The 72,089-nt window shown below is 26.0% G+C and overlaps 2 protein-coding genes across 2 annotated transcripts; one reads left to right on the top strand and one right to left on the bottom strand.

The window, feature by feature from the left end:
• Positions 1–2,012: 2,012 nt before the first annotated feature.
• LOC114132095 (lysosome-associated membrane glycoprotein 5) lies at positions 2,013–42,278 on the bottom strand. Its single transcript, XM_050205537.1, has 8 exons — positions 41,401–42,278; positions 33,887–33,993; positions 27,722–27,833; positions 27,102–27,226; positions 26,905–27,021; positions 25,381–25,468; positions 8,893–9,090; positions 2,013–6,115 (listed from the first exon to the last, which is right to left on the bottom strand). Exons 1-8 carry the CDS (start codon positions 41,450–41,452, stop codon positions 5,955–5,957), a joined length of 960 nt encoding a protein of 319 aa, XP_050061494.1. The 5' UTR covers positions 41,453–42,278; the 3' UTR covers positions 2,013–5,954.
• Positions 42,279–64,411: 22,133 nt separating this feature from the next.
• On the top strand, positions 64,412–66,043 carry LOC114132100 (repetitive organellar protein). The gene is made up of 5 exons (XM_027997491.2): positions 64,412–64,618; positions 64,688–65,026; positions 65,111–65,325; positions 65,397–65,679; positions 65,768–66,043. Exons 1-5 carry the CDS (start codon positions 64,562–64,564, stop codon positions 66,020–66,022), a joined length of 1,149 nt encoding a protein of 382 aa, XP_027853292.1. The 5' UTR covers positions 64,412–64,561; the 3' UTR covers positions 66,023–66,043.
• The last annotated feature ends 6,046 nt before the right edge of the window (positions 66,044–72,089 follow it).

Genomic DNA, 72,089 nt, shown 5'->3' on the forward strand with positions numbered 1-72,089 from the left:
GAAAAAATATGGAGAACTTAGTGTTGTATTTTTAATCTTTAGTTATAAACACAAAAAATTTTATAATTTTTCAACTTCAAAATTACTTGCAAATTTTCGTGTTTTCGACAGATTTCGTACAAATTTTAAGTATAAACGCTTATAAAAATATATTATATTATTTATATTATAATAATAATTTTTTTAAGCTAATAAAGAACAACTCATAAGGAGCCTTATATTAAATTTAAAAAAAATTGTATCAACACTTCAAAAAAAAATTCTCATAAAAATCGAAAATTTCAGTGGTCTTTAAGAACTCAAAAAAAAAGCCAAAATTTTTGAAAATTTAACTGTATGTAGATAATACTAACATTAGTATTTGGTGAAAATTTCAAGTATTTACAGTGATTAGTTTTTGAATTACAACTATATATAAAAAATCGATTAGGTCAAAAACTGGTTTTGCTTAAAAATTACCGTTTTTCCTTAATTTTTTTTTTGGTTATTCCCGGTGTTTTTGAAAACTATCGGGAATTTCAAAAATTAACCATAAAAAAAACCATTTTTTATAGTCTCAATCAAACTGATATACAGGTCAAGATAGGTAATGTAACATCACAGCTAATTAGAGTAATGACAGGACTTCGGCAATGGGATGCTCTGTCTCCAGTACTGTTTAATTTAGTACTGGAGAGAGTAATACGTGAGATGAACATTTCGGAGGGAGTTATATTAGGACAAATCAGAATTGTAATGCTAGCATATGCGGATGATATCGCTCTCCTTGGGGAAGATTTAGATATGATAAAGAGATTAGGAAGTAATCTAATTAATACGGCAAAAAATCGGGCCTAACCGTTAATGAGGAAAAAACAGAGTACCTTGTGGCTAGCCGAAGAAATAGAAGTGGCGGTCGGGAACAATATATCAAAATTGAAGAACTAAAGTTCAAAAGAGTGTCTCGATTTAAGTATCTAGGGTCGATGATAACGGAGGATAACGACATCAAAACAGAGGTGTCAAAAAGGATACAACTAGCGAATAGAGGATATTATGGACTTGAAAAAGTCTTGAAATCGAAGTCCTTATCCAAAGCCCTAAAAATCAAAATGTACACGACTCTACTAAGACCAATTGTTCTATATGGCTCAGAAACTTGGACGCTGAGAAAAACTGAAGAATCAAGATTAATGATATTCGAGTGAAAAGTTCTACGTAAAATTTTTGGCCCCATATACGATAGAGAAACTAATGATTTGGAGAAAACTTCATAACGTGGAACTCCAAGGACTTTTCCAGAGGCCGAATATAGTTAGAGAGATCGTCAAGCGGAAACTAAGTTAGGCAGGACATGCTTGGCGCAAACAGGATACTTTAGTAAAATGGGTGATCGAAGAAGAGCTTAATGGAAAAAAACCACAAGGTAGACCTAAGTTAAGATGAGAAGATGGTGTGAAGAGAGAAGTGGAAAAGATAGAGCCTGGTGTCAAATGGAGATAAGTTGTGGAGGACAGTGATAGGTGGCAAAGTTTAACGTTTTCAGGATGGTCTTATGGGCCGTAACAAAAGAAGAAGAAGAAACTCCAAAACAACAGAAATATTATGTATAACGTGTTTTTGTAAAAATCTCAAGTTTAGAAATTAAGTTATAAATGAAAAAATGCAAACTTTTTAACGGAAATTGATATTAAATTCAGAATCACGGCAGCCGTTTCTAGAGTCGTCGTTGCCATAGCTAATAATTATTATTTGAATTAATGATAAAAAAAAGTGATATCACAACAAAAATCCTTCGTAAACTACGTGTAAAAATGGCTAAGTAAAAAAAAATATTTCATCTTTTAACACTATAAAGTTGTGATATCATGAATAAATGCAAAATAGATATATTGAATTTAAGTAAACTTATTTTGTTTCAATAATTTATTTATATGAAAAAAAAGTCATAACAAACAATATTTTATCATAAAAATGATATAACTAATCTGATTTGAAATATTTCATTTTGTCTGCTAAAATGTTAAAATATTTTTATACTTAGTATATTGTATTTTTATTCTCATTCAATAATCGTGACATCGTGGATTTAACATTTTAACTAACATTTTGTTCAAGTAGAACTCATACGCTACACATTTGTAAAGATGTTTTTAATTTAAAACTTCTAGGGCTTAAATATTTATTTATCATAAAATTTTAAAAGTTTACAATGACAAAAACACATTTTAAAATGTGAAATTTATTATTGCAGTAATAATTTGTGTAAACAATAATAATAGTATTAATTGTAAAAATAATAATTTAGAATTATAATATTATAAATAAAATAATAAATATATAATAGATAACTATAATTATGCTACTGCGAATAATAACAATAATAATAGTCATAGTGATAGTATTAGTAATAATAATTATTACAGTATTATAGTAATTCATAAATCTATAGTATAGCTCAGCTAAATAAATAAACTACACACAAACAGTATAACTATTAAACTTCTATGATAACAATGATTATAAACTAATAATATAATAACTATTATATTATTAAGTACCTATTCATCGTCGTAAAAATGAGAGAAAAAGACACTCGAGTATAATAAATCACAATATATATAAAAAAAAAAAACAGTAAAATATTAAAATGCTTAAAATTTGTGTTGGAAGACGAGGACGTCGATATGCATTTCATTGACAATATAATACCTTTGTTATATTGATTTTTATCATTAGTAAATATTTATGAAAACGGCGATCAAACCGCAACACTTAAATGAATTATCTAAACAATCAAAAATAGTGTTAATTACAATTAGTATGTTTGTGGAACAGTCCAATATTAGAATAATTTTAAATAATAATGATATATATTTTAATCATAAGCGTTGAGTTTTCACAAATACGAAGTCTACTCAATGCTATTAATTCAATTATAATATTTTTGCAACAAGTTAATAATTACGATGTATTTTATTAACTATGATATTCAAGAATAAAAATCTATTAGATTATAATTTAAGCGACAAAACAATTATAAAATTAAATCATGGGCAGGTAAGTAGATACATATTTTCAAAATTTGTTACTTTTTAATACTTGCAATACTTAATTACACGTTATAGTTACTGATATTAACAAAATCATCAAGCACGTATTTAATATTTATATGTATCGAATATAATCATATTTATCACATATTATTGACGAATATGATGTGACACTAATTTCTTTAAAAAATGTAATATTAACACTAGTATAGAGAAATTTAAAATGTTTGACCATTAAGATGTAACCTTTTAAGATATGTAAAAACATCAAAAATTTGTTAAAATTTTTTAAGCAGATATTTGCATTTCTTTCTTTAATTATTTTATTTTGACAGGTATTTATCATTATAAATAATTTAACTATATAAATTAATTTACTCGGAGGTTATGAAGGATTAATTTTCTGTTAATAAAAATCAGAGATTAAATCGATATTCAACCGAAATCAAAATTGGAAAAATAATCAATACCAATATATAAAACAGATAAATTTTAATTAGAAAAAATGTTTTTGTTTCAAGCCCTAATCAAAAATTGCATGCAGTGTTAAGTGATATATTTTTATATGGTTAAGTAAGTATACTGTATAATCTGTAATATTATTGAAGTAAGTCGTTTTTATTTAAAATATTATGGTTTTAAAATGTATTATTATAATTATCAGTTTTATATGAAAATTAATTAATTAATTTGATTTATGGTTGTTTTCATTTATTATTGAATTTACTTATAGTGTACTCGGTAGAAAAAAGTGGGTAATTAAAAAAACTAAAATAAAAATATACTAGTTATAAGTATCATATAGTATAAATAAGCGATATACTGATGTGTATGATAATATTATATAAATTAATAACGAGAAGAATCGAACGATGATATGTAATAAATGTAACATGTGGGTATAAAAATGGATAAGAGATTTTTAATTTTATCCGAATATTATTTATTACGAACACAGTAACATAATCCTTACATTGAACTAATAATATACTAATGATGGTCCTTATAACAAACGCAAATCTTGTGTTTTTTATTATTTTTTATTTTTTTAAGAATCAAGTTTTAGGTACAATTTTGTTTTCCTTATAGCCTATTATTATTTTATTTTATTTTATTATTTATTTTTTTAATACTCCTCACCAGATGACTACACATTTTCTAAATTCAGTATGATCTACAAAATGTATTTAATAAGAACACATTGATAATGGGCGTTATATTTAAGACTGTACACACTTACAATACTAAATAATAAAATTAATGATAATAATATCAAATATTTAACTAAAATATTGCATTCCCGATTTAATTTTTAATAAAATGATAGTATTTCTTAGTTTTAAATTTTAAAATGTCGATTCACCTAATATTCAATGTTTACTGGGTAGTGGGTAGTGATTGTGTCATAAATCAGTTTATATTTTTTATACCAATAACTTAATGTTAAAATATAATAAAAGACAATCTATGACCTAGTTAAAATTAAGATATAATAAAGCAGAATAATGATATATGAAATGAGACTTACTACCTATGTAAAATAAAAACTTTAAACTTAATTACTGATGAGAATATAAAATATTAAGAGCTCCATAAATATTGCTTACTACAATTAAATCTTGTATCCTAAAATAAAATAAATATAAATGCATTATACACTAAATTAATTTTAGAATTTTTATATAATAATATTGCTAATTTATTTATTATGGATAATGTTGTAATGAACAGTCAATTAAGGTTAAACTAATATAGATGTCACATAGGTAAGTAATTTGTATTACCTACTACAAAACTATTTTAGTCCTAAAAGATTTCATGAAAATCAATCCATTACTCAATGCGTTATTACGTACAAATTGTTGAAACAAAAGCATATTATGTGGGTAATTGACATTCTAAATAACAATAGTTTTTCTTGTATTTTACACAAATACGTTTAAAGTGTAAAACCATTGTTAATACATTGAATAAAAACAAAACTAACTCAATATGTTTTTATATAACAAAAATTTCCTATTCATTTACACTATTACAATATTAGATTATGTATTAAATAATAAAAATAAAAATACATACCTATAATAATAATTTTTATTAAACTTTTTAAGTTGAATAATATAAAATTAACTATATAATGGGATAAGGTTAACAAATAAATATTCATCAATAATGAGATTTTTAAAATGTCTAAAAATGAAATAGTTATAGTATATAGCTAATATTATATTTGATATTGGTTAATTAATAAATTGATAATATAATAATATAAATGGATTTTTTTTTAAATTAATGAAAAAGAATACTTCAGTAATGAATTATTTTTTACTTATTAGGTATACTATGTATATATACATATATAAATTAATGTTAAAAAATATAAAATAAATATAAACATAGATATCAAGTTATCTAGACTCAATATAATTAAGTTTTTAGAATTACGTTTTTACGTTATAAAACGACTAAAAATATTTTTTAAAAAAAATATGGGAAAAAATCTATGTCAAGTAAATGGTTATGTGGGCCAAAAAAAAAAATGAAAAAAATATGATAGATAATGCATGTCAAATTAGTCAAGCTTGTAATATTAATGCTTAGATAATAGATACTTATAATAATTATCAAATAGTTACTTGAAATTTACACTTTAAATAAAGTTGTACGTCGAATATTATTTTATAAATCGACAGTACAAAAACTCTAAAAAGAAAAAATAATCACACAAAAATGTGTCATTGCAGTATCAAGTAATGGCCTAATCAAATTATTATATTATAAACTATATCATAAAATAAAAAAGTCGTCTATGCGATTATTGCTGTTTGATCAAAACAATTGAAAAACGATATCATTAAACGTTATATTTAAACAAAATTCCAATTGTTCAACACATCTAGAGTTTCCCATGCTTCAAATCATTTATTCCATGGTATCGTACTGGACTTTCTTGATTTTGAAGTGTCTGAACACCGCATACCCACCAACTGTAAGTACGGCGACAGCCGCTAAAGTGATTCCGAATATGAATGGTACGGTTTCATTCCGCATAGCGCCAGCACCAATCGATGAACACTGGTAAGCTGTAACATCGAACCATACATGAAATAAGTGTCATATTTTTATATCGGAATAGATTTCCAAATAGGCATAATTAATTTTATGTGGTATAATCTTGTATTACACGGTATACCATTTAATAATATTGCTACACCAAGTACCAGATTGCGCATAATATATTAAAAAATGACTCATTTGAAACCAGGAAATCGTTTATGAACGAAACATCCTAGAAGTGATCACTCATTTGCACATGAATAAATTATTCATAAATACCCAGATGCACACATTTTATATTTGTATATAAATATATAGGTACCATGCAGACAATTATCATGACAAGAACAATGATTACATTTCGTTAAACCGTTTCCTTTAAATGTATTTACGAATTACCAATAGATAAAGCTTAATCGTTGTATTGAAGTTGCATAAATATTATTCGAGTTTAGTTCGAACAATTTAACTGTACATAAAAAAAATTATTTTGGATGATTGCGAATTAAAAATGAAGTTAAAACATTTAAACTAAATCCCGAAAAAAATTAAGGTATTTTTTTATAAAATTTTCCCAGGATAGTAAAGTTGGTTATTTTAACTTCAGTACCATTGATAAAGAGTTTGAAGCGTGCGTTAAATTCTTTTAATACACTGATAAGATAATATGGAGATTAGGAGAATTTTGGTTAAATGAATCAAATTGAAATATGTATATTTACACAATATTGTGTTCGTTTCTTCTCAAGAGGTTTCTTTTATTATTAGATTTAGAATTAATTATGGTGTTATATAAGAATATTATACTATGCATTTGTGTCAGTGTGCTAAATGTTTAAATTATATTTATTTAATAAAACTGTTCTTCTCAGATAAAAGCTTTCTTCCACAATCACAATTAAATAGGCACAAATCTCTTTCAAATTGCAAGTTTATTTTTTTCCCCCGTACCTTAAAAATATATATCTAAAAATCTAAAGTATAATCTAGTATAATCTAAGTATCTAAAAATATCACAAAATTCATATATCCCGGTTTAAATGGATGTAGCTCTGTAACTACCATTGCTGTATTTGGGCGTTATCTTAAATTGGTCTAGTGTTACAGAAATGTACCAATCCGTAATTATTATTTATTCTGTAATAGAAGTTATACGGAATATTATATTTTAGACTACTTTAAAAAAAACTTTATACATTCATATATTCATACTAAATAAAAATATTCTAAATTGATTCTATAGCTTGTAAATTGCTAATATTATTGTTATCTTTATTTATAATTTTAGTATATAGGTAGTGAATAATATCTGCTTTTAAATATTCCAAATGTATTAATTATAAAAATAAGTGGGTTCAAAATCTTGTCAAGACTTATTTTGCTGTTTGTTATTAATATCTGTGGTGTCAAGTAGAATTAAAAACGAGTATTTTAAATGCACGTTCTTTTATACGAGTATTGTTTTTAATACTCACAATACATAAACCTTAGAATTTTTAAAAAATAAAGATCTCCAGTGATTATATTAATAAAAAAAGCAAGATATAATTTATAATTATAATCACTAATAACCTTTCATAAAGCTACTTATAGAATATATTTCATAATATAAATTAAAAATATTTTTCTAACGGTTTAATGATGTAATTAAAATTAAAACAAGAATAACTAATATATGGTGAAATTAAAAGCAACCATTATTAATTTATTTTAAATATTTTTTACTCATAAAAATTACAGTCAAAAATTAAATTTTATAACTTTGAAATAAAACTATCATTATGTTATTAATAGTTTAATCATTATTTTTATACTACAATATTTTTGGACTACCTATATAAATAGACTAGCTAAATAACCCCGTTTCACTAATAGTAAAAACTTCGCTTAAGTACCTACAATACATCCCCTATCCCCCCTCAGACCAAAGAAAATTAAAAATTTGGTGGTGACACTCAGGAACGTATTTGAAACAACTCTATAAAAAAGGTAGAAAAAATTCAATGTTATCTCTAGAAAATTAGAACATGAAAAATAATATACATAATACATATATATATAAAGATTATATATTTAATATTTATAAGCTATTAACTACCTAATAAATTGATATTAATGGTTCTATTGTTAAATAACATTGTAAACCCTGATTTAAATTTAATACTAAAATATTTTAGTAATAGGTGTGTTATACTAAAGTAAAACTTTAATCATATATTACTTCTATTCAGTTATTTTAAACATATGATAGGTTTCCAATGTTTCAGAATATTTAATGGTATGGGGTTAAATTCAAATCACTCAAAAATGATCTAAGTTTTCTACTTGCTTTTTCGAAGTCATAAAATAATAATAATCATTATGGTTCCCCTAAAAATTAGAATAATATTAATGGAAAAGTAAAGAATGAAATAAATTAATGCAAAAATATTTTTGGTTGTATAACTTTGAGGATAGTGTCATACAAAGTATTTAAAATTAGTACAATTATTATCATTTTAGAATAATTCAAACACTTGTATAATTTAAAATATAGGTAAACGAATTTTTGTTGTATCAAAATAATTACATAATAATTAATAAAGTTATTTTACGTAATTTAAATTGTATTTGTTAGTATCATCGCATGAGTCTAATTAAAATAAACTTTATAATATAAAACATTAATTATTTTGTTGTAAAAATCAGTTAATCGTATTCCAAATGTTCGTATCACATAATAATTACTCAATATGAATATTATACTCAATATTGTACTCAATATAAATTTTAATTAACTTTGCTTTTTTAAATGTTGTCTTACCGGGTCCAAATTCATTATTTTTGAATATGAACGGCTGCACTGTAAATGCTCTGAGCAATACGTATCCTTTCATCGTAGGAACGTTTTGATCACTCAATACCACGCTAATTTCTTTTTGACACGAATATGACTGTCCAACTGGTGTCATGAACAGCAGTGTACCATAACTGGATACTGTTGACAGGCGTACAATTTTATCTGAAAGTTAAAAATAAATAAGTATACCTTAAAATGTAACAAAACCCCTATAAATCACGTACGCGCAATTTTAAAAAGGATTATTTTATGTAATATATATTATACGTATTTATTTATCTGTATAAATTATATATCTATAACGAATAGAACACATAAAGTATCTTATTCACAATTAAATGATACAATAAAATGAATAAAATATAAGAACTCAATATTAAGTATATTCATGAATGAATTTGTGATATTTTTAAAATGAATTTGAATTTTACAAAGAATGTCTGAGTTCTTATTTGGTTAGTATTGTTTCTTTTAGAAAAATAAATTTAAATAATAAAATGTGAAACAAATAGGATATTTTATGCATAATGCTTTTTATTTATTACTCATCGAAAATCTGCCCGTTAAACACAAAATAGACATTTTGTATTTGGATGTATTTATCTAATTTACTTTTTTTCTGATGAAAATAACATATTATAGCAGAAAAATAATGACTTAAAAAATATTTATGGTAATTATTAAACAGGGCTAAAAAACACCAGAGAAAATTTTAATTTTTTTTATTTCATAAAAGAAAATAGGTAAAGAAATTTGATATTTCATGAATTTGAATAATATCAGCTTATGTATTTTCACTCTGGTATAACATTAGTAATGGAAAATATGATACGTTATTTCTTTAATTAATTAATTGTAATAACTAAAAAAAATAATAATAAAATAAGTAATTGGAAAACATTTGTAAATACATTTTAAAGTACATTTTTCAATATTATTTTTAGATGTTAACTATATTGAGCTCAAATATATGTTAATTAGATACATGTGAATTTTATAATATGTAACACAATCTAAAAACTAATACTTTAAGAATTGAAAAAAAAGTGTAATAATTACAAAAAATATGTTTTTGTATTTTATACTTATAAACTACTTTAAGATTTAGGCCAATAGACTTCAAATTTTGTTTATAATGCTGCTTTAAATCTATGTTTATAGTGTGATTGTCAAGTATTAAGGATAGGAAACAGCACATTTACTTATAAAATGTGAGTATTTCTCAAATGTATGTATTCTTATTTCTTTGTCACTATAATATTAATTATTAGAACTACTATAACATGGCATTTAATTTTCTCTTTAAAATTATACCTTAGGCATTAGTTAAATATATTTTATATTAAACATTAACTGTTATTAGTGCAAAATTTCTATTAAATATAATTTTTAATAGAATTATTGGTAAGCCATAATTAGATTTTATATATACTTTTAAACTGAAATATATTTGTTGATGTATATTATTTTTGAATGGCAGTTAATTTATTTGAACATATTTTGAAATGTTTATTTTAACAACAAATTGTACCTATGTAATGATTAAAAAAAAAAAAAAACAACTATAAATTAGCTTATGATATTTTATAAAATATTGTTACTTCAAATCTGATGTAGTTTAATAATAATTACTCTTTAATTACAATGTTTAAAAATGTATTTTTAAATTATGTATTAAATAAATACAAAACCAGTTAATTATATTTTATTTTATGAACAATAGAATAATATGATAGGTTATAAAACATATTTAAAATTAGATACTTTCCTTTTTATTTTACAGGTTTGATAGTAAATAAGTAATAGTTAGTGTTTTTATTAAAATTTGGTATCTACTAATTTATAAACAATTAAATACAATATTGATGTTAATAGTTGTATTAAACATTAATATATACATACAGTATTTATAAATGTATTTCGTATTTTATAATATAGAATAAATATATTGAATAATTGGAAAATATGTAGTTACAAAATATGATTTAATGTTTGAGTTAATAAATTAATAATATAGTAATTCTATTGATTATTTTAAGTTTTTGTGTTTTTTTTTTCCCATTAGTTTAAGAATAATAAAAATATATATTTTAACATAAACTATTTTATGGTGGAAACATACATTTTTGAAAAAAAAAATGGAATTTCAATATAAATTTCCTCTCATTAAAAGTGTATTTCAATTTTATATTAATTTATAATGTATTGAATAATAATATATTCAAAAAATAATAGTTGTAAATAATATTATTGAAACAAATTAGGTATTTTCTACATTTTATATTTTTTTTATGTCTTTGATTAAGCCCAAGTTGATTTTTCATGGAATTAACTTAATCAAAGAGCTTAGGAATACTAATATAAAAAAAGGTTTGTTCATTGTTGAATAGATGTTTATTGCCACTAAGGTCTAAGTGCGAAGAAACTGTTTCGTATATTTGTGTAGATTGAGTAACAATACAAAACTAAGAAATAAAAAATTACAGTGAAAATTAATTAATACATTAAAAAGGATTTTGAAAGGCATTGTAAACTGACGTGAGCTAGAAAATTGGAAAAATTATACATCCTGCTATTCTTAATTAAATACATTTATGAAATAACCGCTGTCGAGGTTTCGCTCTATGGTTATTCCGAACCCGTATTAATTTAACGCCATCCGTGTCAAACCTCTGAATAATATGGGCTATAAAAGCCGGTTGAATAAATAATAAAACTACCATAACAAAATTAGATTAAGAAAAAAATGATATAACAAGGCTTAGCACGATGTACATTATTTAATAGTTTTTCATATTATTATATTAATAAGAATATTGAACTGTCTATGAGAAAGTATGAGGTGACCAATAGCACTAATGTTGATATTAAAAGGAAAATTATATATTGTAATTGAATATCCATCTATAGAGTAAAAAATATGAGGTGTAGCAAATAATGAGACGACCGATGGTGGAGGTGGCAAACGGTTAAGTATGAGTATTCAAAAAAATAAGAAATAATTTAAATTAAAAATGTTTTCTTTAAGAAAATAACTTAAAATAAAAATCAAAGATAATTTAACTAAATCTATCTAATGGAAAAAAACAATAAGAAATTATATCATCTGGTTTAGTGGAAGAATTATAATTTCATTTATTTCTAAAATAAATAATATATTTTTTAAATGCGGCTATACAAATATAAACAAGTTAATAAAGTTCGTGTAATAAACCAAATTGATAACAAAAATTAAACAATATATTTAAAATAATTGTTATTGTATAAAAGAACTAGCTGATCCCGTGCACTTCGTCGCCCGTTAAATTGCCATTTATATAATATGATTAGAACTTTGATTAATTTGTTATTTAATATTCAGTTTAACTGTGTTCAAAACTTAGACATTTTCATTTACCATTTTGAATCTCAAATAAATTGTGCAAGCACCATTTTAAAATACGAATTTTATAAAATGGTTTATTATTGAATACTAAATGTGTTGTACAAATGTACCGTGTAAATCGATCTATCATTGTTCAGGATCTACGTTTATCAGCCAGTGAGTTAGTCAGGTTATATTATATTCATTTCGCTTGGCGTTGACCGTGAGACACTCTTATGATAATTATGCGAGCAGTATAGTAACAGGTGGATTGCGGACCCCGCGAGATGTGTAAATAAGTTTATATCTTATTCTGTATCAAACTGTTTTCCAACTTGTTTCTGTATTTTTGAAAATAGTTAACTTAAAGTATTAATTAATTATTAAAAATAATAGAGATGAGCTTAATCAAAGATAGTTCATTAAATTTTTTTTAATTTTTGATTTAAATAAAAAAAAAATAAAGTACGAGAATGTGTGATTAAATGTATATCATTTTAGATTACTATGAAAATATTGATGAAAATCAGTACAACGTATACTGTTATTAATATTTATAGATTTATTATTTTTTCATTTTCATTAAAATGTAGATACGTATAAGAGTTATGAGGACTCTCATATTGTATGAATCGGATTTTTGGGCATTTTACAATGAAAAAAAAAATAAGACTTATAAATGAGTGCAACCGTGATAAAAATGTAACATTGGATATACATTCTTACACATTGACTAGGAATGATTTAATAATAAATTAATTAATCAAGGTAGTGTGTGAGTGGTATACTTTATAGGTACAACGAGGGTGAATAATTTGTGATGATTTATGCTTTGTTATGAGGATAATAGACTGTGTGAGTGAATATGGAAATGCATGTAGAAAGTAAGAGAAAAAGAGCAAATACGAATAAAAGATGGATAAACAGAATAGAAAATTACATAATAGTAGTTGGTGTGATAAAGAAAAAAGTGGAGAATAAAGCTTTAAAGAGAGTTAAGACACGATTGGTCGAGTTGGAAGTGAAGGGTGAAGAAAATGAAGAAGAAAACTAATTTAAAATGATTAATCGGCCTTGAAGGCGTTCAAAGTTTTATTTTATAATATTACAATATATTTCATATTATTAGAGACGTCAGTAACAATATCAGTATGCCTGCGCATTTATACAATGACAATCGCGGATTAAGAATTTTTATTCAAACAATTATTTTTAAATGATAATTGAATACACTAAGACGCTAAAAACAAATTGATTACAATGATGTTTTTTCTTTAATATATTTTATACTTTTCTTAGAACACAAATTTAGTTTAAAGTGATGTTGAAATTTAGTACTTAAATCTTTGAGAATTTAATTCATTTTTTTCAATAAATAAAAGTCCAAAAATATTAATAAAATCTAAGAACGGAGTTCAGTCAGAATAAATAATATTAAATAATAAACGATACATATAAATAATGTATATATTTTATTTTATTTCCTCTAACAAAATTTGAAATGGTTTTCTATAGCTTACACGAGGTCACTTTATTATTTTCTGAATTCTAACTAAAAAATAGAAACTTAGAGACAAATTGATGTTAAAAATATCGAATAGGTAATTAATTAAAGAATGGTAACAAGAATAAATTAATTTAGATACAATCATTGTATTTTTTTAACGGTTTTCAAAATTTTAATCAAAATATACAACCTAGTCATCACAATATTTAAGGCTTGTTAACTCATAAACATGAATCCAATCATTTTATTGTGTTTAAGATATTCATAATAAGACCAAATTGTATTACGAAGTATATTTTTTTTTCAAAAATATAAAATTATTGAAAAATATTTATTGTAGTTATTTACAAATTATATTATATTGTATTTCCATTTCAAATATATTTCAAATAATATATTGTTTGTTTTATTAATTTAATTATAGTTTCATGTCTTGATATTTTATTAAAAATTCCTAAAATCAGAAAGGAATTTGAACTTAAATTATTCTAATATTCAATATATTTAAATAATCTAAAATAACTAAAAATCTATAATTGGAATAATACAAACAATAATACATTAATATCTATCATTGAATAATGATATACAAGAATCCTTGATTAAAATAAACGTACAAATTATAATATAAGTATTTATTAAAATTAGATATATTGGGACAAAAGTTCAATTATCATTGAAACTAAAAGAAATTTAATCTTTATTTATGGACTAAAATGCTGATGGTTTCTATAGTGAAACTATGATTTAAACATGGATATTTTAAGGATAGATTAGTTGTTCTACAAATACTCAATAGCAAAATTCAATTTTTTTTTTAATACAATACAATATCAAAATATACTTATAAGACTATTAATAACAATATTTAGTATTAAATTAATACTAAAAAGTAAAAATTCTTAACCTTAAACTCGAGTGTTTTAAAATGTTAGTGTGTTCAATGTATTAAATGTATAATAAAATATATTATATTATCAATAAATATAAATAATATATCACTTTTACGTGTGCAAGCGTACCGATTAGACGTGCTTCCAAGTGTCGTTCCCTTATCTAACCGTTGCACATTCATTACGCAATTCTACGCCGACGTCTACTCAGGTAATACAATGCTTTATCATATTACGATATATATTAAAACATAATTACCCCGATAATCGTACATCCGTACAAAAGCAAACTAAATATTATGTCTGAACCAAACCGTATTCAATCTCCCGACAAAAAAAATATGACCGATCTTAATAAACCGTCAACCAACACTCAACACATACTTACACAAAATACAAATACTCCAAGCTTTGCATCAAAAGTAGCCTCCGAACAACTGCCAAAAAGAGAATTAGCCATAGTATTTAACACTATCGAAAATATACCACAAATTGAATATCTTATCGCTCTTTCCAAATTAATTTCACCGAAAGACATTACGTATGTTTCACGAGTATCTAATGGTCGTTTCTTTGTTTATCTCTCAAACAAAAATACAATCGACAACCTTCTTGACAACCACCAAAACATTACCGTCAATAACCAGATTATCAATATTCGCCGTTTAATTAACCCAGCAAAAAAATTAATATTATCTAATGTGTGCCCAACAATTCCTAATTCTATTATCGAATCGAGTTTAAACTATGCGGGTTTTACTTTAGTATCGCCGATTATTAAACTAAGAGCCGGATTTAATATAGAAGGTTTTACACATATAATGAGTTTCAAAAGACAAATTTTTGTCAAACCAGATGATTTTGAAAACAAACCTACATCGATTATAATTAACCACGAAGACATTGCATATAGAATATTTATAAACGACGACACAGTAACATGTTTCCACTGTAAATTAAAAGGACACATTTCAAACCAATGCCCTAATCTGAAAACACATTTAGTACTAAATGAAACGCACAATAGCTCTACACCCGAAACAAAAATAAATGAGAACATGACATTAGACAACGAACCCAACACCGAATCAAACGAAGATATTAACAATATTGAATTAAACATTGCACCTCCCATAGGAATAAAAAGACCGGCGCCTTCTACATCAACCCTTTCTCCCCCCCCCTACTTCCCCGAATAATGAAACCTCAAACGAATTCTCAATGGATCACACCTCACAAGATATAAACGAAAACGATAATTCAGATTGGATAACAAAATCAACAAAAAAACAACAAAAAAAACGAAAGAGAACCCCTTCTCTTGAACATTTCATCGCTAACCTGAATATAAGCTTAAAACCTGCAGAAAAATTTTTTGAAAGAAAAACACGTGCAATCTCATTTATTCAATTCAAAGATATGATTGAAAATGCACAAGAGAACAACAATATAATTGAAACAGTCCTACAATACTGTGACATACAAAATGCAATCTCTATAATCGAAATAATAAACACGGCATATATAACAGACCGCAGCCTAAAGACTCGCCTAGGAAAACTACTAAAAATTTTAAAAACCCACCTCCAATCGTCCTAATATTTTCGATAAACTAACATAAAGTATATAACATATCAAACTTGAAAAATGAATTTACTTATACAATGGAACCTAAATGGTTTTTACAAAAAAATAATTGACCTAAAACTCTTAGTAAATAATTTAAAACCTAGTATTATTTGTCTCCAAGAAACAAATTTAAAACCTAACCATAATGCAACAGTGAAGAACTACCAAGGATATTTCAAGGAAAGACAAACAAACCCAAACCGCGCCAGTGGGGGAGTAGCTATCCTAGTTAAAAATAATATAAAATCATCACCAATACCGATCATCTCAGAACTTGAAGTAATTGCAACAAGAATACAGCTACACCATGAAATAACCATATGCAATATATATTACCTGATAGTATGGTTTTTTCTTACCAACAAATTATGAATATAATAAAGCAACTACCCTCACCTTATATAATGGTCGGCGATTTTAACAGTAGAAATACAAATTGGGGATGCAATCACACCGATCCTAGAGGAAAAATTATTGAAAAAATCATAGATGACGAAAACATTACACTCCTCAACAATGGAACCTTTACTCGTCATAATTCATCCAAAGGAACCTTTTCAGCGATCGACCTTTCCTTAGCCTCTCCGTCAATTTCCCCATACCTCTCATGGGAAGTCAAAACCGACTATTTTAATAGCGATCATTGGCCAATATTAATTAATATACACCATAGAAACAGTCCGCAGACCCCCTACAACACAAACAAATGGAACCTAAGAAATCCAAATTGGACGCTATTTTCAGACATAGTAGACAAAACTATGTCAGAAAACCAAATGCTTAACAACGAATTAAATACAGATGACATTGATATAATTGTAAAACAATTCACTTCAATCATAACTGAAGCAGCCCATAAATCCATTGGAAAAACAATAACACACCCCAAAAAAACTCCCGTCCCTTGGTGGTCCAAAGAATGTAATAATGCTATAAAAAACTACAAAAAAGCACTCAACAGATATAAAAAAACTAAAACAATACCTGACCACATAAATTTAAAAAAAGCCAAAGCCCTATCAAGAAGAATTATAAAACATCAAAAAATTGAATCTTGGAAAAAACTTATAAATGATCTAACCCCCAATACACCAATTAAAGAAGCATGGAAAAAAATACGATTAATAGAAGGCATACAATTCAATGAAACCCCTCAAACACTGACAATAGGAGACAAAACCTACCACTCCTCCTTAGAAAAAGCTGAAGCCCTTGCTGAAATCTTTGAAAAAAACAGCAGTGATGAAAATTATTCCCCCGAATTTAGAAACTCAAAATCAAAAAATGAAACAGATAATCCAATTACATTTTCAATGGATGAAAACCATCCAATAAACACACCTATCAATGTACAGGAACTCTATGATGCACTTTATAAATGCAATTCAAAAAACAGCACAGGCCATGATGAAATACCATACATATTTATTAAACATCTTCCTATCAGTGCCATCTATATACTACTAAAAATCTTCAACTTAATATGGGAGAAGAGGACTTTCCCTACTTCTTGGAAAAGAGCCATTATTATACCAATACTTAAACCTAACAAAGATCGACACGAAGTTACATCTTACCGACCAATATCTCTAATATGCACCCTAAGCAAATTGCTGGAAAAAATTGTTAGCAAAAGATTATATTGGACTTTAAAACATACAAACTTTATCAGCAACCAACAATTTGGTTTCCAAAGAAATAAGTCCACCATAGATGCTCTAACTATTATTATTATTATTATTATTATTTTTATTCAGCCAAATCAATTACAATTAAATAATTACAATAAAATAAATTGATAGTAGCTGATACGTATACCAACTGAGCTATGCTCGTATCTGGTATACGGAGTTCAACAATATCACAATTCGTCTAAAGAAATAATGTTCCATTAAAAATTTAAAGAAATTAAGATACAATTAATAACAATACATGATAAAGAAGAAGAAAAGAAAAAAGAAAAAAGAAATAGAAACTAGAAACAAAAATTGATCTACATTACATATTATAGGTACATACTAAAATATTATACGATATTATGTTTAGAGTGTTTAGACATACTGACTTTTAATAATTTTATTGATACACACATTGTCATCAAGATCACTAACTATTTTGTTTATGGCCATTTTTATTTGATTTTTACTAATTATATTCATTATATCATTGGTATTATTGGAATAACTTTCACATAAACTTTTTATTCGACTCTTTACTTCATTATTGAAATTATTGAAAATAGTTATACACATGTGATAAGGAGAATTTCTAGAACTAGTTAATAAAGTATATGATGGTTTAATATATTTTCCTGTTCTTCTGTCTATTATTTCTGTAGCATTGAGAGTATGGTTCTGTATGGATTTAACTAAGATTTGCCTAATGTATAATTTATAGACAGATAATATATCAGTTAGTTTGAATAATTCCTCTGATGGATATTTTAATGGTAGGGAGTATGCAACTTTTAAAATCATTTTTTGTGTGGTATGCAATGTATTGATATCTGTTCTGTTGGTGCCTCCCCAACATGTTATACCATATAATAAAATCGAATTACACAGTGCCATGTAAATTTGTCTTATAATTGATTTATCAAGAAATCTAATTTTGTAAAATAGTACTGTTAAGCTCCTCATTTTATTTTTGATATTATGTATATGTTCTGACCATTTTAGGTTAAAATCCATTGTCACTCCTAAATATTTAAATGATAATACCATTTCCATTGGTTTGCAACTACAATTTGTGGTACTTGTTCCACATTTATGTATTATAAATTTATATCCAACAGGTAACTGTGAACGTATAGAAACTATAGGCATGCAAACCGATTTGTTTATGTTGAGTGATAACAGATTTTTTTCCATCCAGTCATAGATATGTCGTAAATCGATTTCGACAGTATGTTTCAGTTTCTCCCAATTTTCTTCGTAATTAACTAGTGCTATGTCATCAGCGAACATGAATAATTTACCTTTTAATAAAGAAGCAGGAATAGAGTTAATATATATTAAGAACAATATAGGTCCTAATGATGTACCTTGCGTGACTCCATAATCTTTAACATAACAATGATCACTATAATGAGGTCCGATAGTGGTTAGTTGTTGTCTGTTACTCAGATAACTGGTAAACCATTTTAATGCATTCTCATCGAATTTTAATTCTTTTAACTTGTTTAGTAATAGTTGTCTACTGATTGAATCAAATGCTTTTTCTAAGTCCAAGAACGAGATTAAAATTTTTTTTTTAGTATCTCTTTTGCTATGTAAATAATTGTTAAAGTCGATTAGAGCGTCTTCTGTACCTAATTTTTTTCTAAACCCGTATTGTCCGGTAAATATTATTTTATCTCTCTCTAAGTATTCTAATAGTTGATTTTTAATTATTTTTTCAAGTATTTTAGCTAGAATTCCTACTATTGAGATTGGTCTATAATTAGTGAAATCATTTTTATCTCCTTTTTTATGAATCGGTACGATTCTAGCTACTTTAAGTTCATCAGGTACAGTGCCACTAGTTATGCTACAGTTAATTATGTGTACAATAGGTAAAATAACATTGTCTCCTATTTGTTTAAAAAATAGTGCTGTATATCCATCAACTCCAGGAGCCGAGTTGTTATTTAGATTATTTAATATATTTTTTACTTCATAACTGCTTATGGTTTTTAACTTGAAGTTAGAGCTTATGTTTGATTTATTGTTAGTATTTGTTCTAAAATTAGATTGTATATTATTTGTACTATTAGGAAAGTTTTTATCAACTAGTCTATTTCCGGTAGTAGCAAAATAAGAATTTACTATGTTTAGGAAGTCTTTAGGCGAGGATCTCGGATATAAGTCCTGTATTATTTCATTAATTGGAAGCCCGGTAGATTTAATTTTCCTCCCCGATAGTTCATTAATAACTTTCCATATTTCTCTTCCATTACCTTTACATATTGCTATTTTATTGGTGTAATATTGTTCTTTGGCCTTCCGAATGAGTATTGTTAATTTATTTCTGTACGCTTTGTAATATTTAATCAATTTATAATTTGTATTATCCTTTTTAATTTTCATATTAAGCTTATCTCTATTTTTAATTGATGTCATAAGACCATTAGTAATCCAGGGTTTTATCTTACGATTTTTCTTACTTCATAGGGACTTTGATACAATACAGTTATTAATAGTGTCTAATATATTATTATTAAAAATATTTAATGCTGTATTAGTATCATTGGTTTCAAATAATCCAGTCCATTGAACACAGGATAATAAGCTAACTGCCTTATTGTAATCGATATATGATATTAAATTTAAATAATCATCTATATGTTTGTTATTTGATTGTGAGTTTGTTAAACTTCCTATAATTGTATAATGATCTGTTACACTAGTCTTAATTACTGCAGAAATGATTTTAACATTTCTACTAAATATATGGTCAATACAAGAACTAGTGTCATAACCCACTCTAGTATGCGAACATATTTGAGAAGAAAAACCGTTGGACGATAGTATATTTAAGTATTTTTCTGTTATGAGAGAGGTATTTTTTTCTAATATGTTAATGTTTATATCTCCAATCCATATACAATTTTTCTGTATAGGACCTGAAGTCATTATGGAAGTTAGTTCGGATAAGAAAATGTTTATATTAGTTTGAGGTGAACGATATACAGCTAAAATTGTAATAGGCATGCTGTGAATTTTTAGGTCTAATTTCATACAACTAGCCTCAGAGAACAATTGAAGTTGCTTAACAGATATATTATGTTTATTGTTTGTATATATTAGGACACCATCGTTTTGATTAAAATTATTTTCACTTTTATAACTCGAAAATCCGCTTAGGTTTTGGGGAGAAAACCCCGTACTATTCCAAGTTTCACTAAGGATAATTATATCTAAGCACTTTAATGAGTCGTTTATCAAACACCAGAAATCGTCTATATTTCGATTATAAGACCTTATGTTCATGTGTAAAACATTCAAATTGCTACTCTCTAAATCCATCAAATACTCATATATATCTTTATTTATTATATTTCCGTCATTGTTTGTGATGTAAGAGTCTATAAAGTCTGAATTTGTTTCAATCATTTATGATATATGTAGTAAAAAATAAAAAAAATAAAAATAAAGAAATAGAGGAAAAATAAGAAATGTTGCTTAGTCTATACCAATGATATTTTAATATAATATTAACTTTTATAATTATGAAACCCTGACAAGAATGTGTGTTTACAAAATGAGTGTTATATGAAAAAGATGACTGTCTAATCAGCATATTATTGTTAATAACGATTGAATTATGAGTTGGATTGTATGACCCAATTATAGGTAATATGATACATTGTATTTGCATAAGAAAGATATTTAAAAATTGCTGATAAGCAGTAAACTCAATAGTACGTAAAATTGATATTATTAAAATTAATAAAATTATATATTTAAAGTAGTTTATAAAAAAGTAAGATCTTCGAAACATTTTACTTGTATCTTTTTGCCCTGTTCATCTTTTTTGCAAAAGATCCTGCCATGACTTGTCCAAATGAAACGATAGCCCAGTTCCTTGCCTTTCGTTCTCGATTCCCAAAATAGTTTTCTATTGTAAGCCGTGAGACTTTCGTTTATAAAGATTCGACGACTTTTGTATTCAATTTTGCCTCGCTTCTTAATAAATTCGTCGCGTTTTCTCCTTGATGCAAATTCCACAATTATCAAAGGCTTATCCAGATTATGGTTCGAGGGCTTACGGTAAGCATTTTCAATATCGAACAGATTAAGATCTATATGTAAGGTAACTATACTAACAGAAGACATATACTCAGCCTTCAACATCAAACAACACGTACTTTTAACTTCACTTGACATTGAAAAAGCCTACGATATGGTTTGGCGCCATAGAATACTAGATATACTCCAAAAAAATAATATTAATGGCAATACACTCGCCTATATCTCAAATTTTCTATCAAAAAGAACCTTCTCTGTGAAATTAAACGAAACCCACTCCAGTAATCACAATCTCCAAAACGGCATTCCCCAAGGACCAAGTTTAAGTGTCACCCTCTTTATAATAGCTATTAACGAACTTCCAAGTATAATACCACCTCCACTCAAAACCATTATGTTTGCCGACGATAGTACTATTTACTGCAAAGGAAGAAATGTAAACACATCTAAAACAATCATGCAAAACGCCATAAATGAAATCAGCAAATGGGAAAAATCTACGGGATTCAAATTTGGCCCAGCAAAATCCAAAAGTATCCTTTTTTCATACAAAACAAATATAACCCCACCTCATATTTACATGAACAATATTCTAATTCCGCCCACAAATGACTTAAAAATGTTAGGTTTAAACCTAAACAATCAACTAAACTGGTCCAAACACATAAAATTTTTAAAAACTAAGACCAAATCAAGATTAAATGTAATCAGGGCCATTTCCAATCGAGCATGGGGTGCTAACAGCATCATCATAATGAGAACATATAAAAGTCTAGTACTATCCGTCATAGATTACGGTTCCATAATTTACGGAGCAGCCCCTGAAGCAATCTTAAAATCATTAGATCCAATCCACAACCAAGGAATTCGACTGAGTATTGGCGCATTTAAAACCAGCCCCATACCTAGCATTCTATGTGAAGCAAATACTCCTCCACTCGAAATAAGACGAAACATGCTCACCTATAAATTTGCACTTAAAAGACTAGCCGACAAGAACAATGCTATATCACCATACCTTTTCAACACTTCACCTCCTTCATTACACTTAAAAAAAAATTAACCAATATCTACACGAATTAAAAAATGGCTTGACACAACAAATACACCACTGCCTAAACTGCTCTCCCCTACGCCCTACATATTCCCCCCTTGGAAAATGAACCTAAACATCAACACCTCAATGATCCAAGAAATCCAAAACATAGAGCCGTCCGAAATCCCTAAACATTTTAATGACATTATACTTAAGAATTTCTGTAATCATAAAATTATATACACCTATGGATCAAAATCCAACGTCAAAACAGGACTAGCTATAATCACAGATGAAGAAACCTTTAAGTTCTCTTCACTGGAGATTAATTCTATTTTCACCATCGAGGCACTAGCGATCCTGAAAGCCATAGAACTAACTGAACAAAATTGGAAAAATACAAAATCTTTCTTAATAGCCAGCGACTCCCTTAGTTCTATTCTAGCTATACAAAACCAAGGGACATCAAATGAAATAATAAAAAACATACAAGAAAGAGCCTCTTCCCTTGCCCCCCGTTCGGTAACCTTCATGTGGATTCCTGCCCACAAAAACATACCAGGAAATGAAAAAGCTGATATAGCAGCTAAAGAAGCCGCCTCCACCAACATCAATATCCCCAAATTAGACCTTTCGTCTTTCAAGGACACCGCCCGAAACTCCTTAATAAATAGCAAAAAGATTCACCAATGACTCTGGGACCAGGAACTGAACAACAAACTACATCAAATAAAACCTTTCCTGTCTCCTAACCCGAATCCTCCCTCAAGTACGAGAAGACAACAAGTAATATGGACACGGATGAAAATTGGACACACTAACATCTCACACGTACACCTAATGAGAAGAGAACCGAGACCAAACTGCGAACTATGCAACAACGCACCGATTTCCACAGCACACCTACTCCTGGAATGCTCTAATCTATCTGAACAAAGAAAAATCTTTCCACACTTAACATTAAGAGATATTTTAAGTATAGATAATTTTAACCACCTAATAACATTCCTTAAAATAACTAATCTCTATAATAGAATTTAAATAATTATATATTATTGTTACCTATACTATTAACACCATATACCTGTATTATACTGTACTTCCTTTATTTAAATATTAATATTAAGATGATTGTAAATAACTTGTAAACATGTTTTCCGGCTAATGACTTTAATGTTGAAGCCTTATCATTAATAAAAAAAAAAAAAAAAAAAAAATAATATATACAATCATTATGCCTAAAGTATAGCTAACTAAATAGATTATGCATGACAATTTTATTATATTTTTTTTCTGAATAATAAAGACATATGCGTTATATGACGTATGTCAAATACGTGACAACAAAATTGTATAAAAATAAATTGAATACATATCTTCGTGACTATGTGCCAAACAGTTTCATTATAAACGTATGAAATGTGATTCATAGACAATTGTATTGGCTACATACAGTTGTAGTTGCAGCCAAACGATCAATGTCATTAATGAATAAGGAAGCATATTGTGTAATATTGTTATTTAAAAAATAATCAAAAATATTGTGTTTAATAACTTGAAGGACAGAATAAATAGGAAACTAAAATATAAGAGTCGTTTTATCATCAAATGAAATGTATTAATCATAATAATTGTATTTTACCATTTACACAATCAAAAATTATACTATCAGTAGTTATAAATCATTTTTTGAACCAATATATTTACTTTTGATTATGTTATGTCCTTGTCGTAAATTTAATATATTCTGTAAAGGTATTTCGAATAATAAAAATATTACAATATATTTTCTTATTTTGACCAAAACATGCATTTTAATTGCCTATACAATGCGCCGTGTTTAGTTTTATTTGACCATAACATCCATAACATAGACAATAATTAGATACATGATACAATATTATAACTATAATATATTTAAAGCTATGGAAAAGTTATTCATAGTTATTTGTGTGACACAATGTTTTTAAATTGTATTACAGTTTACCATATATTAAGATTTAGATAAATAATCAAAATTGATAATATACCTATGACAATTTTTTATCTAAAGATATTACTTTATATTTTATATCAAAAGTATTTATATCACTTATTTAGTAAACATGTTTCAATTTATGAATTATTAAAAATTTAAAGCCCCAATAAAACAAAACAAAAAAAAAAATGTATTAAAAAGTATTTTTGTTTTATGATAATGTATGTTTAATTGAAAATGAAATGATATTTGAATCGAAATGCCGAAATAATTAAATAAAAATATTTATGAAGTATTTATTAAATTTAATTCTTACCTTTGGTTTTAATATGATCGAAATGTTTATCAGCTGTATTTATCTCGAGTTCCAGTGCTTTTACAAACCATCTTTCTCCTCCAAGAGTCTAAAATATTAAAATAATCATGACTGTGTTTTTGAATTTTAACAAAATATACGAGTATTTATTTATTATATATAAATAGTTTATATTTTTTTGATTCTGGTGCTTTTTATTTTTATCAATATAGAAATAAAAATTTAATATTTTAACAAAACATAATTTTATACTTTTCAACAATTTTTATATTAATAATAATATTTTATATACTTATTTATATATTTTTACTTTATTATTGTTTTATAATAAATATAAAACAACGGATAACGACCTATGAAGGTGGAATTATACAACTATCATATATTTTACTGTAAAGGAATTTAATTGCAAGTTGTTTATGGCTGGTGAATATTAAATATTAAGAATATAATCCATGAGTTTAAATTTAATTTATATTTTAAGTTTTAGTTTGAGTTTTATTTAGTAATATACAATACAATGATTGTTAAGAATTTAATATAAAACAAGTAATATTATTCAATTATATTACTATAAATATTTAAATATGTACTATACGTATACAAACATTTTTAATTATATTAACTTACCTAACATAGTTCTATATAACATTTATTTTAAGTCTATTTATAGACATTTTGAAATATTCGATTTTTTAAGTTTATTTTTTTTATAAATGTGGATAAGTTTTCTATGAGTATGATTCATAATTTTTTAAATATTCCCTGCATCAAACATATCCCTTATAATTAATTAATATATATACATCGAAAAATTCAATTAAAATCACGTTTTTACGAAGATTAGTTTCATATACTACGGGTTGTTATGTACATGCTAATACATTTTCGTTATTCAAAAATACTACTACAGGTTAGTTAATTATAACTCAGACTTGTTATAAAACTTTTAATACTTAGAATACTTAATCTAAGAGAAAAATTATCGTATGATGTTCAATGATTATAAATTATACATTTTCAACTATGTTGAAAATAAATAAGTATTAATATATTGCAAACAAAATAAGATATTCAATTATACTACTATATTACATTACCATAATGCACTGTTGTATATAACCATTAATTTTATTCTTTATAAATAAACAAATTGGTCTGGAAAAAAACATTTAAGCATTGAAAACTTAAGTCATAACTAGATAGAATGTAAACAGTGATACTAATATAATCAATTCATTATCAGTATGGTACCTAGCTCTGATTATTTATTTATGTAGAAAATATACTCATTCACATACATACATATTTATGTATACGTCAACAAAACAATAGTACGAATATCTGTATAAAAAATAAATATTTAGATATTTATATTGCAAAAAACGTTGTTATATGCATTTGATACACTTGCAAGACCAGCAATCCCTTATTTATATCCTTAAGTAAAAACACTTTTTTTTAACTTAGGATGAACCCATAAATCAAATAATAAAATTATTTGGCTAATGATTATATTTTTACCTTTGTAAAGTACCAAGTAAAGACGAAATTTTTCCATTTCAGTATTAATGTTGCATCATCTTCATTGCTGCAATCGCCAGTTACTTCTGCGTCGTCAGGAACATAGAGATCAGTTTGCTGTAGCTCACATAATATCCATAGAATAATATTATAATAAATACAAATTGATATTTAAATAATTTATTTCGGACCCTTACGTCTTCAGAACCTAGTTTAGTTTTGAACTTAACTTCTATGACAGCATCTACCCTCAACAGAATGCACGTATTACCTTCTTCCTCATTTAGTCTGAAAAGTGACGCAACAATATTTGATTGAGTTGCTGAAAAAAAAACAGCAAATATTTCTTTATTTTAGATTATAACTCACGGTTATAAATAAATCATTAATATAAAAACTACGTTTATACATCAGTGTTTAGAACTATAATAATAATACAGTGTCAATATTATAAAATTGTATTTAGTATTTTAAGTATGTATAGTGCTTACTATATTAAATTAACTAAATGCATATTAAAAAAATAATGCCAATATTTATCATATTATAAATACTTGATATTTAAGTATTATATATTATATATTAGATTTACATAAAATTTTTTTTTATTTAACAATAGTATATGTTGTAAATACTAATTTAGAAGAGAAATATATAAGTAATTTAGTAATCATATAATATACAATGTATATTATACATTTACTACATTATGTGATTAAGTTATTGATTTTAAAAGTAAACGATAAACATTTAACATATACACATAAAGTATACACTTATACATTAAAATACATTATTATTATAACTTTATCTTTACTTGTTGTAGTTTCAGCTTTATTATACAAAACAGCGCTTTTTCGGACTGATCTCTGAGTTTCATCGTCTGCGTTCGACACGGGATCTAGTGAGCTTTCGTCCGATAAACGTTTCTAAATATACATGACGGAAAATGATTAATGCTTTTAACATTGTATGTTATAATTCAACATTTTGTAAACTTAACTCTGACAATTTTATACAACAATTTGAGATCTCTTTACCTCCACTACAAAGAAAACGCTCAAGATTTGTGACTGTACTTTTGTTATACATATTCGATCACTTTGAGAAATTTTTAATCATAAGGGATTTATAGTGTAGTCACGTTTTTATGTGTTACTACCTTGAGGTTGTAAATAAATTCAAGTGTAGATTTTTTTATTGTAACAAATAATAAACAAAAAAAAAACTATATCATCCTTTATTTGATATTCAATACGTTTTTATTTTATTTACTTTTATGTCTTACTAGTGAGTTTAAAAAAAATACATTAAAATTATTTTAAGGAAAGGAATTTTATTTACAGGTTATTCTGTGGTATTATTGTAATTTACGAAAATTATATTGGTTTTGGATTTGAAATTGATATATATCAACCGCTGTATTGTATTGTTTAAATTCCATATTAACACTCATCCAATTTATATATTATTCACTAAATTAAAACGTCTATCAAAGTTATATTTAAAAAAAATATAATATATGAATTTAAAGTTTTAAATTATAGAAGTTTTAAGGTACAAATAACATACGCAAATGGATCAGTTTATACTGATAATATACCGATTTATATATATGTGGCGTCGTGCGTTGTGCATTATTCTCCAAATAAACTAACAATGATCATAGTATAATAGTCAGAGTTATATAAATCACAATCATTGAACTTTTATATTTCTTTACCTTTATTACATTATCTTCTAGAAATATTTGAAGATTATGGCACCCTAATAGTGAATTTTTTTTAAACTATCCCACTTTTTCCTTTTACTTGTAAAGCAATATAATAAATAAACTAAGAATTATTTAACGATAAAATTGTACAAATGTAATACTGTGCATTTTGAATTATTCACTATACTTTATGTTTAATCTTTCTCCAATTCTAAATTACTTATGTAAATACCAAATGATTATTATGTTATATTTTTTGAGCATTGAAGAGTCTAAAAATAGTATACAATACATAAAATATAAATTACTTTTGACTAAAAATGATATAAAAGTAAAATCAAGAACCCAGATTCAATTTTAACTGATACTAAATATTATAAATAAAGTATATTTAAAAAGTTTTGTACCTACTAAACTGTCATCCTAGTCACGGGAAATATTATAAAGGAAGGACATAGATTAAGTGAAAATGACTAACCAAATTTTGTTATAGTTAACATATAAAACAGTTAAATAATTTTTACAATGGATCAGGCACAACAACAACTAAATTATCACCACTGCTCAAAAAACATAGCTAAATTATTAAATTTTAAAATGAGTGGAAAATTTAAAATCTGTATATTTCAATAGTTTTAAAGTCATAATTACATGTGAAGCGTATCATGTTTTTGTACGTATAATTAGATAACGAGCTAACACTGCAGTCCGGGAAACTAAACCAAATTTGTTATAACAAATAGCATTACAATCTATAAATAATAACACCATTATCTATAGAGAAAAAAAAATTAAATTATTAAATAAATTGGTGTACATTTATACTACAATACTACCATAGTTATATAAAATATAAATAAAATAGAGTTACCTTATCGTACTTAAGTATAATGTATATAGATTTATAAACAACAAAAAACATCAATACATTTCATAAAACTGAAAGTTTAGTTATTAATTAATTAATTTTTTATTTGATGAAATCAAACACTTTACAAAAAGTATACACAAAAAACAAATGTAAGTATTTATTCAATGATCGAGGTTTTGAAAATCGTTGAAAATTTTTATACAGGTACATAAAGATTTTTTACAAAACTTCTATGAATCAACTAGTATTGATATTACATTGACTAGAATTTATCTATAGAAAAATGAATATAAAATAACAAACGTTTCTTGACACTTATAAACTCTGCAGATAATTATGAAAAAGTTGTTATTTTTCGCTTTTAATATCAAAGTTTTTTCAGATTTTTTTTTTTTTTTTTTTTGTTATTCTATAATAATGTTTAACGCAATTCGATACCCAAATTTTTGCTGATATTCCATATAAATAATTTTCTAAGTATTAATACTTGTGGTAGTTTCTAGTAAATGTGTGCATAAAAAATAATTATAAGGTTGTGTGACTGTAATATAAAATAGATAGCAGGGCTTTCTCGTACGACGTACTCATCCAAATCTGTGGACGATCAATAATATTTTTCAACGAAATGGGTATGTTGGATACTTATCGGTCGTTGATGCGCGGATGCAGTCTTTGCGCGTGTGGCTGGCGCAGGTTTACTACCGTGTGTTCTAAACCTATCGTTTTGGCAGAAATCCGGGCAGATTGTTTAACCAATTATGTCGGTGCTGCCCGAGAATTTAAAAATCTATTTAAGGATTCGGCAACAAGAGACGCAGTTCAAGCAAGATGGAAATTCAATCTTCCTGCAGCACCCCATTTTGGTGGAATATGGGAAACCGCCATAAAAAGTGTCAAGACTCACCTCAAATAGGTTATAGGCTCTCAAGTATTCACTGTTGAAGAATTCACCACTCTTGCAATCCGCATTGAAGGGATTTTAAATTCTCGGCCACTAACGCCGATATCTAGAGATCCGAATGATTTAAATGCTCTGACACCCGGTCATTTTTTGATCGGTCGCCCTATCAGTGCCATCCCTGAACGAGAATTAACCATGACTCCAATGAATCGATTAAATAGGTGGCAATTGATCAAGCAAGCTCAACAGTCATTTTGGAAAAGATGGAGTCAAGAATATCTACAGACACTCCAAATCAGACAAAAATGGACTTCCCCGAGCCCCTCCCTCGCTGTCGGAGATCTTGTAGTGATAAATTCTCCAAACCGCCCATCCATGTCATGGCAATTGGGGCGAATCCTGCAGACACACCCGGGTGGCGACGATGTAGTCCGTGTGGTGACAGTCCGAACAGGTGACGGTATCTTCAAGAGACCCGTAGTAAAATTAGTCTAACTCCCCATTTCTTAAAAAAATAAAATCATATAATATATTGCCACTCTTACTAATGTCATTATCATTATCTTTTATAACTATTTTTTTATTTTTATTTTTTATTTATCTTAAAAAAAAAAAACCAAATTGTAAAAGGCTGACCGAGAATTTCACCATCAATTTCAATCTTTTGAAAGCTTGGCTTTCAAAGTCGGGAGCAATGTTGGATACTTATCGGTCGTTGATGCGCGGATGCAGTCTTTGCGCGTGTGGCTGGCGCAGGTTTACCACCGTGCGTGAGGGGTCACGATAGTGTTCGTTTTTGCGACGTCTTTGAGTCGTTCCGTTGTGTTGTCGGCATTGGGGGACATACTGCTTCGCCTGACATCGGTGCCGACCTACCGGTCGCCTTGTTTGTTGTTGTTGTCTGGCGCGTGTGGTTTGTTACGTCTCCGTGTCGCGTTTTGTGTCGTCGTTTTTACTTAACTGCGTTTTTTATTGCTCTCATTAAAATATGTGTTCGCCCTTTATTGCAACACACACACGTTGAGAGCATTAACAAAGTTCGTTTCTGCGTCGTCCATTAAGGTGTGTCTTCATCGTGTATTGCAACACACACCAAGTCTCCAACGTCAGTGCCCGACCATTTTTGCTGTATATTCACATTGGTGTTTTGTGCTACGACTGGTGAGGCTGAGAAACATTGACCATCCCACGCGTTAGCTGGATCCAGGTCACCCTTATATCATCCCTCTCTTTTGTTTTTTTTTTTGTTTGTTAATATTTTATATTATAATATTACTATTACTATGTTATTTTAAGTTTACTAACATTAGTACGTAAGAATATATATATATATATATTGTTATTTGTACGTGTAAGAGTTGGCAATATGTTCTTTTCGATAAATTTAATACAGTGCACTTTCTTATAATTTGTTATCTGTTGTTTTTAATACATCGTAATTTCTGCCCAGTACATTTGCTAATAATTTATAGTACTACTTATCCGGCGCATGTAACTCTGCGAGTCTATACCCGGCAGACACCAAGGGCGTCTCTGTCCCTATTTTCAAGGGGGGGCGACTTATTGATATAATTTTAAAAAAAAACCGTAAAAGGCCGTATTATAATGTATATGTTAACCTATTTAAACAACTAGGAGCGCTATTCTAAAATGTTTAATTATTTTACTTTATTCGGTGTACACTTTTTGTATCATAATTATATATAATTACGAAAATATTAAAGTAGGTACTATTAAATAGAAATAAAAACAGAGGCTCTGGGGGGGGCGATCGCCCCATCGCCCCCCCCCCAGAAATACGCCCTTGGCAGACACCCAGTGGTGTCATAAAAGATCAGGTAGTCGCTCAAACAAGGTATATTCAATATATTAAATAATAATATAATAATAATATTTAATATTATTTTAAATTTCTTATGGCATTATTGGTTTTATCGAAATTATAAAAGTGTAAATAGCTTGATGATAAAATTATGTTTACGTACAAAAAGCCTTTATTGAATTCCTTTAAATGACTATGGGTATAAGTGCATAACTATGGATAATATCCATAATTGTATCCATTGCATATTGACTATAACTTCCATATTATGATAATATTTTATTAATATAAACATAGGCCACCAAAAATATTATCGGGGGAATGCATCGTGCATAGTACCTATATGCTGATTTCGAATTCTCTTCTATTCTATTATAAAATATTATTATTATTTAGTATTATAAATATTCAATTAACTATAGAATACATTTAATTTTTTTTTAATTTTATTATTTTTATTTGTTTGAAAATTCAGAGGTACAAGTGCACCTCCTTGTACCCCCCTCACGTCGCCCATGTCTATATATTATTTAACGCACGCGTTACAACTGTTCAATTATTCGTCTAATCCAGGCATTACTTTTAATTGTCCAATAAATAACGTAGAAGAGGCTGTAAGAGACATTGTATATTGTACCTTATTATTAGTATGTACATAATATGAAACAAAACCATAAAATAAAAATAAATATCAGACTGAAATCTGGTTGAAATTGGCTTTAAATTCAGCGCATTTCTAGTTTAAATTAAATTGTAGATATATTAACATAATATTAGAACAGTACGTACAATAAAAGTTATTCCATCAATTAAGTAATCTTTATTATTCCGTAATATATTTACGTCTAATTTATCAATAAAATATATTTACATTAAACTTTGAGCTTGTAATTTTAAAGCACACAATACTTATATATTATAGCAATAGAACGATAAATTTAACATAAAAAAAAAAAAAAATTGTTTTATTTTAATTATATTAAAAATAAATGTAAATTCATACATTCTTGACGACCATTTAACAGTTTAATCAAAAAAATAACATAAATAATCAAAACATTTATAAGTTATTATTTCAGATATGAGTGTATTTTTAAATACTTACAGGCAAATTTTAAAAACTAAGTCATTTACATATACATTAATTGATACATGTAAAAATTAAATATTACTCCAAATTTGATTATTCAACAGATGATAATAATTTAAATGTTATTTTTGGAATATTTGAAATTTCCATAAAAATTAATAATATATAGGTACCTAATTAAAAACTACCAAACCCCACTCAGTTAGCAATTTTTGTTTGATTTTTATGATGACATTTTACATATTTATCATAAAACATTAGCTATCAAAAATGCATTTTTTGCATTATTATTTTCTAACCAATAACTTTTTGCTTCTAACTATTTACCAGAAAAGGATATTTCATATTTTTTTTCTTTTGATGAATCTAAATGATTTCTGCAGAGTATTTTTAAATTAAGTCCTTACTTCACTAAATTTTGACTACTAACCATGATTTTGTGAAATTTTACATTTATTTGTTATACAGTTTACCTAACTTTGATTTAAACATTTTTTTTATTCCAGACATGCTATGATATTTAAAATAATTAAATCACTAAAATAAAATAGATAAGAACACAACAATAAAAAAAAATCACTTACCATTTTTTGAAATGTATTAATTGGATATCGTCTTGAGTTATTTTGTTCATTAATTTGTAAGGCATTCATTGGAGCGACGAGAATATGATTAAATATCACAATAATTGCTAAAAACAAAATAAATAAATATTTTAGAATTTTTTTTCTAAAAAATTCTAATTATTAAATTATTAAATATATTATAAATAACATAACATATTTCAACAAAGATAATATTATGTTTTTGTTTATACTTATTTTATTAAAATGTAATAATAATTATGTTGAATTTTATCAAGGAAAGTTGAACAGATATTATGTCATGGATTTATTTAATTTTAAGTTGAGAGTTGTATACTGTGAATAGTTTATGAATAATTTTAGCAATATAATTATGAAGGACGTAATAATATTTATAATCAAAAAAATCATATTTTATACAATAAAAAAGTGAATAGAATACTTAAATTTTTTAAAAAGAATTATTTACCAGATAACCAAATGAATATGACCTGCGCGTTTTAAAAGTTATTATTATGTATTAGACCCAAGTCTATAAAAATAAAAATTCCCATTTTTGAATTTACTTTAAGAATGTTTATAATTTAATTTTGATATCCTTGGTATAAAAATGCACATAAATATAAAAATAAAACTATTGATAATTTATATTTTTTGATACGAGAAAATATTATATATTGACTTGGAATTACTATTTTACAATTATTATGTTTGAAAACAATTTAATTTACAAGTTTATACGTTATCCAACCATTGTCTTTTTACGGGTTTAGTATGGGTAATTTGAACGAATAGTTTTTAAAAAAATATAAAAGTTCCGAGAAACTTACATGTGTACTTGTCGTGTTATTACCATTTTAGATTGTTGCGTGATATTACAGTGTTACATAGGAAACAAAATAAATATATAAAATCAAGTTTATGAAGATCAGCTATACATATTTTTGATGACTTTTATTGTATAATTTAAATGTAACAAAATTAATGCTTCAAATTTAATCCTTTTCACTACAATAATTAATGACTTTATTATGTTTTTTTCCTTTAACTATTGTATGATTTTTTATTAAATTATAATATATATAATATATCATTAAGCATATGATCGTATTTTGTTATTTTTATTTTTGGCTTAAAAACAAAAATTAGTTTTCGAAGAAACACGTCTTTTTAAGTTGTTTTGATATAAATTATTATTAATTTAATATTTGGAAAATAAATGAAACATTTTTGAATTAAAATGAATACTGCTTCAAAAAAAAAATCTAAGCTCATATTTGGACAAGTGGTAAAGTTTTAACTACTCTATAATGTGGAAAATAAATTGCAAGAAGCAAAAATTTCAGGACAACAGATACAAAATTATAATTATTGTATCATCTCTCTAGGCATAAAATAATTTACAAGTTAAATAAAATTGATGTCATTGGTACAGAATATATACCAGATATGATGTATCTAAAAACATGTATAATAAATCTATACTAACATGTTTATTGTTTATACACTGACATTTTGTAAATTTTAAAGAAATATCTGAGACATATTTGTAAATTTTTTTTTAAAACTAATACTTAGATTAAATAATTACTTGTAGGTCATTATTGATACATTGAAATCAAACCAATTAATAGATTCAATAAATATCGTTGAATTTTGTTTGTATTATATTTTTATGATTATACTGATAACATAAAACGTTTCTGCATTTTATTTCCAAGTGGGTTTGAGTATTATGCGTATTTTTTAAAAACTATATTTTAGTATAAATTCAATAAAAAATAATGGGAATTAAATTTTATTTCAAAATAAAATTTATATTTATGCATGTTAGAATATTTTTTTTTAATTGAAAATTTATTTTTGAATATATGCAATAATTTAAATTATTCATAGAAATTCGTGATACAATATTAACAGTTTAAAACCATTAACTTTATATAAAATGTATATAAGTACTTACTTACTTTGAATTTTCATTTATATTGTGTGTATATGTGAAATATTATTAATATATTTTGGTTTAGACTTATGTTAAAGACATTTACAGAATTAATAAAATGTTTTTGAAATAAAATATTTTATTTATTATTAACATATCATTGTTTTTTCATGTTTTTAATCTGTCGTAAAAATATTTCACTGCAGTTAAGAATTATTTTATGATAATAAAAGTTTCTAAGTTGTAAAAAAACAAATAAAAATGATCTTATGTTTACTAGAAAAATAGAGGAAAATATTCAATAAAATAACAATGGCTTTAAGAAGAAACTTTTAGGGAGGAAAGATGCATAATATAATAAAATTATAAATGATATTCAGTGGTATATTTTGTATTTTGTTTTCGGGGAAAACCGTTTTTAACATTTTCAAATTTCAATTGATAATTGGATTTTGTACTGTAACTACTGAATTTGTATTTACATTTACTAAGAAGCTGATTATTTATATAAACAAAAAACTAAAATAACAATTTAATAGAAATTACAATGGTCTTGAAAGTAAACAAAATTAGCAAGTAATAAATTAAATTATAAATCCTCAAAATTTTTCAGTCGAAGAACAGGTAATGATTTTTTTTTTTTATATATATTTAACGAAGAGGTCATTCAAATACAGAGATGATACAATTAAAAAAAATTCTAAAACCGACTTTTTTTATTGTAAGAAATCATAAACTACCTACTAATGAAAATAAACATTATGATAAAATAAAAATTAATATATGTTTTTTTTTTTTTATAAAATGTATAAAGAATGGAAAGACTTAATTTTTAAAATAATAATTTTAATGATTGAATGCATAATGAAAATGCGTTTATTGTTTTAGATAATTATAAATAATAAAATAAAAATTCAATTATGGGATGTTTATTCGGAAAATTTATTAAAACAAGTAACAAATAACTTTTCAGTTATAAAACATAGGAATTTATGACATTACAACATGCAATATCAAATTAAGTAAAATTGTTAATGCAATATGAATAATATGATGTATAATATAGATTATAGTGTAATTAGAGTATTTTAGACACAGGCATTGTTAAGGGATTTGCATGGTTAATATTATTTATTCAAGGCCGTTAAAATGTGTCAATGAATTAAAGGTAATTTATGATTTAGCCCTTTTATTATTTGGATTATTTCATACGTATCATCAATGAAATATTAAAATTGTTAATAAAAGTCAACGTAATTATATTCAATTTTAATTAATTCATTTCATCAAGAAAATGTACGTATAAGATAATATGAGTCAATTGTTTATTATATAACTATTATATATATATCAAAATTATTGACTAGTACATTATACAAACGTATTTAAAATAAAAACATTTTCTATAATTAATAATGTATACGTAGCATATAGTAAGTTAACATTTAATATAAAAAATAATATTTTTTTAACATTTTTCATAATGTAATATGAAGTTTGGAATATTTAATACATAATATGTGACTATAGGTGTAATAATAATTATTGATTTGTCCATACTTTGAAAGTCTGTATTTGATAGAACGTCTAGTGAATTTTTTAAGAGTAAGTAAACATTAGTTTAATCTATAGAGTGCAAAAAAAAAATATTTTTTAGAAGTTTTGATTCAGTACATATCTTTTTTCTTGAAATTTAAAAATAACAAAATACTATTTAAATTTGTATTTTTATATAGTTTAATTAAATGTATAACAATTTATTTAAAAATAATTGATAACCCTAGAAAAATAACATTAGAATACACTCCTACTATAAACTGTGAATCAATAGAATTTTTTATTTTTTATGGAATATAGATCATATAGTTTTATGTTGATGAATAATCAATTCTAAAATAAAATTTTATTATTTATCTATTGTATTATAAACGTAATAATACATTCAAAATAATGTGAAGAAGAATCAACATTTTTTTAATTTAAATTATAGTGTAATATTTTATTTGTTTATGTACCGTTTATACACAGTATTATTTTATTCGTATTAAAATAGTAATAAATGGTTATTTAAAAATTAAAATTAAATAAATAATTTCATACTCTGTCATGATAATATTTAATAATAACAATATTTACGGTTTTTACATTAAGTTAATTATTGTTTTTCTTAAATATAATATGCCATTTTTAATAAAAATAGTTTTCTATCTAATAAAAGCGTATTTTGTGAAAAAAAAATCATGTTCTGAAATTAAATCATTATAAATTGTTAAAAAAAAAAAAAGACGATTTAAATACACTTTATATAGTTTCAAGCTTAGTTTTTAATAAAATATTATTTTAAATTATAAATACGTGAGATATAGAGACCGCGTGCAGCCGTTAAGCACTTGATTTACTACGTTAAACAAGTCATATGTTAGCCCAGTATTTTGTATTATTAAACATTACACGCCATGATAAAACTTTGAATTTAAAAATTGGTTTTCTGCAAAGCAAATTTAACTAAAATATATTTTTAGATTGTATATTTTAAATTATAAGATAATCATAAAGTAATGTCAATTTTTTTTTTTTTAGTTGATTACCAATAAACATATTATTTGTAATGTGTATATAGTATACGAATGCATGCCTTAAAGTTTTATATAGTTATTTACTAAATTATTTACATTATTTTACTTCGTATGTAAGCCGTTTCAATGTTAAATTTTGAAATAGGTGGTGTTTTATTCCGCAAATAAAATAAATATGTAAAATAATGTAAATTATAACATCTCACATAACACGGTTTTTAATTTTACTCGTATGTTTAGTTAAAACTAAAACTATTAAATTATCTTTTTCACAAATTTAGTGTGTAATAAGAAAGCATTTTACAAAATTCGCATATTAAAGTGGTGCTTTCACAAGATTTTTGAGAATCAAAACAGTCAATGAAAATGCCTAAGTTTTGAACACCGTTAAACCGAATAGTAAATAACAAATTAATCAAAATTCGAATCTATATATATATAGAATTTGCATTTTTAACGGGCAACGAAGTGCACGGGGTCAGCTAGTAAATCTATAAAATACAAATTATTTAAATATATATTTGAGCTTATTTTTACTTTAATTTTATAAAAAAAAATAAATAAATATTTTAATTATAATTATAATTATATTATACAATATACATAGAAGAATATTTTAATAAACGTATAGCCATTTCAAACTAAACGACTCTAACGAAAAGAAATCTACTTAGGTATACCTTTGTATATTTAACCTCATAATATATACATGATTTCATTTAATATTAATGAACATTTTGATTCTATTTAAAGCAAGGGAGCTATGGTTCTACGTCACAGTGGTGGTTATTTTCTTTAGAAGTCACCTTTTGAGCGCACTATAAAGTTTTATGCATTTATATTATATATCCAAGATTTTACTTTTCTGAGGTTATGTTAAGTATTTAGTCGTTATTTCGAAAATATTATAAAGTAAGATAATACAATTTAAGTTAACTTACATTTTAACAAACATTTTATTAATATTCTATAATATATTGGATAGACTACGTTCGACACGATATTGTTTTTTAGAACCAATACAATCTAAAACTTTAATTTTAGTATTACTCTCGTGTCTATTACTTTTTAAATGTGGTATTGATTTTTATAATTTGTGGTTTTTTTATTCATAGAGTTTAGTTAACTAATTTAAATATAATTACAATAAGTTAATTTTTCATCTATTCATTACTATTTTTATTTATGTAAATATCAATTAATATTCTTTAGAATAAGACGAATATTACTTAAATATTAAATAATTTTTATTTATTTAACATAATATTTTATTGAAGCGTATTAAAGGACATTCTAAAATTTATATAAATAGGTTAGATTAACCTAATCAAAAATTCACACAATAAAAATTTAACTGAGTGCGTAATTATACGAAAAATGTGGTTGAAGGGTTGAACATATACTTAATGAATAGTTAACCACCTTGTGTAAAAGCATTAAGTTAGGAAGACAAAAATAAGGAAAATGTTTTTATATTAGATATACCATAAACTAACGCTAATGAATTTTATACACATCTATTTGTTATAAATTTATAATATTGTATATATAAAATTTAGTATGAATGTTATATTACAACTTAGATTTAGTAAATATAATTTATAGTTAGCTCCCAATAAAATGTGTTATTGTTAAGCCTACGGACTTGTACATATTACTTTTGAATAATTTATTAATACTAATTGCAAACTAATTAGGCAAGCGAATTAAATATAATACATTTTAAAATAAACTTAGGTAATAGCTAAAAAAACCAGTAATCTAAAAGTGTGAAATGTCCATGTACTATTTTGTTTAAATAAGCAAAATATAATAAATAATATAATATGAAGTATTATAACTATTGTAAGTATTATAATTCCATGGGTATAATAAATTATACAGAATAAAATACAAATCAAACGTATAATTTCCAACTGATTTTGTGTTTTAACTGCTAACAACTAGCTGACAGTTATTTACTGAGTGCACTCGTGCACCTATTAAATGCAAATATGAAAAAAAATTTCTGTTCATGTATTTTATAACATGATCTACGGACATACGTAGACAGCATACATAAGATGTAATTAATAATAATTAATATCATTATAAATTATACCAAAGGCATATCAAGTAAACCTATAGGTTATTTAATGCAAAAAAAAAAAAATGGCAATATAATGTATCTAATAATCGTAATTCCTAAAAATACAATTCAACATAATAATATAATATTTATTACAATTACAGCGTGTTTGTGTTAACGAAACATGGTGCCATGCTCCATAGCCCTAAGAAACTCATCGTATATAGAAATGGGGTACCCAGGTTTTTATTTTACCGTGTTAAGCAGCGTAATAAAGCGGAAGATTTTCCATCAACAGTGTTCGTTCGCGTATACGAACCAGTGTCGTTTGAAAGCTGCTCGTAGGACGTGGTAAAGACGAGTATACTAAATATTATGGGGTAGATCGAGTAGCGAGGACGCGTAAAGCGTATTTTGCAGCGCAAGAGAAGAATCTTGAAGGATGGCGGTAGAGAATAAGAGACAGAAATAAAAAAAAGTCTACGAGATGTGCGAGGTGATCGCCGATATCACAAACGACAACTACAACTATGCATTGATAATATGACTGCTAGTGCGGTATAACTTACAAAATAATAATATGTAATGCGACCATGGTTATAATATATAAACAGTAACTATATCTAACTAGTCTAACAATCATCGGGTACATTGCAACTGCGTCGTCTACCCGTGTCGTGTAACGTACAATATTGCTGAGCTAGGCCCGATTCTGGAAACGTTCTTGTAGATCGTGGTCAATGCGATCGTTGCGATCCATATACCGTGATCGGTACGATAAAAGCCTCACACGACACGGCAGACGACCGTAACCGCATAGCGGGCCCAGCTTTAATGATGTCACTATACATTACGGCTCGAAGCGCGTAATAACAAATGCGTTTATTTAATTCATTAATAATTATTTTTTTTTTTATTATTTAGGTACCTGCAGTAAATAAAATGCATCGGAACGTGGTCGACTGGCGGGCGACGGACATCGTGCGGCCGCGTGTTTACTCCGACGGGGGTGGTTGGCTCTCGAGACGGTACCGGTGCAAGCTGCGTCCGTCGACTGAGTCGGATATCGCGCGGCGGCCGTCGACCGGTCCGGTGTAACGTGCGTGTGCGAGTGGCGTGTGGTGCTCGCCGCTCGGCGTCAGGTGCGTGTGAGCTTACCGTGTGTTCGTGCCCAGCGCGCTCGTGTGCGCGGCGCGTGCGCGCGTGTGCCGCGTGTTTGCGCGCAAGCGTGTACGTGTGTGTGAGTGCGTGTACCGTTCGCACGGAATCTGTCGTCGATCGAACGACGATCGTGGCAACGACGGCGGTGGTGCCCCGTCGGCGTGGGGGGGGGGTGGGCGGTAACGGAGGAGGCGGCGACGGCGACGGCGGCGGCGGTGACGACGATGACGATGATGATGATGATGATGATGATGGTTTAAATGCTGTTATTGTGTGGCGGTAAAATAGAACGACGGAATCCGCGACATTATAATATAGTCGTAATATCGTTATATACTCTGAGTTATTGTCGGGCAAACGGTTTTGGGGTAGGTTGCGGCGGCAATGGGGCAAATTAGAATCGTTATCCAAGCGACGCGCGGGGAGGGCAACGACAGACAGTGGTGTTGGTGCGCTTGGATGAAACTGCGCGTGCGGTGGCGCGACGACCGCGGCGGCGTGTGCGATGTGTTCGGCGAGCCGAGTGGATGGGCGAAAATTTCGGTGGGAAAAAAACGCCGACTCTTTGTGTATCGACGCGGGTAACACCCCTGAGCGGCCTAACGTTTTAAAACGTCCGTCCACAGCGAGATTCGTAATTCAAAGGCGAGCGTTTTTTTTTTTTTTTTTTCTATACATATTATTATATAATATTGTAGGTAAAAACGCTTTTGTGTTTTTTTGTGTTTTTTTTTTTTTCATATACATTTTATTCTCGCTCGCTAGCTCCCTCTCTGTTCGTCGCTGTCGGAGGCCACCACCGCCGTCCCCGCAGAACTATAATAATTCACCGTGCGAGATAACTGCTGCGACGAATAATGATCTTAGTGTACAACAACAACAACAACAACAACGACGACGACGTGGGGGTATAGTAGGCGCTGTACCTGCCGCGGAAAACCGCGTGAGCGGCACTCCGGCGATAATGCGTCACGGCGAAGAATGCAGTTGCGTACGGCCCCTCGTACCCGCGAATTGCACGTTATTATAATGTGTATACCCTCGCGCGGCGCCGAATCAATATTATAACGTGTGCCGACCCGACCTCGCCCTCACCGAAAGCTAAGGTCCGATGAGGCGGCGGCGGCGGCGGCGTGGGAGGCGAGGGCGGCGACGGCGCGCGCGTATCGCCCAACGACTGTACTGTGTAGTTTGCCTCGCTACGACCCGTCCGCCGACAACCCTTACGCCGTTGCCGCCACCCGCCGCCGAGTGCTAACCTATCGCTTCTTTCTACCGCCGCACCGCTCGTCGCCGACCACCAACCCCCTCTTAGGTGTACTTTTCTGGTGCGTCATCGTCGCTGCCTACGACGGTAAGTCGCAGGCACCCACACGACTTTTATACGTCGTATACATCACACATTATAATACTCGGCCCGACTAACGCGCGTACGTACGTGTGGGTGTGTGGGTGATGTGTGTGTGTGTGTGTGTGTGTGTGTTGTGTGTGTGTTAGGTGACGATGACGACAACGCCGGAGGAGGCGCTCGAGGCGGGCCATTTGACGGCAGCGGTCGGCGAACTTTTTCTCCTTTTTATTTTTATTCTTTCGCGCGTTCTCCTCTCCCGTCCGTCCGTCCGTTTTCCGGGCGGCGGTGCGTTTTTCATTTGTCTTTTCCTCCCACCCGAAAACACACACGGGTCACGTTATCGCGTTAGCACAAATCACCAAAGCCGGTTGTGCAGGGTTCGTTTGTTTTGGGTTGGGTTAGGTTAGTGAACCGGCTTTGGATTTAAATCTATAAGCCTTTATTACACACGAGTTTACAATATATTATATTGTGTATATTATTATATATATTATATATAAATTCTGATACTTGAGTTTTCAATCTTCGAAAAGACTCCTCGGGGCATACGATGACGTCATAATACATTTCATAATTTATTTGTGTGTGAATATTATAATACGTATACAGAGTATAATATAATATGTAATACCTACATTGTACCTAGATCAGTTTTCAATGCACATTATCAAGTATGTACGTTAGGTGGTCAGGACGGTTATTAGAACGGATAAGAACATTTTTATTACAATAAACGTATATTTTATCAGTGATGAATACCTATGCTATGGCATCTTGATGTAACAATTAGATAGGTAACATATTCAGTTTTCCAATTTTATAAACACAAATAAAGATTAGGTATTTATTTATTAATAATAATACTAATAATCAATTGGCCCTATTTATATTCAGTATTGAGTTTTCCAATAGAAATTTAATGTTTATCTCATCTTGACTAGATTAATATTGGGGATATTAATTATCTGACTATTTGAGCTCTTGTGTTGCATACATAATTAGATTATATAAATAAAACTGTTTATTAACGTTACCCATAATAATTGTCATTACATATCCAATATTAAAATACGCAAATAAACTTACCTAATTTGTATTTGTATATCTTAGTACATATTTAAATGGACCGATTGTTATATTTACAATACCTATAAAATACAACCTTAATATTATGTCATGGTGTAAACTATTTGATCATCTTGCTTCACACCAGGTATCTAATTTAAAATTTAAAATAATAATATTAGATACATTATATTATCATTTATCATACTGTATTGTACTTAAAATATTATTAAATAAAAATAATGATACATAACCATATTAACGTTAAAATTTATAGATTAAGGTAATACATTAAGACTTAAAAACCACCAGTGGAAAAATCGATGAATATGTCGTTAAATATTAATGATATTATTATAAAAATATCGAAAACATAAAAGGTTCAATTACATTGTTATTATGTGCTCTATATGCACTCGTCATTAAATGTGTTTAAAAAAAAAACACATAATATACCTAATCCCAGAGTTCAATAAATTTTAGTTATATTATCAGTTTTATTTAATATTTATTAGTGTCAAATGTCGATGCCCTTATTTGTTGTTTGTGAGTAAATGGTGCAAAAGTCAATTGGGTACAACTACAAAGTTATGATTTATATTAGTGTTAGCTACACCGTATAGTGACTGGTATGTATTATTATAAATAAATAAATTCAAATAATACATCAAATAATATGTGTATTTATTGAATTCTGAAACATTTATGCGAAATTGGCAAATTTGATACTGTTTTAATATAATATATACTTGGACGATGAATATTAATTATTCATTTTATATGACATATATTTATACTTAGTATATTTATACATTAAAAATAACAGTAATATTGTTTACTATTAATAATTAAGATATTTAAGTATTAAGTAAGTTATTTTTAAGAATTACACTAATTATCCATTTATAAATTATGTATGATTATTTTTTAATTGAATACAAGAAGCTTAATAAATATACTTAATAGGCACTTAATATTAATAACATAATGGCAAAATAATAATTAGATTATATTTAAAAAAAGATAAGAAAGTCTGTTATGCAGTAAGCGTTATGTAAGACACTATGGCGGATGTGTAAAATTTAAATTCAATAATATATGAATTACCTATGAAAAATGATTCTAAGTAGAGATGGTCATTAACCTATATCACTAAGTACATAATAATTACATGTTTTTTGATACTACTATTCTGTTATTTGTTTTACTATTAGTTGGTAATATAATAGGGTGGATTAATTAAAAAGAATTCAAGTTGGATTAAATAACGTATTTGCTTTAGTGTTACAACAAAAAAACACAATATTTATTTTATCAAGAACCGAATTTTCCAAAAAATTTCCGGTTTTAGTTATTTTTTTTTTATTCCACGTTATTAAAAAAAAATACTTGAAATTTTTAATTTTGATCTCTTTTAAGTACAATCTTAATTCAATTTGCTATTAGAAATTCAGAAAATACCCTCTAAGTTAAAATCAAATACTTTTTTTTTAACTATTTATCGTTTATACATCTATAAAAAAAAAAAATACATGCATTTATTGTAAAATCAATACATTCATTGCTCATCTCAGAATTTAAAATAAATTGTCTAAATTTCAACAAATTTCAACTTTTTTTTTTCTCTGTAGATTAAAAATATTATAATATAATAACTAAAATATATAAATTAATTTTATTTCGTGTTAATATTTTAATTTTGTACATAAAATAGTATGTAATTTTGATAAATAATTCGCTCAAAGTAGCTATTTACATATACCACATAGATAGTATAGTGTTAATTGTCTATTTAATATATTAATTTATAATATAACAATGATATTTACTTATTATCAATAGCCTTTTAATTTTGCTATTTTTTATAAGTAGGTTAACAGTTTCGTGATCAATTTCAAATAAATTCTCATAAGTATTAAAACAAAATACTTATAATTCTAATTGATTTTTTTGATAATTATTAATTATATAATATCTAGAAAATTGGTAATTAATACGGACATATAATTATTGAGATAATTATGTAATTGTAATGATTCATATTAATATTATAAAATATAATAATAATAGAGTAGATGAAAAATGCCACTAAATCTGAACAAAAAAACTTACGCTTAGATAAAATTCCATATCACTGAAAAAAACCAATCACTTATTTGAACCCTAAATTCATTTTTTTATCTATTGATTTTTAATAAAGTAAATTATTTATGTCATAACAACGATTATTTTTCCCATTTGTTTTTAAATTAAATATTGAAATCTCAATGTGTAAAATATACTTAAATAAATATTTGATACCTCTCAAAAAGGCACTTGGAGTAAACCAGCACCTCTCTATTTCTACAGTTATGGTATATGCAATTTGTTTGCTATAAAGTACTCAATGATGTTTACTTTTTACTACTTAATAATTAACCATTTCTTTATTTATTTTTTTTTTTTTATAATATTATCATGTTTATATGCTGTCCATATTATTTGAAAACAAGTTAAGTACAAAATAAGTTGTTTGCACGCTATGCACTTATAATAAAAATTAAGTTTATATGTGTATTTTGTGCTGTATAAATTGTCAATATATTTTAATAATATTTTATTTAGAGATATTTAAATATTTAAAACAGAACGGAACAGAAAGTTTATAGATAAATATACTCTACAATAGAAAATTATTATTTTAAACAATAGTTTATAGATAGAGGATTATATATTGAAAAATAGTTTAAATTGTTATCTTTTTAATTAGTATTTTGAGAAGAATCAAAGCCCATGAGTTCAACCGACGTGTCATCATTGACACAACGTGGCTTGACTCATATGTTACTGACAAAATGTTTCATTTAGCTAGTGGTTGCTCAGTTAGCCTTAACAATACGAAGGTTAGAATCGAGCGTACTTGATGAGATACCCTGTATTTAAAGGTCATTGTAGTAGATAAATAAATATCTATCTATATAACCTGTGAGTAATGATATGTCTTACATTAACATTGTCATGTGACACATGTCTTCCCTTGACACGCTGCCTTTGACTCGTAATTCTTGACATTTTTGTGAAACGGATGATGAGTATTGTTGTACCGGAAATAGCATTGACCGCAAATATATTGATTATAAACATTATATATCAATGATAATACGTACAAGATTCATTTTTCCGTAATTTTATTTCACTATTTTAATAGACACATACGGATGATTATGCACTATGTAAAAACTATAAATTAAGATTTAAGACTAAAAGGTGAATACTTGTAATAACGTTTATCATTTATTAGTTTATCTGCAGTATATAAAATGAGGGAATTGCGACAAAATATCCACGAAAAAAATGTACACTAGAAAAAAAATCTCACGAAAAAATGTTTACAAATTATAACAATAATTTCCCTTATTAGCTTCAAAGTAAGTTTAAATTATGAGAGCTTTATATTTCATTTATGTTTGTATTTTGTTTTCTTTGTTCAAGTTTAATTTGATGTTTTAGTTTATACACAACTATACAAGGGGGTAGGTATTTATCAAAAATATAAATTAAGTAAACTGTGTTTTGTTCAAACCAATTGAAATATGAAAATTATTACCAACATAGTTAACTAATAAATATGCAAATTACTGAAAGGTGTATTGTATATTTATTCAATAAATACATATTTATTTATTTTAAGTATAGTTACCCAGCAGTATAAATCAAATAAGCTGTGTGTTTTACTAACCAATCAACATTTTTAACAATAATTGGGTAGTAAAAACGTGTGGTATTCACACGGACTTTTATATCGAAGGGGTATTTTATCAAAATGTGTTTTCCCGACTACAACAGCAAATCATGGTTGAAGAATATAAATTTTGGACGAGTTTCAGTCAGTTCCTTATTTCTCAACTATTTCCCTTGTTTTTCGCGTAACTTGTGAGTAAACAATTTTTATTTTTTATCAGCCGTTTCCTTAGCGTTCATCTTCGTATACGATATACAACAATATTCCTAGTCAAACTTTTTTCGCGTCCCTATTCGTGAATGCGTAATATGTTGCGCGGTGCGATTTCATTACAGCATATACGTAAGACGTATGTTTTCAATCTTCGAGGCATGCCCTAATAAATAATACGGAATCCGTTGTGATGACGCTCTTCGACATGGACTTTTTAAATGTTAAATTATTTAATACGATGCTGAACACTGTATACGATGTGTCAAATACCGAATATACAAATATACCCCTTAACAGTATGTTGATTTTAGTTAAATACGTCGATTTTAGCTTCATAATAAATTAAAAACACTATATTTCCAATGATAATAATCATATTATCCAAGGTGCCTAAACTGTAACACACAGAAAATAATAATATTATTTAAAACAAACATACATTTCCATTGTGTGTCTGAATAACAGTATTAAAAAAAAAAAAAAAAAAATGTACATTAAAATATATTTATATATAAATACACATATAATAATATGTGAATTCTGGATACATCCTTGGTTATATTATATAAGTATGGTATGATCATTTCTCAGGTATCATTAAACTCCTAGGATGGATTACGTTAGATTGAATCTTGCTTCTTTGATACGCAATAAGGTATATTACATTTATACACATTTACAAAACATTTCAAATTATTTACCCTACTTATACCTAAGTATGCAGTAAGACTTAAAGATATTTTTATTACATTTTTATGTATATACTGTAAATAAACATTGGTAGACTTGTTTAAATAAATGTATTAAAATATTTAAAACAATAATTTTTTACACACATAAAAATTGTGTATTAATATTAGACTTGGGATATTAATTAATTTTTGTAGAATTGTTTAATATTATTAAGGATATATTATTAATTGCTATATTTGACGAAAAAAAAAATTAAAAAATACCTAAAATAATTAAAAAACTAGCATTATTAAAAGTAAAATGATGTAAGCGGCGGTGTATACACTAACAGCATAAATGAAAAAAATGATTTTGTATAAACTTATTTTTAACGTTCAAACCTCATATGCTAATGTAGTAATGTCGTTTACGATTATAAAATCGGACAGTCAATCAGTCGACACGATAGTACGTTTAATAAATTTGTTATTCTGGCGTTTACATCGATAGATAATATATGAAAAAACGTGTTTTGTAAAAACTGTCGTTTATGCCAATTAGGATTAGAGTCGTCAATATGATGTTAAAATGGTATAGAAAATTTGAGATTTGAAAATGAGGAAAAATCCCTATGTGTTTTTGAATATTTAAAATAGTTCATTTTTTTTTTTCGAGGACCAACTTTACTTTAATTTAATGCGTTAGAATAGTCATATTAAACCATTTAAACGCTTATTTTTACTATATTAATTAGAAATTACTAATGTTATTGTATTTTAAAGTAGGATTTCAATTTTATATACAATTCGAGTGTGGATATGGTTGTTTGTTATATTTTACATACATCAAACTTCAAAAACCTTGAAGATTTGTTAACGAATACAATATCATTTGCTGCTATAATCACCTTTAAGTGATGGTAGATTATATAGTTGTGTAGTTTTAGCAACTATAATACATAAATTATAGTATAAATAACTGCTTATGAGAGAATTCCATGTGAATTTACAATATACTTTCTTTTGTAAAATTTGAAGTTAGATGAAATATGAATTATGTAAAGTGTAAACTAAATAAATTAGTTTTTAGTCAAAAATTTAAATTAATAGCCAATAGATACTTAAAACATCATTATGATTAAACTAATATAATATTGCATGAGAATATCAAAAATCTTGTACACTAAAAATAATGAATTTAAGTTAATAAAATTATTTCGATCATAAACAAAATATGAAATTTAACTGTATTAATATTATAAGGTCTTGAAATATTTACTTCAGCTTAGTTTATTTTACGATAACTATACGCTTGTCACATATGAATATTAAAATTAAATACCTAATATTTATATAAAAAAATCATTTTTCAAATATTATCGCTAGAATCATTTAACATTCACAACATTGAAATACAAAGGTAGTGTTTATATGTATGTATATATATATATATATATATATATTACTACATCTACACTCCGATGACTTCAGATCTATTCATTGTCCTTTTGTATGTCATTAATCACTATTTTTTTCAATAGTATTGGTGAGCTATGTTTTGATTAATGGTTTTGTATTTTGTGCTGAAAATATCTGTTAAATGTATTAGTATTTGTATTCCCAAATAGTTTTAATAGTATTAGTTTTATTAATAACTACTTATCATAATAAATAATTGCAATAAATTAATGTATATATTGGAATGTTCAATTTTCTATTTCATTTTATCTCCTATTATTGTTAATTCATAAAATATATATAGTAGTGGTCACTTGATGATTTACTATCAACTATCAAGGTAATACTAATTAGCATTTAACTTGGTATAATTATTCTCATAGATCTATTAATTGTTGGTCCATTATTTGTGCGATAATTGTTTCCACCAAAACATTGTAAGTCATTTCCAACAATAAGATTTTGGGAATAGATTATTTTAGTTTTTAGATAATGTATCAATGTAATTTATGCCAAGTAGTAGTGCTTTGAAGTTTGTTAATAATCACTTATATTCGTAAACCATTTTTTTGATTATGTAATTTTATTTAAACTTTATTTGCCTGTGCTTTTATTTATTTTTATCATTGTGTTTTATAATAATTTTAACATGAACATAGGTAATGTAATATTTTTTGGAAATAATAATTAACTTTTGTATACTTGTATACAACTAAATAGGCAAGAGTTACAAAATATTGTAAAATCTTCAGTTTTATACTTTTATCTTTACAGATACATTGTTGAAACCTTAAATACAACAATAATTGTAAAATTGTGATAAATTATAGCCGCAGTTAAAAAATCTAAAAAGGTGTGTACTCTGTACTTATTTTAAAGATACCTAATTCAAAATAAAATCCCAATATACATATAGTATTATATTAATGTAGTCTATGGCCCTGTGGTCTATGACCTGTGCACATGAGTCTTACCATAAATATGCAGACCAATGTACTTTGGATATAATTATATAATATTTAAAAATATAAACTAATTTACAACAGTAATTAATGATTCGGAGTAGGTACTAATGTTCAAAAATAATATGCCATATTAAATGGTAAGTAACTATTAAGCTCATTTTACTCGGTCAATTTGTATATTCTTCAATTCTATATATGTTTAATATTATTTATAAAAGTATGTTTATTTTATTTTTGATTGAAGTTTCATTTGACATAATTAGATAAAGTAAAGTTAAAATTTGTATGTATCTTCTTACACTATAAGTATTTTGACACCATGAAATGTACCGTACTTTAAAATGGTAGTTATAGACTGGTAGTTCCTGTAGTAACATCATAATAGTTATGACAAGAGTATAAGCATATAATATAAATAAAGTAAGCTATTTAAATATAACCCTCACATAATTATACTCATTTAGTCATATTGTTACTGTCGAAGAAACTTGTAGACGCTAAGAAAGTGAAGTCTACAACTAGTGAGTCAGCTGCCAAAAAACCAAAAAAAGTTGTTGCATTAGATGCAACAGCGTTAATGTTGTCTTCGTGTTTAGAAACTATGCAAAACATTTCATGAAAGTGAAAACAAAGGTACTTAACACAGTTTACTTGCTTACAAGTTTATTAAAAATTAAATAATATTAACTTTATATATTTTACTAAAATTGATGTCGGTCAATAACGGTTGTAGTATGAACTAGTTTTCAGTGGCGCGGAACTTTTTATCGATTGCCACCGTTACTTCATATTATAAAATGCACGAACTAATGAATGTTGTTTACACAGAGCAAGATCTTGATACGTTCTGGATAAATCTGCACTACCATGTTAAAATATATTTTCCTAAAAAATTTAATCTATCATAGATTTTATGAATTACTAGAATTCTTCATTTTCTATAATACTTAAGAGTATACATTAACTAGGTTAAAGGTGCGTTTTTTAGCACCCTAAAAAATAAATTTTTATTTTTATTTGAAAAATGGTAACCATTTTATAATACTTTGTAACCAAAGCATCAGAATTTTTATCTAAGTCTTGCTCCTTGCTAGATGTTTTCTAATTAAGGTTACTTGTCGAAGTCATGTTTAATTTTTACGAAATACGTTTCCAAATTTTTGAAAATGCCAAAATATGCTGGGCATTTTTTAACCGCAAATTTGGATTTTGTGTGTCACTCCTCCCTAAAATTTGTCTACTGTGTATTTGATACTCGAGAACACAATATAAAATGTAATTTAGAATCAAACATAATATAATATACTAAACATATTTTAATATAATATAAATGTTGTATTTTGTTATTTTACATAATAAATATCTACATAAAACAATTGTATTATACGTAAAGATCAGCATAAGCATCAAAGTAGGTACTTAATTTACTTAATTAATTTAAATATAATTATGAATATTTATTTTTACATAAATAATATAAATTACTTTTTGGGACTGTTGTAAACAATTGAAAATAACAAAAGAAAAAAATATAAAATACAAATCGTTATAATATTAAATTCACAACATAATTTCCTATTTATACGAATACCATTATTGAATATTTTAAAATTATATTATTTATATTTATAAAATAGTTTTTTATTTTTATTGAACAAATAGTCAACATTTTCTGGATTTAGGTACTTTGTTTCTTATATAAACAATTAGTAAGATTAAATTATTTAATCAGTTTTCTCCAGTAAGGTTTAACGAAAATGATTTTTACCCGTTTGAGGTTGAGACCATTCTTTCTGTCGTTTTAATCAAAATAATAATATATTTAATAAAAAGTACATAAATTATTAAAGCGGTAATTTATGTCATTTTGATCATTTTGATTAATCTCTATCATTCTATAATAGCTTGAAAATAACCAATAATTATGTTTGGCATTTGATTTAAAATCCAACAATATATTAATAAATTAACTAAACAATTATTTTTTATAAATATTTAGGCGAAAATAGTCTTTGTAAGTACATAAAGTAATGCAGAATTACTAGTTATTAGTTTTGGGGGAAAAAATTATGACATCCCAATGGTCACTATACTGCTTTTTATTTGAGGTCAAATGCAATTTCACAATGCTATTATGACACAAGAGATCAAATTTCCAGAGAAAATGGAAACAAAAACATAAATACAGAAAATCTTATTTATTTAAAAATTGAATTTTTTGCTTGTTATACTTAGTAAGCTTTTTATACCAAACATGAAGGTTTAGAATTTTTTTTTTTTTTTACAACTTTAATTATTTATTTATTAGTAACTACTTTGTAATAGACAAAGGTTGGTCAAAATTAAACTTAGTTACATTATTTTAAAATTTTTAAAAATATTTATTTCATCTTAGAGATGTTAGATCCATTAAGATCTCCATAATATTAAACTAACATTCATCATCAATTATATAAAATTATGTAGGTACATGTACACGATTTATGTATACATTTTACTTCAATTATTTGAAATTTCTTTTTGTTCTATAGAACTCAACAAAATATAAAAAATTATTTTTCTAGTTACAGCTCATAGATAATTAAATACTATACTATATTTGTGTACAAAATATACTTAATTATCGATTATTGGCTAATTATAAGAATTAAATATAATAATATATAATATTATTAATATTATACCAAAACACTAAAAATATTTCTGGTATTAATTTAAGAGGACGTCATTTGACCAATCATTATGATTCGTATGTAATGATTTATCATTAAATTCATAATTAACACATAAATTACTTTGACTTATTTAATGATGAGGTATACTTGAAATTTTCCATAATACGTGGTAGTTAACTATTTCTTTCTTTTTTTTTACAACAATTACGTTGTATAATTGTAGTAATAATTTAAACCAAAATACTTGTACTTTTTTCATGATAAGACATACCATTTAATGTACTTATGTTTATATAACCAACAAAACTACTGAATTTTTATTATAAATTAAAGCTCTGGGTAACTGAAAGCTCATACGATGCATACAATGTTAAAAAATAAAGTTTAAACAAGTTTTACTGATTTGGGTATACATGCAGATTAGTGGTCACAAAATACTATACAATTTTAAAATACATATATTATTTATAGTTTTAGGGTATGTTTATCCGTGTCGGCAAGTTGAACAAAGGGGTAATTGGTTTTTTAACGATGTGTGTTCATTTATAAATGACATGGTAATAAATACCAGAAAAGGTGAAAATTCAAATAAATGTTTAATTTATGCTACAGAGTACGTTCTAAAAAATCTAAAATATCATGAAAATCTCGACTAACAAAATATACATTAGAACGTTCAAAATCAAAATGTTTAAAAATCTCTTATCATAAATTATTTTAAACGCTTATAATATAATATAATTGTATACTAAAACTAGTTTTATAAACGTGGACATTTAAAATTAAAATAAACAAGGCTAATTATAAAATAGTATATTTTAGACTCTGACTAGAGTAATGAATGTAAATTTATTTGTTAATGATTTGTTTTTTTTTTATTGTATGCGACAACGTTCATAGCATAAAAAAAAGTTTGATTTTCAACACTGGTAGGAAAATCATTTTAGTTAATGTATTTGTAAAAAATACAAATTTTATAACTCAGTTAATAAATTACAAAACTAGTTTTTGACAAAATTGATTTTCTTATTTAGTTGTAATTAAAAAAAAAAAACTGTTGATACCCACTTGAAATGTTCACTAAATATTTATAATATCACTGTAATATGTCGAAGCCATTTCGTGAAATCAATCTTTTCATAAAGAGATGGCCATTTCATAAAATGGAAACTGATTTATTACACTTTACGAAATTTGAAATTATTTCACAAAATGGTCACTTCTTCATAAAATAGTTACTTTAATTTAACATCGTGTAATTTTTTTTACAATTTAGTCGTTCACTTTATACAATGAAGTATAACGTTTATTGCACACACGTGTAGTTTGATTATATCTATTATTATTTATTTAGTATTTCTTTATGAATTCTACAATGCTATAGATACAAGATTATGTAAGCACAAATTCAAGTTATTTTTATCTAAATGAAGTTAACTTAAATTATTATGCATACTTTATATTTTATAAGTATTCATATCATATATTCATTTTCATATAATATTAATTTTATTATAATATATTTTTATTTGTTAGAACAGGAAAATTAATTGTGACAACGACTGTTACATTTTAAGCTACCTTTAAAACATCTTTTGATTTGACAAGTATTTTTACAACTTAAAAGTCCCTGATGAACCATATATTATCCATGTCAGATACAATAAATACTATCTATATTATACATGAATATTACGTATATACTGAAATTATCAGACTACCTGAAATATGTAAATAAAATTTATTAGTTTTGATAAAAGTCATAATCATAATGCTATATCAGCATTTTGGTAATGCTTTGATGTTAAAGCAATATATGTACAGTTTCTGTGTGGATTATTTGTTATATTCTATTCTAAAAATTAGTACTTCTATGTAGACAATTTTAATGAAAATGCTAAACATTACCAAAAAAAATGAATAAATAGTATATGGATAAGCTTGGTAAAAACTCATGTATGACTCGTACGGCTAAAAAATCGAATTGATAATGGCTGAAATTGATGACGCTAAAATTAATCTAAGTAGTAAGTACTAATTACTTAGTTAATTTATTTGGCTTCTCGTCCACTTTATTATATTCCGTATTTAAATAAATACATATACTATATATTATATTTAATAGTTACGTTTTCTAAGAACTTGGTATTTTTATTCGTTAGTTTACACGTTGTAAAATTAAGTGATTTTCAATGTTTAATGATGATGATGCGATTCTTGAAATGAGCCCATAGAAAATAGACCTTTAATTAGTTTTGATGTAGTGTTCACTGTATATTATAGTTCAATTCTACATAATATTATATTTATCAAAATAAATAATATTATTTTCCGTGATGTAATCAGATTATTTAAAAACAAAAATTTTAAACAGACGTTTAGGTATCTTATTATTTAACATAAAACACTAAGCACCGTTAAATCATATCATATCTATAATTTAAAATACTTCTTAACCTTTCTATTGCTAACCAACCATAACTAAAGTATTCTCTACTCGATTCTAACTATATATTAGAACTATACGTTGCCACCGACTGGTACCGCTTTAGTATATGTCTCATCACGCTTTTCTCCATCTGTCATTACTATAATAAAACTTTATTTTGTATAACTATTATATTCTATTAAGTAATTTTAATGTATTATTGAATTTATTACATAATACTATATAAACCAACTACACGTACACGTGCCTTAATTTATAAACTGATATCTGTAGGGTGATTGTAAGATTGGTTAGAAATATATCTTGGTATAGGTAATATCTTTGTATAAAAGGTACAAGGTCTTAACATGTATACCTATGGTTAGAACGGTTCTACGACAATTGAGCAAAAGAAAAAAAGCGAACTTAAATGAGCGAATGAAAAAGAGCGAATAAAAATATGAGCGAAAAAATATATAATATAACCGTTTTTGTCTTTAAATATTTTATACCAGCTAAGTACTAATTATGTGAAACTATAGTGAAATATTTTAGGATTCGAAAAATCCACGATAACGATTCAATTAGATTACGTTTATGATCATTTATCTTATCTGAGTCACTCTCTAACCTAGGTTGAATTTGTTATTTTAGTCGTCCGCCGGAGTTCTTATATTAATGTGTTTGATTTATTAATGTGTATGAATAATTCAGTATATTCAGTCACAACAAGGACAACTTTTATTGCAGTTAAATAGTTTCTTATATCGGAAAGAAAAAGTACATAAAGAGGTCGAATATTGGCGATGTATAGACAAACTATGTACAGGGCGTTGGAATTTAAAATATGAAGAAATTATTAAAGGCCCTTCCGATCATAATCATGTTGCTGATATAATTAAAAATCAAGCAAAAGTAGTAGTCAAAAATATTAAAAAGCGTGCCGTTGAAACTCAAGATAATCCTGCAATTATAATAAGTGAGTCGTCATCTTCTACAGTTCCAATTGTTTTTGGTGCACTTCCACAGATCGCACACTTGAAATGTACAATTCAAAGAACAAGACAAAGAAATTGCTTAACTCCACCTAATCCTCAAATTCTCGATGATTTACACCAATTGCCAATTGAATATAAATTGACTACTCATGGTAAACAATTTGTTTTATATGACAGTATCGATGACTATGGTTTGTCAAACCAACGAATTATAGTTTTTTGTACATCTGATAGTTTTGATCTGATGTCGGAATCCGATCACTGGTTTTCTGATGGTACTTTCAAATCAGCTCCACCTATTTTTAATCAAATCTATACAATACACGTATTAAAATATGATAGATGTATACCAACATTATATGCACTATTACCCGATAAAAAATCATCTATACTTATGTACGTTTATTAAAAAAATAAAAAGAAAAAAAATAGTTTAAACCCAAAATCTATTTTAACTGATTTTGAAAACGCCTCTATTAATGCTTTTAAAGAAGTATTTCCACAAATCGAAAATCGTGGTTGCTTTTTTCATCTCAGTCAGTGTATTTGGCGAAAACTGCAGACCATAACTTCGATGCAGAAAAAATACATCAATGACCCAAATCTTTCTATTCAGATTCGCTAACTGCCAGCACTTGCGTTTGTTCCAATAAACGACGTAGAAAAAGCATTTAAGGAACTTTTAGATAGTGAATACTTTGTAGTATTCAAGGAAAATGAGGATTTTCTTCGACCCATAGTAGACTATTTTGAAGATACATGGATAGGCAAACCAACTCGAAGACAGGGAAGAAGAAATTCAATATTTTCAATTCAGATGTGGAGTTGTTATGAAGCAATAAAACACGGGTTACCAAAAACAAATAACTCTATTGAAGGTATTCAGAAATTATTTAATAACTTGCAATCTAGTATATTATATATGTTATACTTAATTGTTTTAGGCTGGAATAGAGGCTTCAATTGTCTACTAGGGTCGTGTAATCCAACAATTTGGAAGTTCATAAAAGCCCTTCAAAATCAACAAACTTTAGTAGATATGCAGTTACATCAAATTAATAGTGGCATACGTTCGTCCAATAAAAAAAAAATATAATGATTAATGACAATATAATGAAAAATTAAAAAATATAGTTGACGATTATTATAATCTTCCGACACTTCAATATTTAAAATATTTTATATTTTATATTATAATTTTATTTTTTATTTTTTATTATATGTGTAAATAATTTAAGGTATCGCATATAATTTTTCATTGCAAGTATAGATGTATTAATTCAATATTCAATAAGTATGACAAATATGAACAAATATGAAATATTTTATTTTATATTATTATATTTGCAAATAATTAATTTTAATTATATTATAATATTATATTTTTTTCGCTCTATATGTTTTCGTTCATATTTTTATTCGCTCATTTTGTATTCGCTCTTTTTCATTCACTCATTTACGTTCGCTCTTTTTCTTTCGCACAATTGTCGGGATACCGGTTATATAAAATATAAAACACTATTAATTTGAGATAGATGAACTCTAAGAAGAGTTATTTTTATTCAATAATTTTCCATCATACGTTAGGGAAATTATATCAAAAACGAATATGTTCTCGTTTTAAAATATAAGCACCTACGATCAATTTGAATACAGTTATTATTTTTAAGATAGACAAAAAATAATAAAATGTTAATCATTGATGAAAAACTATTGAGTTAATATTATTTAAATTTTAAATTATTTTATTATGTCAAGATTATTTTCAGAGAAACCTATAAAAAAAATATTATTATATTATATTTAAATTGTAAAATTAAGTATATATAATTCTATTTGATCATCAATAATAAAATTAAATATTTAAATAGGTATGTAAATAATTAAGATATATTTAAACTAAATAAAATATTATATTATATTTTGTGTAACTCATGTTGTCTATCTCGGTGGATATTTGTTCAAAAATCGACATCATTATTTTAATATATCCTAAAATAAATACAAAATAGCTATGGAAAACAAATTCAAATATTGATATTTTACAAATAAAAGAAAACTCCGTTTTTACTCTGTTAAAGTATATGTAACTACTATGCATAGATTGATTGCGTACAACAGTTTAGGCGCTGGCCAGTCATTTAGCTTTTTGCAAATACCAATATTTTATTATAATTTAAAATTTCCAAGCAATGATAAATTATAACATTAAAAAAATATTATTATCAGAGATTGAGTTATCAAAAGATTGGATAAGCTTTTCCTTATAATGGGTTAGTACCTATGTATAATTTTATGTCTTTATTTTTTATTTTTTAAATATGATTTTTCTAATTAGGTAATTATCATATCATTTAAATATATTATAGTGTATAAATTATAATGTACATTATAGTAGAATAAAATAACTAATACAATATAATATAAAGGATAGAGGGAGCAAAGAATAAGTATACGTAATGATGAATGTGGTAAAATCCTAGGTATACTTATGTGGGAAGACATTATAAAGTTGGTTTGATCTGAGAGGTTAATGATTTGTTAAAAATTAATGAAGGGACAATGTATATGGATACCGCGGGTTTAATCCTTTATTAATATGCTTTGGTGTGTTGTAGCTGGCATGTAACATGTAATAACCGTTGAAATATATTATTCAGATTACTCCTATAGTGTATTCATGTTTATATTAAGATCGTTCTATATTTTTATTGTTATTATTAGCACTAGTACGTTATACAATATTATAGAAATTGCAGAAATTAATGGAAATCGGATAATTTAATATCATTTTTTTTTCAGCATAATACGTAGTAATAAAATATGAATGGTCACTTCACTAAAATGCTAATATGATTAACAGTTATATGTGTAACAGTTAAGACTAAAATCAGAACATATTTTATGAATACTTTTTTTTATGCACTTTGTCTTCAACGAATTAACCTAATATCAACTAATTTTAATGTTAAATTTGAGTCAATATTTCATTACGAAGGTAATGTCTTGATTTATGTTTTAACTCAAACATTTTATTGTTAGGATTTTTGATACTATTATATTACGTAACACTTAAGGCCGGTTGGTCATGTTCTATACATCGAACGATGACAGCAGTGAAATAGTAATGTTCACACCGATCTTCCACTGATGGTCGGTTAAACAGAAAACAAAAAGTAATCGGTAAGTATTTAAGAGTATTCTTGTATTATACTAGGCGATAACTTAATTTAATATGTGGTTAAATTCGCAGTGAATACCCACTATATATTAATATTAATTGATATACCCCATATTACAGCCTGAATATAAATACTAAACTTATGATATTTTATTTAGTGTAAACCAACATATTGTTTTAAGTATGCATTATTATATTATATAAATGTTACTTTAATTAAACTTATTAATCATAAACTAAATTTAATAAATACTAATTATGAAATCTATGTTTTATTATGGTAATGATATTGGATTAGAGCTTAATTAAATGTATAGGTTTAAAAGTAAAGTGAAAAAATTGAGTATAACGAGTATGTTTTGTGAGTAATGCCAACAAAACAGTATGACTACTTATACCTCATGTTTGAATATCTCAGTTATTTAATTGAAATTTACACAAATATAAAAATACACAATCTGGCAATAACAAAACAAAATATCGAACCGATCAAAATCGGTGAATGATGATACTTACAAACTATGAAACACTGCAGAGGCAACTATTCGTTGCTTTTAGTATTTTGTATGATATATTTGCTAGATCCACTATTTTAGTGTGAACTTGTTTTACAACCATGTATTTTAAATTAATATTTTGTACAAAAAAGAACTTATGTTTTGAAATATTTTTTTAATATTAAAACCTTTTCTTAAAATGCAAGAACGCGAGAATGTTAATTTGTTAAAAAAAATATAATATTAATTGTTGATATTATATTTTTATAGAGCATACCGTATAATTACTATATATTCATATTGGATTTAAAAATTACTCAACTTTTAGTGTACCTACTAAAAAGTATCAAGAAAAATCTTTTACTTATAATCCAAGGCTGACAATTATTAACAAGTTAATAAGTTGAATGTTAAGTTCATTCCAACTTTATTAAATACGTATATTATTAAAGGTTTAATATTTTACTAATTTAAATACATTTAAATACATAAACTTAAATTAAACTTATAATTTTTTTAATATTTCCAATTTTTATTATATATTATACTGCTTTATAGTAATACAGTTTTTTAATTGTCCACTAATTACACTACCTAATGGAGTATTATTTAGGTAGTTTTTTGCATTTCTTATTTAGTATGACAGGGGTTAAAACATTATACATTTTATTTGCATACAATTAATTCATAACGTTAAACTAATTAACAATGCATTATATAAATACATATTTTATAGTAAAATTTATATTTTAATGTTAACGCATTTGAGTCTTAAGCTATATTATAAAGATATTACAATATTAAAATACTCATAAATTTGCTTGAAAATAAAAGCATCCTGATAACCCAACACCCAATCAAATACTATGTTCTTTAATTTATAATAGATAATAAGTCAATTTAATTAAATATTAAAGTTACCGATATAAAATTGAATCTGAAAAACGAAAATGTATTATATAAAGAATTAAGGAACAACATAATATGTGGACGATACATTTAATATATATTTTAGCTGCTACTTAATTTTTTTTTTTTAAATTTAAAATTCAATGTTTTCAGTATAACCAATATATACGTAAAAAATACAAATTAAAAAAATGTTATAGGTATGTGGGAGAAACCCCTTCATTTTATTTATAAACAAAATATAATTAATAAGTGCGGTAATTTATACTTGGCTTAAGGGCACAACATCTTTTAATCCAACACTAAGTACATAAATTCTAATACTCGTTAATATAAATTAAAAATTTATGAAATTAATTCAATTAAATTTTTTATGAAAGAATTGTTACAACACACTATTTTATTACCAAAAATACACAGCAATATATTTATAAATGATGTAAATTTGGTACTCATTAAGTTTAAAGTTAATATTTATTTTTATTTGATAACTTTTGTATACTAATTATAAATTTATAATTTGGATATAATCTCATATATTCTACAATTTTTAAGTATTTATTTTTGGATTTTATCATTCAATATCATGTTAATATGTTCCATTTATCAAAAAATTATAAAATTCGATATTTTTGTGAATTTCATAATATTATAGTAAAGTTGTAGTGTACTACGAGTCTCATAATATTCTTCTTTGTCTGATATAATATTTAGAAAATGGTTTAGTCAGAAATCATAAGAAAACCGTTTCTCTCTTATGTACGAGCTGATTTGTGTTTAGTAGTTTAGTTAAATTGCTATGTTGACTTTTGAAAGAATTATCTTTAAGATATCATATAAGAAAAGCTTCTCTCTTATATTGTCAATTTACTATTTCATAGAAAATTGCTTTTTGCAACGATGACATGAAAACAATTTATTTTCGAATGGTGTACCATTCCAAGTCTTTTTTGGTAATATTTTAACATATTTTTATACTTGTTGAATTTAAAAATATATATTAAGTAATATTATTGTTTCTTCATTTGTGTTTTTATTGTCAATTATGATTTAATATTTAGTGTTTGTTTTTTTAATAATGGTTGTATTTTTCAATATAATGATATGCTACAAAAGTTAACAAAACATTTATTAAATGCATCACAATCACATGACGTATATTTAATAAATTAAACATCTTTAAATATTCATAATCCTACACGATTATAACCATATAATAGCTGTCTAATTTTTATATTTTGTTTATAAAACAAAACAGTGCAAAACTCGCAGCAAAACTAGGCCAACATTGAGCTTACAAGAACAAGACCCAGTCCAACATTAATAGATGTAACAAAAGTTCCATAGTCTTGGTCTTATTTTGTTCATTACTAATTAAATTTAAATTCAAAGAAAAATCAATACCTACAATGTAGATGATTCAAAGTATAGACGGTCTAATTTTTAATGAACAATTGATACAAACAATTAGGTAGTTTAATAATAAAATTAACATTATAACAAATGTTCATATTTTGGATTCTAATAAATTTCTTAATTTATTTTACAATAATATTTTTATTTTTATTTTTAATTGTTTTTTCTGAAGGAAAGTTTTTTTTAGAAAATATTGCTGTTTATCAAATTTGATATGTTATTATTTGTAATTTTCAATTAGTATTTTTTGTTTTGTAGTTTTTGTTTTATTTTATATAAGCGTTAATAAAAATTGTGGCTATTGGTCAAAAATCTCGAATATTTAAAAAGAAGATGATTCCTTACATAAGTTATTCTTATAGTAGTTCCAGAATATTACAAAAATATACTTATGATTACAAGTTTAAATGTTGATAAAATTATGAAAATCAATATAAACGTTTCACAATTTTGATATTGAAGTATTGAAATATTATCGATGTAGATTTAAATCATGTTGGAATTAAGTTGCAAATATCGAGGTAAGTGTAATGGTAGTTCAAAACAGTTAAATATTGAGCATGATTCAAGTATTTTTTAATTAAGGCTAGAGCAACGTGACAATGAATGTATACAGTTTTGAATCGTAGAGAAATTCTTTATTACTTTACGCATGGTAATAACTAATAAATTATAATTTAATATTAAGTTACAACTATGATATATATATATATAATTTTTTTTATATATATGTTGTTTTTGTTAAAGTTTTTACGGAATTAATTTTCTAAAATCTATAATTACTGATGTTAATTTAAAGTGAATCATACAATTAGTGTTTATTTTTAAATTTTAATACTTAATATATAATTCTCTTATTACTTCCAAAAATATTAGAATGTAGTTCTTTTCTAAGCAATTCGATAATATCTATCCATGTTTGAAATTTTAGTCTAGACTTCTAATGTGCAGTATCTATAAATTAACTGATGTTTTTAAAAAAAAAAAATAATAAAATAATATTTATATGGTTTTTTTTCAATGTTTTTACTTGGTAATAACCTAACTATAACTTTTTTATACCAATTTAAATGTTTATTAAATGTTGGTTTTGTATAGTTGTATTGTAAAATTATAAGCTAAATATAACAAAAAAAATATATGCTCGGAAACTTAAATTACCGTTCAACTATATTCATTTAAATAAAAATGGTCTATACATAACAGTTTCTATCACGTTTTCATTGATTTTGTATGTCCGTAGCAACGGAACCAACAGTTTACAAAGTACAGCGCAGTATGGTTATACGCTATAAATGTTTATTTTCTACTGGTCGTAGTAATTTCGTAATCTTTTCTTTTGTCAATGATCAATTAATATTAGTGTAAAACAGTTAAAATATGTTACGTAACAAAGAACTACAAAATAAATTGTCTGAGGCTCAAGAACAAATAGCCGTAAGTCAAAAATAATATTAAACATCTTACATATAGAATATTTATAAATAAATTAAAATTTGAATTAAGGGTTTGATGAATGAAATTCGACGTTTGAAAATGATGGAGAGACGGCAAGAGAACGCACTATCTAAATACGAGGGTACTCATGCTCAACTGCCGCAGGTTATTAAATCGTACAGCGAAGATATTCGCTCGCTTCAGACTAGACTAAAATACATGAAAAACTCAAACAGAGACTTGGAGAACAGGAACCGCTTGATAAGTACTGAGCTATTTGATGTTCAAAAACAACATAAACACTTGTTGGATTTGACCAAAAACAAACAGCTCGGCGAAAGAGAGAAATTGTCAAATCAGCTCGAAGAAGCGGAAAACATAATTAAACAGCAGGAGACAAAATATCAGGTACATAAGCATGAAACAATAGAGTTTTACAAATAAGAGAAATTTCGATGTAGATTTTGTTTTTATTTAATTGTTATATTTTAGAATATTATAAATAAACTTGAACTTCTAAATAAGAATCTCCGAAAAAAAATAAATGTAGAGATAAGCAAAAGTAAGACTCTTCAGACGGAATTAAACCATTTAAAGGAAACAAACGACCAACTAGTATCGAAAAATGAAAAACTCAAATACCAAAAATATGGTGGCAGACGAAGCTACGTATTTGGAGTAAACCAACGTATAGCTCCCCAAGCCAGGTCAGTTCATTTTTAAAGTACTGAATTTTATTTTATAAATTTATTATAATATACATGATATACCTGATTAGGTCTAAGATAATTTCTAAGAACTCATTATTGGTTGACGTTGTCGGTGTCGTCGTTGATCGAAAGCCATCAACGGGAATCTACGTGAAAACGGTAAAACCTGAATTGGTTCACGGCGAATCCGAGATCAGTGATCACACCAAAGATCTACAAAAGAATCTAATGAGGCAAGTACATGAGGACGTGATCAATAAACCGAACATGTTGGTAAATGATAAAATGGAATCATCCAATTCAATCGGTGTTTCGTCAGATTTGAATTCTGGAATAGCGGAACTGATGAAGGTTATATTATTATTGTTTTTCAATTCGTTAGATATATTTTATTTTATTATTTTGTTATTATATTTATATATAATATTATTTACTTTAGAAAAAAGACTTATCTGACGAATGTAATGAAAGTATAATGCAGCAGATTGAACCTAATGTGACTGATAATCCTTTTTCTTTGTCCAACATTTGTGGAATAAATTCGAACAGAGAACATCAATCAGCGAAGAACTTGAAAATTAATGATGAAGAATTAAATAATCATGGAGAAATTTACTCGCAGAAAGACGACAATTCCTCCTCCTCAGATGATGATATGAGCAGTACATCATTTGTTAGTGATACTGATGAATAGATGTATCTACGTTTTTTTTAATTCTAGTATTATAGGTTTTGAACTAAAAGAGGAATGGTTTTACAATGTTCTATTTTAGTTAGAAACAGTGGTCAAAAAATTTTACCTGATTTCATACGTTGATTAAACATAATATTATCTAATTACTAATTATTAAGAAATATTTTTAATAGATTATAGGTTATTTATTATTTCCTTTGAACATAAGAAAATCCAATTACCTAGGTAATACCTAGGTAAAATAAAAAAAAAACATGGTAAAATTTGTGGTCTGACTGTTTTTAACGAAATTAATTTTGATTATATTGAACCTAATAAAAAATCTGGTAATAGACCAATCAACATGTTGGCTACTAGACCTGATTTCAAAAAAATTTCTTTACTTACCATGAGTTTACCTGTGTCTCACAAAAAATATTCGTTTTCTTGGTTATTGATAACATAACCTTAAAAAAACGAAATATCTGAGAGTCACCCGCTACTTACACGATACCGGATACACACATAATGATGATTTGTGAGTCCCTTGTGACTCTCATAGTACATAATCAAAGATCGTAAAAATTACGTTTCTGGTATATAATGGTGTGAAGTATTGATGATTTTTGTGGTAGCCAACGTGTTTATTATTTTAATTTGAGATAATTTTAAAAACCCTACTCAGTTATCATTTATCAAGGCCTTAGCCAGCAAAAGGTATTTAATTTTTTTTGGTAGGGTTGAGGGGGATAGAGTATAACTATATTTGTTGAATAAAAAATTTTAAAATGTAAATAACTCAATAAAATATAAGATTAGAAAATTATTATTTAAATTATGAAAATATAATTTTTTTTTAAATTTCGGTAACTACTTAATTTTACATTTCTACTCAAATTATATTTTATTATAAATTAGTTTACTATTCAAATATAAATGTAAAAAAAAAATTAAAAATGAATAACGATTTTTATTAATTTTATTTTCCTTGAAATATTTAAAATCTTTTTATAACTTCTCTAGTGTCAATTTGAATATTTCTATATAGGTACATTACATATTCAAAAGGGATAGTCATACTAATCATTTTTGTTAGATTCTGTTTATTAAAAAACTTTGAGGCTCTTTAAAGTTGAAAATGTCTATTTGGATGTTAATGTTGATACTAGTAGTGTCCAAATAAAAAAAATAAATAAATAAAAAATTGACGGAAAAAGTTTAAATTGCACTGGGACAATATATTAAAAACATTTGATGGGATTTCTTTTTCCAAAATCTTGATTTATTTTATTTACCATTATAGAAATGCTGCTTCAATTGCGAGTGAGTTTGTATTAGAAATATAAAAATAACACAAGATATTTGTATTTTTTGTAGGCACTAAATTTAGAAATACTATTTTGTAGGCTTATTATAAATGCTATTATTATTATTGCTTTTAAATCATTAATTTAATTGTTATAAAAAATCCTTATCGGTTACCAAAATTAGATACCTAATCATGTTGGACATACATTTGTTATTACAAAAGTACATCAAAGGTTGATATCATTTATCTAATACAATATAAATATAATAAAGATACCTTACTTTACTTAAATCTTTTAATTGCAGAAGTAAATTTAAAATTTTCAATTATAACTAAATAGGAATTTAAAAATAGACAAATTTATTAAAAAAAAAAAAAAAAAATACTAAGCAAGGTTCAAACTCAAACTACCTTGGCTACAGCTTTGTACCTGAAAATAGTTTGCTAATTTCGTAAATTTTTTAAATTTTTTATGACTATAATAGCAATTGCAAATTGTTGATAAATATTTGATGACCAAGATTAACAATTTACTCTAATTCATAGAAAGTTTAGTAGAAGGTAGTTAATAATTATGCTATTTATGCATTTTTTTTGAAATAATATTGATAATATTGTGTTAACAAACTTTTCAATTGTTGCCAAAGTTCTAAGACATAAATAAAAAATGAATCACTAAATGAACTACAATTTTAAGCTGAAATAAAAAAAACAAAATATACTAACCTAGTTAAAATAACTACTCTTTAGATATATATTTATTTATTTTATAAAAACAATATAATATTGTAGTATATTAAATTTATTGATTTGTTTATTGATCTACTTTATAATATTGTTTGTTTTGTTTTTAGTACTTACTCAATAACTAGTTTGATATTATTTTTATATCTAAATTGGTAGATATCGGATTTTCTTTTTAGTAACGAAAAGTTTCAAAAATAAAATTATAGAAAAACTGTATAAACATCAAATATTTTCGAGTTCTTAAAAAAAGAAACTTAAGAGTTAGTGTTATAAATTCCTTTTTTTAAATATTTAAAATGTATGAAAAAATATGTATTAAATTTTAACTTAACTAAGTTAAACAAAAAATGTAATTAACTTTTAACTTTTAATTTTATTATTTATGCATATCAACTTAACAAAGTTATGAAAATATATATAATTATTTTATAAACATTTGGACCATTTGGTTGTGATTTTGTGTTTGCCGCATTTTATGCTTTAATGACAGAAAAATAAAATAAAATGTTTTATTGACATTGAATAATGGATATGAAACCTCTCTTGGACCTTACTGTCTTTCTGTATGACACGAATTCTTATTCTATGTATATATCGGTTCATGTATACAATAATGACGAGTCACACAGGATTTATATTTGTGTTTTTTTTTAATCTTTGCGAGATTCAGAATCTATATTATAATATGAAAGATTTTGATGTGTATTGTTAATCAATTGATATAATTTTAAAAAAGTTGTTTAAAAAAAAAAAAATTATCCAAAGACAATTCAATATTTACTTTATATATATCTATATAAATATATATTATAATAATCATTAGGTACAATGGATACGATTACTACGTCTTCTTATATAAATATTTGTTGAAAAAAGAAAATAATTTAGTCTGAATTAAGTAAATTATTTTATTTTATATTTGTTAAGTAATTAAGTAAAGAATAGATAAAAATGAATGAATATATTATTATAACATATTTTGAGTAACTTCACTAGGGTATCATCTAGGACATTTATATAGGTTAAATAAAAAATATTTTTGGAAAACATCTGGTAATACAGAGTGTGTCATCTTTATAAAATTATATTTTAGAGTATCGATTGAACTTGAGTTGAAGTCTTAGAATACTAGGTCTAGTAGCCGTATAGTATGTTATTACCTGAAGAACTAATTATGTTACTTTTACAAAGTATATAGTATAAAACCACTTAAATATCGGTTAATTATATATATTATAATACAAATTTACTATTGTTTTCATTCATTTTAAAGGAATAATATATAAATGACAAATGTTATGTATACATTATACAACCCATTTTTTTATAAGTAATATCCACTATTCAGCTAGGAAATATATTATAGCATGAAATTAAAATAAAAAAATTATTTAAATAAATGAATTATGAGAGAGCACATTTTATAAAACAAATGAAATTCTGGCATCACTGTAGATTATTTTAGATTAAATTTAAAAGAACTATAATTTTGAACGAGATCTCACAGTTGAAATTCACAATTTCTTTTAAAATTTCAAATAAGATCTTAAAATAGTTCATTTGAGTAACGATATGGAAAAAAAACACTGGATGTCAAAATGTTAAGGTCATATTTTTTGGTTAAGTTAATACATATTTTATTTTTTAATTAGCATTCGGTTATTATTCTATGTTTATATGAAATTGTTTTTGAGGATTGATTAAATTACATTGTATTATATATAAACATACACAATTCAACAAACTGAAAATTATGACTGTAAGACACAAAAGATAATTGAGGAATTATATAATAGATAAAGATAATGATAAATAAACAAGATATTCGGAAATTGAAATTTAATAATTTCAAATGCGTACCAATTTGTATTATTGGATGTAAAAATATGATATTAACGTATTTTGGAAATTTGATAATTAGATATAGTTAATTTTAATCATTATTATATGGGTATTAGGTTTATATTAATTCAGTAGAGCAGAAAACGTTTCATGATTAATTTATATTATTATAATAATTAAGCCCCCGCTTAGAATATCAATGATTGCGCCACTGTGGCTATAATGCGTGGGATGGTTAACCCATGTGACTTTTACTAGACCGTGACAGTCTGACAAGTTAGAGGTAAAGTTACCTTTTAAATATATGCAATTATATTCCGATGTCAGTCAAATGATACTAAAATCTACTATGAACCTATTTACCTGATACCTGCCATACCATTATCAAAATTGGTATTACTCTAGTGTATATATATAATAATATATATATTATATATGTAAAACACACAGTACAGGTAATGTTTATAATTAGATTTTTTTTCACCAAAACGTTCATGTATAAGTATATTTTTTGCATTCATTTTTAATTAAAACTGCCGAAAGTAAAATACACGCAGAGCCACCCAAAACGTGCTCTAGGCGGACAATACACTATTTTGAGATATGTGTTGAATAATTATAATTTATACCACGATTATACGAAACAGTGATCCATTATAAAACAATAATATGAATATTAATATACATATCTCAGATATATATTATATATATATATTACATATTGTGCTTTAAAAATATTAAAAAGAATATATATATTATTTTAAATCGTATCATATTTTAGTGTTGGTAAGAAGGGGGGATTTATTAAAATATTTTTTTTCTTGTTGTGGTGAGCACCTATTGATACATATTAAGTATCGCTCATGTATTTCGTTTTTTTAGGTCGTATTAGTTATTTACAAAGAAACAAAATAAAAATTATTCATAATTGTCAGGACTGGTGAAATACGTGTTAATTAAAGCCAAGCTCTGGCGAGACGTGTGCTTGACATTACGACTCTCAAACAAATCAAGGCTATAAGCTACAATACACTGACATCATTCACAAATAAAACGTTATTTTTGCGTGTAGTGAACGATTTAAACATAGCGGAATAACTGCGAAACTTTGATTTGCCCTAGGGCCTCAGTTTCGTGTTCAAACACGCGCATTAAATGGTCGTTTTTTGTCATTTCACCTGACATAAATTGCAAACTTGATTTAGACTCGACGGTCCTTATTGTTATGGTAGGTATCCAGAAATCGGTCGGCCACTAGCACCACTCAACCTCCACCACTCACCGTCTTTTGACCACGCCCAAATCCCACAACAAGGGAAGGTCAGACCATGTCCTGATGTTATACACCTGTGCGCTTGAACAGACGGGAATGAAAAGTTTCATTCGATAACCGCTACTGCAGTTGATCGCTTTGAAACTTGTAGATATAAAAATCTCTTATGAGAGGAAAACGCAGCAAAAGCTGCTGATAGTTAACGACGAAAGTACTTAACACGGTGTGCGGTCATATATTTTGACATTTCAAAAACGCGTGCTTAGTTTATGTCCATCTTATGAGTTATAATTAAAAGTTTTGTGATACATACAGGTTAAAAATGTATACATACATAATACATTAAGTTTAATTCACAGTGATGTAGCGTGATGTGAGATTTGTTACACTTTTTTAACCCATGATCATACTTAATATTAAATAGATAATAAATAATGATGTTTACTGGACATATTATACATAGACACCCACATACACATAATATACACTCATTCGTGTTAATGATATAAAAAAGACACACCATTCCAAGTTCAAAGCACTATTCCACCACTATAGAATATATTAAATAATCCGGGTGACTAAGTTATGTATTTTAATAAATGTATCATCTAAAACATATAATTATTTGAAGATATTTCCTAAATAATCCTGGCTACAATAAAAATTATAATTTACAGGGCCCTGAAAACCTAATTACACTAAAATTAATATACGAAGGGATTAAAATAAAATTTTATCTCGTTATTTATAATTTTAATTTATTTTCCATTTATAATTTAAAAGGAATACTACATAACATTACATGTGTATACATTTTTTTAACGTGAGCAGTTCGATAAATATGTTTTAATTTTAAGTTTGTGTGCTCGTGTATTAGTTGACATTAGTCTTTGGTAGCTAATTGGATTACTTGTATT

The sequence above is a fragment of the Aphis gossypii genome, chromosome X, assembly GCF_020184175.1.
Source record: "Aphis gossypii isolate Hap1 chromosome X, ASM2018417v2, whole genome shotgun sequence".
NCBI classification, from domain to species: domain Eukaryota; kingdom Metazoa; phylum Arthropoda; class Insecta; order Hemiptera; family Aphididae; genus Aphis; species Aphis gossypii.

Bases quoted from the DNA above. Each gene is read 5' to 3' on its own strand.
- LOC114132095 (XM_050205537.1), bottom strand. From the start codon at position 41,452: ATGTCCGTCGCCCGCCAGTCGACCACGTTCCGATGCATTTTATTTACT. The intron at 33,994-41,400 runs GTACCTAAATAA...TTTTGTTTTTAG, and splicing joins ATGCATTTTATTTACTGCAG to CAATTATTGTGATATTTAAT. The intron at 27,227-27,721 runs GTAAAGATAAAG...TTTTTTTTTCAG, and splicing joins TAAAGCTGAAACTACAACAA to CAACTCAATCAAATATTGTT.
- LOC114132100 (XM_027997491.2), top strand. From the start codon at position 64,562: ATGTTACGTAACAAAGAACTACAAAATAAATTGTCTGAGGCTCAAGAA. The intron at 65,326-65,396 runs GTCAGTTCATTT...ATACCTGATTAG, and splicing joins CGTATAGCTCCCCAAGCCAG to GTCTAAGATAATTTCTAAGA. The intron at 65,680-65,767 runs GTTATATTATTA...TATTTACTTTAG, and splicing joins GAATAGCGGAACTGATGAAG to AAAAAAGACTTATCTGACGA.